This window comes from Mobula birostris, chromosome 13 (assembly GCF_030028105.1).
Source record: "Mobula birostris isolate sMobBir1 chromosome 13, sMobBir1.hap1, whole genome shotgun sequence".
In the NCBI taxonomy this organism is placed as follows: Eukaryota; Metazoa; Chordata; class Chondrichthyes; order Myliobatiformes; family Myliobatidae; genus Mobula; species Mobula birostris.
This window is the reverse complement of record NC_092382.1, coordinates 104,490,035-104,561,000: the sequence shown is the minus strand read 5'-3', so window position 1 is coordinate 104,561,000 and position 70,966 is coordinate 104,490,035. Positions and strand designations below refer to the sequence as shown.

General features: G+C 49.6%; 2 protein-coding genes across 3 annotated transcripts; both read right to left on the bottom strand.

Annotated features, from left to right (window-relative positions):
• Positions 1 to 6,884: 6,884 nt before the first annotated feature.
• Positions 6,885 to 21,172, bottom strand: LOC140207782 (uncharacterized). Of its 2 annotated transcripts, XM_072276345.1 has the most exons (6): positions 17,865 to 17,991; positions 13,347 to 13,463; positions 9,945 to 10,379; positions 9,146 to 9,288; positions 8,631 to 8,695; positions 6,885 to 7,872 (listed from the first exon to the last, which is right to left on the bottom strand). In XM_072276345.1, exons 1-6 carry the CDS (start codon positions 17,908 to 17,910, stop codon positions 7,683 to 7,685), a joined length of 996 nt encoding a protein of 331 aa, XP_072132446.1. In that variant the 5' UTR covers positions 17,911 to 17,991; the 3' UTR covers positions 6,885 to 7,682. The 2 variants fall into 2 exon arrangements, with proteins under 2 accessions (XP_072132446.1, XP_072132445.1); XM_072276344.1 differs by lacking the exons at positions 6,885 to 7,872; positions 17,865 to 17,991 and adding an exon at positions 21,099 to 21,172 and having other exon boundaries at positions 8,636 to 9,288.
• Positions 21,173 to 32,948: 11,776 nt separating this feature from the next.
• LOC140207781 (uncharacterized) lies at positions 32,949 to 66,011 on the bottom strand. The gene is made up of 10 exons (XM_072276343.1): positions 65,899 to 66,011; positions 65,465 to 65,647; positions 53,593 to 53,689; positions 52,783 to 52,854; positions 51,962 to 52,087; positions 39,690 to 39,806; positions 37,957 to 38,202; positions 37,061 to 37,212; positions 35,025 to 35,089; positions 32,949 to 33,999 (listed from the first exon to the last, which is right to left on the bottom strand). Exons 3-10 carry the CDS (start codon positions 53,657 to 53,659, stop codon positions 33,963 to 33,965), a joined length of 882 nt encoding a protein of 293 aa, XP_072132444.1. The 5' UTR covers positions 53,660 to 53,689; positions 65,465 to 65,647; positions 65,899 to 66,011; the 3' UTR covers positions 32,949 to 33,962.
• Between the last annotated feature and the right edge of the window lie 4,955 nt (positions 66,012 to 70,966).

The window sequence follows — 70,966 nt, the reverse complement described above, 5'->3', positions numbered from 1 at the left end:
GATGAAAAGAGGAACCGAGAGCAGGTTGTTGCGGGAAGTGTGGGTGGAGTTCGTGCGAGAGGGTTGTCGAGAAAGATCAGAGTGGCGGGGGGAGCAGTAGTGAGAGTGGGGTGAAAGAGGGGAAGAGAGATAGAGGGGGTGATTGGGGGTCGACAGGGCGATTTAAGTGGGTAACGGTGGACTGAGTAGATAGAGGGCATGAGAGAAGAGGGAGTGTTGTGAGATTGGACGGTGGGTGTGAAGGGGGTGATGGAGATGGAGAAACGGGAGGGGACGAGGGAGATGGATAGAGAAATAGAGTGGTAGTGGGTGCGTGGATAAGGACGGGAGAGAGGGAGAGATGGAATAAGAGAGAGTGGAGAGGAGGGTAGGGAGCAGAGAGAGGGAGAGAGATGGAGTGAGAAGGAACGAAGAGGAGGATATGGAGGAGAGAGAGGGTGGTACAGATGAGAGAGAAGAGCGAAGGAAGGGACGGATGAACGAGAAGGAATACGGACGATTGAGGGAGAGTAGTGGAAGGGGAGTGACAATAATGGAATGTAAGAGTATACGGAATGTCAGAGGGATTTGTGTCACTCACAGAGAGCCTATATTTTCCCAGAGATTTGCATCCCCTGGTTGGATTCCCTTTTCCGCCTTCGACGGCCCACTGCTCCTGCCCATCGCCGGGAATTCAGACCACGTGTCTCCGAGAAACCACGGCCCCAGGGCAAACACCCAAACCCCACGGAGGTGAGTGACCCCTCTCACTCCGAGTAGAGTCAACAGCTCCCCACCAAACATTCCCTCCACAGCTATTCCTCGTCTTCCACTTCCAGTGACGCAGTCTATCTTCCCTCCTTATCCCATGTCTTTCTCTCTCTCTGTCCCTTCTCTCTCACCACTTTGCCTCCACCATTCATCTCTCCTCTTCTGTCCCACCTTCCCCCAATCTCACCTCTTCCCCATTACCTTACCCCTCTCCCACATCTGCCTGCCCCTCTCTCTTTCTCCCCTGCACCACCAACTCACTTGTCACCCCGATTCAGAGATATCGCCCTGCCCAACCATTCCCCGACTCTTCCGCCTTTCTAGTGGAGGCGGGCGTGTGGTGGTTGAGTTTGGGAACTTGATACTATTTTCACCGATTCAACCAGCCATGTCTCAGATTCCTTTTTTCCTCCCCATTACCCGCCCCTCCTTTGCTCCATATCCCCCCCACCCTTCCTCACTCCTCCACTCAACCTTCCTCTTTCTCTTGCAGCACTTCATTCCTGTTTCCCGCTTGCCCGCTCGCTCCTGCTTTCGTCTCCCACTCACCGTCCTTCTCTCCCCGCAGCTCCCAGCCTGCAACTGCTCCTTCTGCCCTGCTTCCCTTCTTTCCGTCCCCACCACCTCCCAACCCGTCCAATGCGCTCACCCCAACTCCCTCTCCCAGACCTATATTCCCCTCCCCATACCAGTATCCCCTTCATTCATCTCTTCCCTCCTCTTTCTTCATTCAACTCCCTCATCCTCCCTTCTCATTCTTCTTACCTCCCTCCAGACCACTCATTCCTCTGTCTCAGGAGCCGGGATTCCGAGGAGGAGTTTCCTCCCACCTTTGTGCTCCGTCTCCTTTTCACCTCCCAACTTCAGCGCCCCCCACCTCCCATCCCTCTACTTGACAATCCCTTTCCTCATCTCTCTGCCTCTCTCTGTCGCCTTGTTTTCTCCTCCATCACTCCCGTCCGTTCCTCCCATATCCTACTCCCCCTGCTTCTCCGCTTCGCTCCACTTTCCGCCTCTCCACCCTCCCAATATTGGGAACGTACCTCCTCTGCTCCTTCTCATTATGGGCCTCTCCACTCACCACCATCCTCCATCCCTCTTCTATTTCTCCATCATCCTCCATCCCTCTTCTCTTTCTCCATCATCCTCTCTCGCTCCCTCACCCTCCCACCTTTCTCCTTCCCTACTTTTTTTCACCTCTTTGCCACATCTCCCTTCCTCTACTTCCCACTGTCCATATCGCAACCCTTCGCCTTCTCTTTTCATTCCTCTTGCCCGCTCCCTACCCTCATCTATCCCTCACTCTTTAGCCCGCCATCGACTTCTTCCCTCACCCTCCCTTCTCTCCCTACCGATACATCCCGCCCGCTGCATCCCTCCCTCCTTCTACGACAGAAAACTCTGTGTCCACTCTCCACCCTCCCCACAACTCCCCCGCGCCCCTTCCATCCTTTGTAAATTGGTGGAAGGATGGGTTTCATATTATTCTCTGATGGGCTTTGTGGAGAGGCGAGGAGAGGAAGGGAAAGAGAGGAGGGTTTTGCATGGGAGGGAGGAGTGAGGGTGGTAGAGGGTCAGGTTATGGGAATGGAAAGTGGGAGGGAGGGACACGCAAGTTGTATGAGAGGGCGGTAGGTCAATGGGAGGGAAGCGGAGGGTGGAGATGGGTCGGAGGGAGTGAACGTTTCGAGAGGGAGACAAAGGGCATCAGGACAGAAGGAGATAAGATCACGGAGGTTGGATGAGAGATGATTGTGGAGTTATCCCGGGGGCGTTGTGGAGCTTTGGTTCAAGATTAGCTGTGGGGTAGAGGGTGGATTTGAGGCTTGATAACACAGGCGAGGTCATCTTTTCCCCAGCCCTGATGGTGCCTCGATCAGAAGGAGAATGGGGATCTGAAAAAGAGGGAGAGGTAGACGGGGTAGAGAGGTGAGGAAGAGGACAGAGGAGATTGGAAGGGTGTTAAGGGGGCTTTGAATTGGGGTAATTCTGCCAGGTCACCCTATCCTACACTCTTGCAGTCTCTGCCTCTCTGTGAAGGTTTGAAAAATCCGGTCAGGAATATCCCAGGAAGGGACGGCGCACGGCGAGGTGAGAGCCAGCGTGGATTCCCCTCCACGTCCCTCTCCTTTTCACTACACCACCCCGTTTCTTCTAGCTCTTTCTGCACCCTCCTTGTCGCCTTTTCCTCTCGCTTTAACTCATCAGGCTCTCTTCCCACTCAGCCTCCCTCTCCCTCCCCGATCCCTTCAGCCTCCCTCTTACTCTCCCTCCATTCTCCTGCTCCTTCCTCCCTGTGTCTTACTCAGGTTCGCTGCCCACCAGCCACGCCATCTCTGTCAATTTCACTTCCTCTATTTCCATATCTTCTCTCTCCGTCAACCCACCCCCACTGTGACACCTGTACCTCTCCCTCTCCCTCTTTCTCTCTCTTCAACCATCTCCAAATTTCTCTTACCTCACTCCATCCATTCTTCTTCTGTCGCCATCATTCTGTACCAACTCCTTTCTCTCACTTCGACCACCCTCAATCTTTTCTCTCCCCACCTTCCCTTCTCTCCCCTACTCTCTACTCTCTTTATCTTCTTTATCCTACCTTTCTCACCCTCTTGAACTGCCCCTCACTCTCCCACTCCCCATCCTACTCCCCTTTCTCTGCCCTTCCTTTCCCCTCTCTCCTTCTCCAACTCTGTCCCTCTCTCTTTCTATCTCTCTGCCTTCCTTCTCAATCCAAGTCCTTTTCCCTCGGTTTACACTGTTTTTTTTTTTCTCTCGGTATTGCTCAGTGCCTCCCCCTCACTATCCTTCATGAATGACCCTAACCTGCTCCTCTCTTCAGCTCCCACCCGATCTCTATCACCTCTCTCCCTATGCCTCTCTATCTCATTGTCCCTCTACATCAGCTCTCTGTTTCTCTCTTCCCTCTCCCTTGCTCCACCACCCGAACGCTCATCTTTTCTTTCTTCCCAGTCTCTCCACTCGCACTGAACTCGCAGCTGATGGTTGTCTGATAACTAACCGGCCGGCTGTTCTCTTCCCAGGAAAGGCGCCACCCGCTGGACAGGTCGTGAAATGGCCGGACATCCCCGTCACCATTTTTATCATCACAGTCGAGATCGGTCACATTCTCCGTTCTACGAATACTGGGCCCGTGTACCTCCCTCAGTAACTGGATGCGGGACATCCTCACCGGGAAACCTCAGTCAGTGCAGATCGGCAGTGACATCACCGATCTGCAGATAGCGCTGAGGAAGCAGAGAGGCTAAAGTCAGTTTTAGAGAGATTGGACGAATGGGCAAGGAAGAGGCAGATGGATGAAGTGTCGGGATGTGTATGGTCATGCACTTTGGTACAAGAAATGAAGCCGTAAGCAATTTTCTAAATGGAGAGAAAATCCAAAAATCTGCAGTGCAACGGGAATTGGGAGACCTCGTGCAGGATTCCCGAAAGGTTACTTTACAGTCGATTTGGTGGACAGGAAGCAAAATATCATGTTCGCACTGGGGTCATGTCAAGAGGTTTAAATATAAAAACAAGTGTAACGCGCAGCAAGGTTTCACTACTAAAGCTGATGTAATGGCTGGTCGAAAAAGTTGCACTGTTAGGGTAATGGTTTCTCTGCAGAGCAACGTTTGGGTGATGACTGGAGATAACAGGACTTTGGCATGCAGGGGATATTCAATGGGGGAAATGTTGTTCTTTCCTGTGTGTCTGGGAGCCGGATTGTTCGCGTTCGTTCGTCGGAGAGCGATGGAGAGAGAGGACACGAATGGAGAGGGTCAGAAGACCACGGGGCGGAGTGGACTGAGGAGCGACGGTCCAAGGTCCGGCTACACTTGGAAGCTGACGGGACCAAATTAAAGAAAGTGAGCCCCAACGATGGGCAATGGACTGCTTCATGAGAGTGGGCCCTCTTCTTTTTTATTGTTTTTTTTTACTAACCATGTAGTTCAAACTAAGAATTATAAAGATCAATCGTTTAATCGCATATTGTGTAGTGTTTGATATTTTGCGGTGCGGATTTGTAACCGGGCAACAGATCACGCAGCATCCACACGAAGGAGATTTCTCTGTCAGGCGGCGCCGGAAGTTGTTTTCCCCTTGAAGATCCCGTGCGAGCCGAGGCTGAGGATTACAGAAGGATGTGACACTGAGGCTCTATAAAGCATTGGTGAGGCCTCACCGTGTATTGTGAGCAGTTCTGAGTCCGTTTCCAAATTCGGCCAGATGCGCTTGCATTGGAAAGGGTTGAAAGGAGGTTCACGGGAATAACTCCGGAATTGAAATGCTTATCAAATCAGAAGCGTTTAATGGCTGGAACTCAGAATAATGAGGTGACGCTGAAACCAATCTCATGTTTAAAGGCCTCAACAATGAATATGTGGAGAGAAAGTTCCCCGTGGTGTGAAAGTCTAAGATCAGTGGAGACACAACGGAATGGAGTTCTGACCTTTACGAACGGATTAGGGAGGAATTTATTTCGCCATAGCTTGGTAAATCTGTGGAATGTGTTATACGGGCGGCTGTGAAGTCTGACATTGGGTATATTGAAGTGAGAGTTTGCCAGTTTCTTGATTTGTCAGGGCATGAAGGAATACGGTTCAAATGCAGGAAATTGGGGCTGTGAGGGAAATGGATGAGACATGATGGAATGGCGAGCAGACTGGATGGGCCAAATGGCATAACACTGCTCCCATATCTTATCGACTTTCTTTTTTTTGAAGTTGCTGTGTTGCTGGATGTCACCATCTCAGTGGATCTATTCTGGGCCAAACACATTCATGCAAACACGAAGAAGGTGTCATGTTCCCGACTGAACAATGTCGGGACGCCCATTCTCCAAATGTGGTGAGCTGACCCTTTAAGACTCAGGCTGCCAATTATTGTCCGTCAGCATATCTTCATGGAAAGTCTGTCGTTAAAGGCTACTTGTTAACCGTGGGAGACGCGTTGCTGGTACGACTGCTTGTGATTTCGGTTTTGGATATCATTAGTATTTCGAGTCTGTGTCGGAGTGTTTTCCAGACCACACTGTGCACTTGTTTTCACCACCACCCGAAGCTCTCTCCTTGCAGAAGGGTTTGCCACGTCTTTCACTGAAGACTCGCAACGTTCTACAGATGACCGTTTGACATGTCGCATCGCCGGCTGGTGTGGAGGCTGCAACGCACAAGGTCGCAAGAGGCTGCGGAGAGACGTATACTGACACTCCCAACACGCTGGAGGAACTCAGCAGGTCGGGCAACATCTGGTCGGACTGTAGAGGGAAGGGGCCCTATAAAGAAGGTGGGGGGAAGGTGGGAAGGAGAAGGTTGAGAACACCTCAACTCTGCTGGATCTCACAGTAGACACCCACTTGAACTCTGCTTCCCACTCCCATTCATCCTGTCATGATGAGGCTAAACTCAGGTTGGAGGAGCAACACCTGATATACCGTCCAGGTAGTCTCCAGCCCCTTGGTATGAACATAGAATTCTCCAACTTCCGGTAATTCCCTCCCCCTCCCTTCCTCTATCCCCATGTCACTCTGCCCCTCCCCCACCTCCCTATCACCTCCCTCATGGTCCCGCCTCCTTCTACTACCCACTGTGTTTTCCCCTACTCTTTCTTCACCTTTCCTGATATCAGCTCCCTGCCTCCCCTCCCCCACGCTTGATCTTTCCCCTTATTGGCTTTTCACCTTGAACCTGCCAGACTTCTTCCTACCACCCTCGCCCCAGGTTCTTTATAGGGCCTCTGCCACTTCCCTCCACAGTCCTGACGAACGGCTCCAACCCGAAACGTCGACCGATCTTTTCCACGGATGCTGCCCGACCTGCTGAGTTCCTTCAGCGTGTTGTGAGTGTTGCTTTGATCCCAGCATCTGCAGATTATTTTGTGTCGGGATGTAGACTGAACCAGCTCCATCAGGGGCACAACGCTCTGCGGCATCGAGGACATCCTCACGATGCGATGCTTTGAAAAGGCGGCGTCCATTACTGAAGCTCCTCACCACCCGGGACAATCTCCCTGCTCTTTGCTACCATCGGGGAAGAGGCACAGGGACCTGAGATCTCAGCCATTCAGGAACTGCTTCTTTCCCTCGTCCACTTTATTTTGAACACATGAGCACCAACTCCACATTTTTTTGCGGTATTTATTGTCGTTTTGTACTTAACATTAATTTCACATTTTTGCGCCTTACTATCCAGCAAAAGATTAAATCTCAGGCGGTATAGGTCACTGATAATAAATCACCTGGGAAACATGCGATACATTCTCTCTATGCTGGGAGAGTGGGCACGCTGGCCTTCATCAGTCAGGGCATGAGTACAGGAGTCGGAAGGACACGTTCTAGTTCGACAAGATATCTGTGAGGACGCACTTGGAGTACGATGTTGAGTTTTGGACGCCCTGTTGTGGGAAAGATGCCACTGATCTGGAAAGAATGCAGGGGGACATTTACGGGGATTTTGCCTGGGGTCGAGGGACAGAATTATGCAGAGAGGTCGGAAACGTTGAAGCTTTATTCTGAAAAAGGTACGGATAGGGCGAATGCGTGTTCTCTTTCTCCTCAGGGCTGGGGTAGAGAGAACATTAGGACACATGATTGAGGTGAGAGTAGCTGAAGAGAGAAGAGGGAGAGCGATTGGATTTTGTAAAAAAGGAGAGAGGGAGTGGGAGAGAGACGGAGTAGAGAATCGAAGGATTGGGAGGTAAGAGGACGGGGAGAGTGAGACAAGAACGTGAGTGGAAAGAAATTCGGATGAAATGGGGAAATGGGAGGGGAGGAGATATGAGGGAGAGAAGGAGTTTAGAGGGACGAGGGTAAAGAGAAGGCGAGATGGCGAGTAAGATTGTGATGCAGAGAGGGAGCAGAATAGGGTAGGAGCGAAGGGCAGAGGATGGGGTTTGTGACAGTCGGGGGGAGAAAGAAAGTGTAGTCATTTGATTCAAGTAGGGCCGACAGGCTTTTGACAAAGTCTCCGGATCTTTTCAGGAATATCCAGGCACACGGGTGCCGTCTTCTCACAGATGAAACGGTGCTGATCATTTTTGCAATTGTGAAGCCAACTGGATTTACACTCACTGCATTCGAACTTTCCAGAGTTCACCTTGTACACGACATTAGAGGCCACCTTCCTGTCAAGGAGGGGTAAACAATTTCAAAAGGAGCAACACAATTCCAGCAGACAGTCCTGTGTCAGTCTCCAAACTACTCCCACTGACTCAATCTGTCCTCACCGACCGGTGTCAGTTCCGAAACTACTCCCACTGACTCAATCTTTCCTCACCGAGCGGTGTCAGTCCACACAATACTCCCACTGACTCAATCTTTCCCCACATAACTCTACCAATTCTCAAAACACTCTCACTAACCTCCTCTCTCCCCACATACCTGTACGAGTTCCCAAAACACTCACTGACTCATTCTCTGCAGCCCTGTGTCAGCCCCAGATTGATCCCTTGCTCAACTCTCTCCCCACAGAGCTCCGGGAGTCCTCAAAATAACCCCACGATCCATTTTCCCCCTACAGTCCTGTTACTTCCCCATTACTCTCAAAGCCCGCCTCTCCCCACGGTCCCGTGTTAGTCCCTAGGATACTCCCACACTCTGAACGTCTTCCCACGGAACCGTGTCAATCTGCAAACTAATCCCACAGCTCCACTCTCCCCACAGGCCGGTCTGATTCCCCAAAATACTTCCCCTGATCCACTTTCTATCTGAAGGCCGCGTCTTTTTCCCCGAAATACTCGCACTCCCCTTTCTCACCCCACAGCCCCATGACATTACCCAATATAATCCCAACGTTCACTCCCTTCTCGCAGCCCGTATCAGTCCCCAAATAAAACTCACGACCCATTCTCTCTTCAAAAACCTACATGAACCCTAATCTCACCCGGCTTTGCATTTTCCAATCCAGTATGAATTATTTTGGTCGCCGACAGCTTTGTTAATAAAATTCTGTGAAATTAAATGGCTGTCATTAATGATTCAAAATGAGCACAATTTAAGGAGCGTCACTCACTTTCTGACCGCCGGCGAGTGTGATGAGACGGAGTGGAGGGATCTTCACTCAGTGTCTGCCCCAGGAGTGTGCGATGGGACGGTATGGAGGGATCTTCAATGAGTGTCTGCCCCAGGAGTGTGCTATGGGACGGTGTGGAGGGAGATTTACTCTGTGTCGGCCCCGGGAATATACGATGGGACGGTGTGGAGGGAGCTTCACTCTGCGTTTGCCCCCGGGAGTGTGCGAAAGGACAGTGTGGAGGAAGAGACGCTCTGTGTCTGACCCCGGGAGTATGTGATGGGATAATGTGGAGGGAGCTTCACTCTGTGTCTGACCCCGGAATATGTGATGGGACGGTGTGGAAGAAGCTCCACTCTGATGTGGATATGTCTTCTGACACATACCTCTTCCTCATTTGAATTTATTTCAAGAAGCTTTGAGTCAGAGTTTGAACAATTCTGTTTCGCTCCGTCGTAAGATATTTCAAATGTGGATATGAAGTAACAAAGGTCTTCATTTCTGATCCAATTCCGGGAACACGCTTGATCTGGAAATCATGAACACGGAACAGTGAATCCTCCTTCATTACTTCCGCTGGGGGAAAAAATCCCTTCACACCGTCCCATCACACTCACGCAGTGTCAAATACAGAATGAAACTCCCTCCACACCGGTCCCATGACCCATTCCGGCGTTCAAACACAGAATGAAACTCCCCCTGACCCTTCCAACACACACACCCGGTGTCAGACACGGAGTGAAGCTCACTCCGCGCCGTCCCATCACAGACACTCGGCATCAGTAACAGGCCGAATCTCCATCCACACTGTCATATCACACATACCCAGGGTCAGACAGTGAGAAGCTCCCCCGCACGGTCTATCAGAAACACACGGTTTCAACCGCGGAATGACGCACTGCCGGCGTCAGACCCTGAGCTAATCTGTCTCCGGAGCACCGCATCACGCACTCCCGGGTACAGATACTTGGTGTCTCTCCCTCCACACCTCCCCATCACACATTCTCCATGTAGGACACTAGGTGGCGCTCCACCCCACCGTCCCATAACACACACTCGGTGTAACCCTACGGGTGTCGGTCCAATCGCATCCTCATAATGAACATTCCCGAGACCAGCCACAAGGTATAGATTCCTCTTTCTATCCCGTGATTAGGAACTGGTGAATGGCGGCTGTTATCTCACCTTTCCTCCTCGTCAGCAGATGGCAGATTTGAGCCTTGGTTTCGTTCAGAGCTCTACACTGCATTTCGAGGTAATTGAAAATTCGGCGGAGATCGGTTTGCTTTTGATGCTGAACAGAGAGATCGGTGCTCAGGACGGAGAGGTTGCTTTCCAGGACGATCGATTTGTTTACTAGGATGGAGTAGCTGCTTTGGAGGTTAAACAATTTGTGTTCGAGGATGGAGACGTTGTTGCTGGGGACGGAAACATTATTGAGACATTTATCCTGGGGGATGTCCTCGCGGGAATCCTCTGATGTCATTGGTTCAAGGGTTGAGTTCGGCTGGTGAATTTGCAGTGGACATTGGCACTGGGTCCTGTTCATCTCCTGATGTTGTTCCCAAAGTCTCTGGTACTTTTGATCGGAGGCGATCAGAGACTGACGGATCTGTAACACTGAGAGAGAGAGAAGGTGAATGGTGTGTTGGTGTCAAGGTGAGTGGCGTGTCGGTGTTATATTGAGGGATGTGTCGATGTCACGTTGATGAGTGTGTCCATGTTCCGGTCAAAAGCCTGTCACTGTCGCGGTGGGATTTGTGACGGCGTCAAGGCGAGAACCGTTTCCGTGTTGTGGAGAGGCGCGTATCAGTGTTACGGTAAAGGCTGTTTATGTGTTCCTGTGAAGAGCGTGTCGGTTGTCACGGTGAGAGGTGAGTCGGTGTCACTATGAGGTACATTTCTGAGTTATGGTGATGGGCGTGTCGGTGTCACTATGAGGTACATTTCTGAGTTATGGTGATGGGCGTGTCGGTGTCACTATGAGGTACATTTCTGAGTTATGGTGATGGGCGTGTCGGTGTCACTATGAGGTACATTTCTGAGTTATGGTGATGGGCGTGTCGGTGTCATGGTGAGATGCGTGAAGGTGTCAGGGTGAGTGTTATGTCGGTGCCTGACTAATTGCTGTCGGGGGCAAGGATTTCTAATTCCGGATCATTGAGATCTCTTCTGGAGGAGCTACGAACTGTACAAATGGGACTGTCTGTAACTGAACCCGAGGTGAAACAAAATCCTTAGTAACAGATTTTCTGGAGCTGTTCTGGAGGGGTTAAATAAACTCAGCGGTGAGATAAAACTGCATATATGACGTCGTGGATATCGTTCAGTCGTGGCAGAAGGAAGATTACAGCTGGGAGCTTAACGCCCAAGGACAGACATTGTATTGAAAAGACAGGCAAGTGTGTACAGGGAGCGGCGTGACTCTGTTGGTAAAAACTGGAATAAAATGATTGGAAAGATGTGGCATAGGATCGTAAGTTGTAGAATAATTGTGGCTCGAGTTACAAAACTGCAAAGGTAAAAAGCTAAGGATATCAAACGTTTCTTCAGGTATATAGAGTGTAAAGCAGAGCCGAGAGTAGATATCGGATCACTGGAAAAGGATACTGGGGACATAGTAACGGGGAAGGGGAAATGGTGAAGGCATTGAAGAAGGATTACGCAACAGGATTTATGTGAAAAACACTAACATTATGCGTGAGATTTGAGATTGCCGGGGAGCTGAAGTGACTGAAGGTGGCACTGGTACAGAGAGGGTGCTTGTGAAACTGAGAAGTATGAGGTAGACAAGACATTTTGAATAGATGGTCTACAACCCAGGATTCTGAAGGAGGTGACTGAAGAGATTGTGGAGCATTACAATTGCTTCTTCAATGATCATTGGATTCTGCCATGGTTCCGGAGACTCGGAAATTGCAGATGACACTCCACCCTTCAACAAGGGAGATAGGCAGAAGGAAGGAAATCACTGGCCTGTCACTCCGATCCCTGTAGTTGGCAAGATATTGCAGTCGATTATTAAGTGTGTGCTTTCGACGTACTTGGAGGCCCATGATAAACTAGGCCGAAGTCAGCATAGTTTCGATCAAGGAAAATCTTAGAAACAGAGAAAGTCTGCAGCACAATATGGCCCTCGGCCCACAATGTTGTGCCGAAAATGAAATTACTTTAGAAATTATCTCGGGTAACACATAGCCCTCTACTTTTCTAAGCTCAATGTACCTGTCCAGTAGTCTTTTAAAAGACCCTATCGTATCTGCTTCCACCAACCTCGCCGGAAGCCTATTATACACACCCACCACTGTCTGGGTGAAAAAAAAAAGCCCCTGACATCTCCTCTGTACCTATTTTCCGGCACCACAAAGCTGTGCCCTCTCGTGTTAGTCATTTCAGCCCCGGGAAAAAGCCTCCGATTATCCAAACGTTCAATGCCTCTCATCATCTTCTACACAGATTGAGATTTATCAAAATCTTGCATGATCAGTCCTTGAAATTCTTTGTAGGAACATGGCTCAGGTTAAACAAAGGGGAATCGATGCATTTTGTGTACTTGGATTTTCAGAAGTCCATTGACAATGTACCACACATGAGGCTGAATAACAGGATAAAACCCTATGTTGTTACAGGAAAAAAAATTGATAGAGCAGTGACTGATTTGCAGGACACAAAGAGTGGGAATGAAATGACGGGAGAAACCTCTGGTTGGCTGCCGACGACTGGTGGTGTTCCAGAAGGTCTGAGATGAGACCGCTACCTTTTACATAAAATGTCAGCAATGTAGATGAAGGAAATAATAGGGTTTTGGCCATGTTTGCGGAAAGTGCAAAGATAAGTAGAGCGGCTGGTGTTGCAGAGGAAGAGGAGAGGACATAGAAAACCTACATAGGTGAGGAGAATTGACCAAGAAGTGTCATGTGGGAATACAATGTCTGTTCAGGCACTTTTAAGCAAGAAGTAAAAGCGTAGATTATTTTCTAAACGTAGGGAGAATTGCAAAGGGACTGTAGAGGGCGATATTGGGTTTATTTAGTGCAGAGGTTAATAGATTCTTGATTAGTCAGTGTATGAAGGGATACGGGGAGGAGGCAGCAGATTGGGGTTCAGAGGGAAATTGATCTTCCATGATCAAATGGCGGAGCAGGCTGGAAGAGCCAAGCGGCCTAAGCCTGCTCCTGTGTCTGAATGTCTTATGGTCGTATACTCATGGCGAAACTGTGTGGGTGTTACTGTGAGAAATGTGCCAATATGACTTTGAGAGCGGGTCCCTTATTCGGAACCGGGCATTTCCAGGTCACGGAGACGGGTGTGTCAGTATCACGGTCACGGCAGTTTCCGAATGAGCGTGTCACGAGGAGGTGCGGGTTCCTGCCCGTGTCGCTGTACGGGTAGCGATGTTGTCACGCTGAGGGGCGGGCCGGTTACGGCGTGACCGCGTCACGGTAACGGTCCTCTTAGTGTTACGAAGAGGGTCATGTCGTTATGACATTGAGAACCGTGTCGGCGTCACTGTGAGGTTTTACGCGGGCACTTCAATCCTTTCCGCTTCCTAATGGTCGGACACCATCCGGTTCCCGTTGGACTCACCATAGATCAAGAGCCCGGCCACTATCGCGACGAGGACGGACGTAACTAAGCAGAGCAGGCAGATCTTCAGGCAGGATCTATTTCCGATGTTCTCTTTCGGCTCTTGTTTATGCGCACCTGTAGAGAGACCATTCAGTATGTGTGAATTCAGCCGTGACACCCACAGGGTTTCGCTCCCACCCAACATCGGCGCTCTCTCCGTCCACCACGATCACCCCCGCCCCCGCCCCCCCCCCCCCTCAATCTCATCAACTTTCCAGTCGGCATCGCTGAGAGTTCAAATTCCATGACTCTGGAAAACTCTGACTGTTGTCTCACTGATTCGAGGGGTGTTTTACTGTCTTCAGTGTGATCGATGAAGTTAGAGTCCTGGATGTTGTCCACATGGACCTGAGTTGGGCGTTTGAGTCAGTCCCTCAGGAGAGCCTTATCCAACAGATCATGGGGAATTGTCCGTTAGCATTCGGAGTTTGTTATTTTTCAAAGTTGTAAATTGTTCGGAAATTAGTTTAGGATTACATTGAAGAATTGCTTTGTCCTGAATGGCGGGGTGGTTCAGGGTTAAATATAAAGAAATAAAGAAAGAAGATTTGATAATAAATGTATTTTGAATACTGAGATTTTAACTTTGAGTTGGCCTGCTTACACAGGGCACAGAGTGCTGACGGATGGGACTTATTCTCGCTTGTGGTCTGTGATTAGTGGCGTTCCGCAGTGACCAGCGCGGGGACCTCTGGTATTGTTGATGGATCGGACTGACATCGATGAAAATGGAGTTGTGTGGGTTGGTAAATTTGCAAACGAGCCAAAGTTTGGTGGCATTGTGGCCAGTGTAGAAAATCGTCCATGGATCCAGTGGAATATCGATCAGTTGTTAATGTGGGTGGAGAAAAGGCAGATGAAGTTTAACCCGGGTCAATGTGAGGCTTTGCGCTTTACCAAGTAAATGTGAAGGGACAGGAAACAGTTAACGGCAGAACTTAAATGGCGACATACAGAGGAATCTTGGGATTATCGTGCAGGGCAGTAGGGTGTTAAAGAGTTAACTTTAGACTGGCCTTTGGCAACGTCTCTGTCATGGAAGAGTCATTCATAATTTTGTGATGCATTGGATCTACAGTGAATTGGCCATTTGGAATCCGAATTGGCTTGTCTACAGAACACAGAGGCCGGAGGCCGTTGGTTGGTCGTCAGTGACAAGTGGTGTTAACTACTGATCCGCAATGGGAAATCTGCCGTCTGTGGCAAAAGCTCAGATGAGAACATGGATAATAATCTAGCCATTGTATGTTTAGGACATCCCGCCTGGTAGATTTCGTAAATTGGTTTATTATTGTCACACAGAGAAGGCAGACCAAGCTTTTCACCACATAACAGACTCACAGTGTTATTCTGAGTACATTCCCTTTGGTATTAGACATTTCAACTTTGGTGAAAAGATACTAACAGTCTAATCTCTCTATGCTTCTCATATTCTAAAAAAAGAATCCTCTGTCTCAACTTCCGCCGTTCCAGAGAAAATAAACCAAGTGTCCAACCTCTCGTTGTTACACATGTCATCTAATCTAGGCAGCGTCCTGTTCAAACTCCTTGGAGACACTCCAAAGCCTTGACATCCTTCCTGTAATGTGGTGACCGGAACGTTGTACAATCCGCCTGATACAGCCTAATTTGAGCATTATAATGTTGCAACACAGCGTCCTAACTTGTTAACATAATGCCCGACTAATAAAGGCAACCATACTTATCGCCTTCTTAACAAAGATCATAGAATGGTACTGCATAGTACAGGCCCTTCGGCCCACATTGTTGTGCCGACCCTCATACCCTGCCTCCCACAGAACCCCCCACCTTAAATTGCTCCATATACCTGCCTAGTAGTCTCTTAAATTTCACGAGTGAATTTGCCTCCGTCACTGACTCAGGCAGTGCATTCCACGCACCAACCACACTCCGAGTAAAAAACCTTCCTCGAATATTCCCCATGAACTTCCCACCCCCTTACCTGAAAGCCATGTCCTCTTGTATTGAGCAGAGGTGCCCTGGGGAAGAGGCGCTGGCTATCCACTCTATCTATTCCTCTTAATATCTTCTACACCTCTATCATGCCTCCTCTCATCCTCCTTCTCTTCAAAGAGTAAAGCCCTACCTCCCTTAATCTCTGATCATAATGCATACTCTCTAAACCAGGCAGCATCCTGGTAAATCTCCTCTGTACCCTTTCCAATGCTTCCACATCCTTCCTATAGTGGGGAGGTAAACAGTGAATACAGTTATCTCTGTAGTGGGATCTCGATTTGCTGGGGAAGTGGCCGAGTGGGCAAATGCAATTTAGATCAGAGAAATGCAAGCTATCCTATTTCAGTATGGCAACCCAGGGTAAGACTTCACACTGGGGGGGCGGGGGGCGGTGTAGGTGTTCCTGGTAAGCGTTGCAGAACAGAGGGATCCAGGGGTACAGAAACATGGTTCCCCGAAAGTGGAGTCACAGGTAGACAGGGACACCGGGGACTGTTATAGAACAAAGGGACCCAGGTGTACAGGGACACGTTCCCTGAAAGTGGAGCCACAGGTAGACAGGGTCCCTGAGGAGTGTTGCAGAACAGAGGGACACAGGGCTGCAGAGACACGGTTCCCAGAAAGTGGAGTCCAGGTAGACAGCGACTCTGGGGTGTGATGTACAACAGAGGGACCCAGGGGGTACATGTACACGCTTCCTTGAAAGTGGAGTCACAGGTAGACAGGGACCCTGGGGATTGTTGTAGAACGGAGGCACCCAGGGGTGCAGGGACACGATTTCCTGAAAAGGAACTCACAGGTAGATGTGGCGGTGATGTCGGGAGGGAACAGAAGGGAAAGAGTAGGAGAGGGTGAGAGAGAGAGAGGGGTGAGTGAGGGGGAGACAGATGGGGTGAAGAGTGACAGAGGATGAGAGACAGGAAGAGAGGAAGGAGAGGACGGAGAGGCAGAGAGAGTTTGAAAGAAGGGGAGGGGTGAAAGGGGGAAAGGGGAGAGGGGGAGTGGATGATAGCGGGGAGAAGGGGAGAGAGAGGGGTGAGAGAAGAGAGAGGGGATGACAGCGGGGGGAAAGTGGGAGGGGTGGGAAGGGAAGAGAGGGAGAAGAGAATGCAGAGAGTGAGTGAGAAAGAAAGGAAAGGAAAACCATATAACCACACAACCATATAACAATTACAGTACGGAGACAGGCCATCTCGGCCCTTCTAGTCCGTGCCGAACGCTTACTCTCACCTAGTCCCACCGACCTGCACACAGCCGATAACCTTCATTTCTTTCCTGTCCATATAGCTGTCCAGTTTGACTTTAAACGACAACATCGAACCTGCCTCAACCACTTCTCGTTCCACACAGCTACCACTCTCTGAGTAAAGAAGTTCCCCTTCATGTTACCCCTAAACTTTTGCCCTTTAAATCTCAACTCGTGTCCCCTTGTTTGAATGTCCCCCACTCTCAGTGGAAAAAAATAAGCCTATCCGTGCCAACTCTATATATCGCTCTCATCATTTTAAATACCTCTATCAAGTCCCCCCTCAACAGTCTACCTTTTAAATAATAAAGACCCAACCTGTTCAACCTCAGAAGAGGTTGAGGAGAGGGAAAGAGATACAGGGAGAGTGTGGAGGCTGGAAGCAGAAGGGGAGAGAGGGGTGAGATAGTGGGGTTAGAAAGGAGAGAGAGTGGATTTTAAAATGTTATCGACCTCTCGCCTTCATCACCGGCTCTACCATTCCCGTCGCTACTCAACAGACCTTGAACGACCCTCCGAAATCCCATGCCATCACCCAGCGCTCGCTCCTTTCTCCGCACCGCCTCTCCCACGACATTCACACCACGGCGCCCTTCCCACAGAATGTTCTTCTCCCACGCCACTCTCTTCTCACCTCTGTCATAATGCTCCCTCCATAGAGACCCTGCCACGGCGCACCCTACACCCGGCCCTTCCCAAAAATCACTGTCCTCTCACACGCCCCCATCAATTAACAATGCCTCCTCTACGACGCCGCTCCAATGAATTCCCTCTCAATCAGGGAATCACCGGAGTCAACACGACACTTGCTCTGAACAGCATTAGAAACGTCTCCTAAACACAGTCAGAGCAATGAGGATTAATGTGATGCCCATGTGTCGGGACACGCAGCTCAGATAGGGCCCAGTACGAAACATCTGTTTCAGCTGGGGACAGAGCAGTGCCGGTCAGAAACAGAGTGCAGCTCCCTCCGCACCGTCCCATAACACACTCCCGTGGGAAGGCACAAAGTGAAGCTTCCTCCGCACCGTCACATCACACAATCCCTCGGTAATAAAAAGAGTGAAGCTCCCTTCACCCCGTCCTATCATACACTCCCGTGGTCAGAAACAGAGTGAAGCTCTCTCTGCAGCGTAATATCACACACTCCCCTGGTCAGACACAGAGAATCTCCCTCCACAACGGCCCATCACACACTCCCGTGATCAGACACATAATGGGGCTCTCTCCCTCCGTCTTTCTGCCCCAGTAACCTCTGGAAGGAGACCGTGAGTCCATTTTGACGATCTTCGCATTCATGTAAGTCTCGCACTGTCCTCCTGTGGAAGATTCTCTGAGTCTCTGAGCTCAGCGAGGGGAAGGAACGGTTGTCAGAGGAAGCCCATGTTGACAAGGGGATGTGGCAGTCACAAACAAACACCGGATAAACAGCTGATGAAGGGACCAGGGGGAGGAGAGAGACTGAGGGTGTTGGAGAACGTGATCCAGTGAGACGAGAGTGGCGGGGCAAAGAATGGTGAGAGTGGGGAGTTAGGCGGAGGGAGAGAAAAGGCAAGATCGGGGTTGGCGGAGAGAGAGAAGCATATAGCGGGGGCAGAGTGGGTAGAGAGGGGTGAGAGATGGGGTAGTGTGAGGAAAAAGCTGGGAAAGTAAGACAAGTGGACATGGCGAAACAGGGGGTGGGGGAGAGAGAGGTGGAGCCATAGAGTGTGAGGAGTCGGAGAGGGATTGGGAGAGACAGCGGAAGAAAGAGGGAAGAGAGGAACCGGGAGGGAGGGATGAGCGATTAAGAAGGTAGACGATGGGGGAGAGAAGAATCGAAGGAGACGATTGAGGAAAGCTATGGACAGAGGAGTAGAGAATGATGGCCGCCTCAGAAGGAAGGAAATGTCGGAGGGATTCGTGTCACTAATAAACAGCCTCCATTTTCCTCGAGATTTGCACCGTCCCAGTTGTTTCCTGGTTTGCGCGTCGGACGCTCCCTCAGCTCCGGCTCATCGCCGGGGCTTCAGACCCTGTGTCCATGAGAAACCACGGCCCCGGTTAAAACACCCAGACCCACCGAAGTGAGTGAGTGCACTCCCTCAGACTGAGGTGAACGGCTCTCCTTACCCATCATCTTCTCCAAGGTGGCGGTCGAGGGAGTTAGTGGTGGATGAGGAGGCGGAGGCGGTTGTGGTGTAAACTCTCCCGCGCCCCGTTCGTTGTGTCGGGCTCCCTCTGGCGCTGCACAGACCGGCTGAGAGAGACTCCGGCCCCTGCGATAGGGGACAGGTTGGGGGGTAGGAGTGAGTGGAGGGGACAGAAGTGAAAACGGGTAGGGTCAGGGGCAGTAAGGTCATGGGAGGGATGTGGAAGGTAAAGTGAGGAAGGCGTGCAGGGTGAGGATGTGAGAAGAGGGAGTGCAGGAGAAGGAGGATTTGGGAGCGAGTAGAAAATGGTGGAGAGAATGTGGTGGAGGATGTGTTCGAGTGGGGTGAGGCTAGAAATCCGTCACTGATGGTGTTCGCCAGGGAGTCGCAGGTGGGTCCAAAGATCTTTGGCAACTATATTCACCATTTGTAGCAGATTTTACAACTTGCGGTTGGGAAGCTTGGAGACGGCCCTAACGTTGGCGGCGTGGTAAACAGTAAATCCAGTTATCTCCATAGTGGGACCTCGATTGGCTGGTGCAGTGGTTTAGTGGGCAAATACGATCTAGATCAGTGAAGAGACGGTTCTCGTATTTCAGTATGACAACCCAGGCTGTGTCCTTCACATCGGTGGGGTGGGGAGAATTACTGGATAGTGTTGTAGAACAGAGGGAGCCAAGACAGAGGAACATGGCTCACTGAAGGTGCAGTCACGGGTAGACAGGGACCCTGAGGAGTGTTGCAGAACAGACGGATCCAGGGATGTAGGGACACGATTCCCTGAAAGTGAAATCACGGGTAGATGGGGTGGTGAGGAAGCTGGAGAAGAGAGGGAAACGAGTGGGAGAGAGTGAGACAGAAGGGAGAGAGACAGGGAGACAGATGGGGTTAAGAGTGGCAGAGGCTGAGAGACAGGAAGAGAGGATGGAGAGGACGAGGAGGGACGATATTGTTTGAAAGAGGTGGAGAGGGGAGAAAGAGGGAAAAAGGGAGAGGGAGGGTACAGTCGAGGGACTAAAGGGAGAAGGAGGGGGAGAAAGAGGAGAAGGGGATGACAGAGTGGAAAATGGGGAGGGGTGGGAAGGGAAGTGGGGGGTGTGATAATGGAAAGAGTAGGTCAGAAAGAAAGGATCAGAGAAGATGAGGGGAGAGATAAAGTGAGAATGGGTAGTCAGGAAGCAGAAAGGCAAAGATAGTTCGGTTAGAAACGAGAGAGAGTGGATTTTAAAATTTTAATGACCTCTCTGTCACTTCCCCGCCTTTCCCAGTCCCGTCGCTACACAACAGTCCTTCAACGGCCCTCCAAAATGCCATGCCATCACCCAGCGCACACTCCTCAATGCCCCTTCCTCCGCACCGCCTCTCCCACGGCATTCACACTACGGCGCCCTTCACAAAGAATGTTCTTATCCCACGCCACTCCCTCCTCACAAGTTTCATCACGTTCCCTCCATAGAGTCCCTTCGACAGCGCTTCCGACACCCGGCCCTTACCAAAGCTCACACACGTCCCCAACCGTTCACAATGCTCCCTCCACGACGCCGCTCCCATGAATTCCCTCTCAATCAGGGAATCACTAGAGTCAACCCGACACTTGCCCTGAACAGCATTAGAAACGTCTCCTAAATACAGTCAGAGCAATAAGGATAAAACTGGGCCTATCTGTCCAGATCCGAGGCTTAGAGCGGGCCCACATACGATACACCAGTTTCAGCTGGGGACAGAGCATTGAGGGTCAGAAGCAGAGCAAATCTCCGTCCACACCGTCCCATCACACACTCCTGGAGTCAGACACAGAGTGAAGCTCCGTCCGCAACGTCCTATCACACACACCCGGGGTCAGACACAGAGTGAATCTCCCTGCACACCGTCCCATCACAGACTCCCGGGGTCAGACACAGAGTGAATCTCCCTCCGCACCGTCCCGTCACTCACCCCTGGGGTCAGACACAGAGTGAATCTCCCTCCACACCGTCCCATCACATATTCCCGGGGTCAGGCACCGAGTGAATCTCCCTCCACACCGTCCGATCACACACTCCTGGAGTCAGACACAGAGTGAAGTTCCGTCCGCAACGTCCTATCACACACACCCGGGGTCAGACACAGAGTGAATCTCCCTGCACACCATCCCATCACAGACTCCCGGGGTCAGACACAGAGTGAATCTCCCTCCGCACCGTCCCGTCACTCACCCCTGGGGTCAGACACAGAGTGAATCTCCCTCCACACCGTCCCATCACATATTCCCGGGGTCAGACACCGAGTGAATCTCCCTCCACACCTTCCGATCACACACACGCGGGATTAGATTCATCATGGAGCTTTCCTCCTCCGTCTTTCCGCCCCGCTTACCTCTGGAAGGAGAGCGTGAGTCCATTTTGGCGAACGTCGCATTCACGTAAATCTCGCTCTGTCCTCCTGTCGAGGATTCTCTGCGTCTCTGAGCTCAGCGAGGGGAAGGATCCGTTGTCAGAGGAAGCCCGTGTTGACAAGGGGGTGTGACCGACACAAACACCGGATGAACAGCTGATAAAGGAACCGGGGGGTGGGGAGAGATGGAGGGTGTTGGAGAGAGTGATCCAGTGAGACGAGATGGCGGGACAAAGAATGGTGAGACTGGGGAGTTAAAAAAGGCAAGAACGGGGTTGGCGGAGAGAGAGAAGCCGATAGCGAGGGAGGAGTGGCAAGAGAGGGGTGAGGGAAGAGGTAGGGCGAGGAGAGAGCTGGTGAAGTAAGACAGATGGACATGGGGAATTGTGAGTGGGAGGGAGAGGTGGAGACATAGAGTGTGAGGAGACGGTGAGCGCTTGTGAGAGAAAGCGGAAGAAAATGGTGGAAGGGGCACCGGGAAGGAAGGAATGAGGGATTAGAAAGGTGGACGATGGAGGGAGAGAGTAATCGATTGAGGGAGATAGAGGAAAGGAGTGGACAGATGAGTAGGGAAGGATGGCAGGCGTACGGAGGGCGGAAATGTCGGAGGGATTTGTGTCGCTGGCACACAGCCTCCATTGTCCTGGAGATTTGCACCGTCCCGGTTGGTTCCCGGTTTGCGTGTCGGACGCTCCCTTTGCTCCGCCTTATCGCCGGGGCTTCAGCGCTCTGTCCATGAGAAACCACGGCCCCGGGTCAAACACCCAGAACCCACCGATGTGAGTGAGTCCCCTACCTCTGAGTGAGGTCAACGGCTCTCCTTCCCCATCATCTTCCCAAAGGTGGCGGTCGAGGGCGTTAGGGGAGGATGCGGAGGCGGAGGAGGTTGAGGTGCCCAATCTCCCGCGCTCCGTTCGGTGTGTTGAGCTCCCACCGGCGCTGCACAGACCGACTGAGAGAGCCTCCGGCGCCTGTGATAGGAGACAGGTTCGGGGGTAGGAGGGAGGGGAGAGGACAGAAATGAAAAGGGGTAGGGTCAGGGCGGTATAGTCATAGAAGAAAGTTGGAGGGTAAAGTGAGGGAGGCGTGGAGGTTGTGGATATGAGAACAGGGCGTGCAGGAGAGGAAGGATTTGGGAGGGAGTAGAAAATTGTGAATAGAATGTGGTGCAGGATGTGTTGGAGAGGGGGAAGGCAAGTTTTAACGGGTATGGACGGGGAAGTTATGGGGTTATCCAGGGCGGGGTTGGAACCTCTATTGAAGATGAGGAGTGGGGTAGAGGGCGGGGTGGGGGCTATACAGCACAGGCTAGAAAGTCTTTCCCTCACCCTCAGAGTGAATGTCTCCCCTCTCTGTGAAGGAGGAGGATGTTCCGAGAAAAAGAGGGATAGACAAGGTAGAGTGGTGAGGAGGGGGTCACAGGAATTGGGAGGGGTGACGAGGTGGTTCAGGATTGGGGAAATGTTGCCTGACGCTCATCCCCTACCCTTCTCTTGCCGTCTCTGCCTGTGTGTTTCTGCCTCTCCGTGAAGACTCTAAAAGCCGGGACAAGAATATCCCAGCGCAGGGAAAGGTGAGGACAAGAATGGAGTCCTTTCGTCCTTCTTCTCCAGTTCTCTACCCACCTTCCAGCTGCTCTGCATCTCCCTCTCCCCGTCCTCTCGTTTTACCTCCCCCCTTTCTCCAAATCATCACCCTCTCCTCTTTGTAGTCAGTGCGTGAGTGGGCCAGTGAAGAAGTGGAGCTTTGAGGCTTTGAGTCGAGAGATTCTGGCAGTTTTGGCAGTTGGTCTGTGCAATCAAGTCAATCAAGATTTGAATAGATCAGCAGAAAGCCTTTGATTAGACAATCGAGATTTGGATAGCTCAGGCTCAGCAGAAAGCAGCTGATTGGGCAGTCGAGGTCACGGAACAAACATTTTGAAAAGCTCAAAAGATAAATAGAGGGACAGCTCAAGCGAAGGGGCCAGTAAGTGAGTAGGCCAGTGAAGGAGTGGAGCTGTAACGTTTTGACTCGAGAGGCTTCGACGAGAAGAGGCGGAGGACAAGCTTGCTCGCAGTTAGTTTTTACAATGTCTCCTGAGACGGTGATGTGCCTCTCATGTGAGATGTGGCAGTCTTGGGGGAAAGCTCCTCTCCTGCAGAGTCACATCTGCCACAAGTGCATACGGCTGGGCGATCTGGAAGACCGTGTAAGGAATCTGGAGCAGCAACTGGTTGACCTTCTACTCATAAGGGAGAATGAGGCAGTCATAGATGAGAGCTACAGGGAGGTAGTCACACCTAGGCTGTCGGAAGCACGTAGTTGGGTGCCACTCAGAGGGTTAAAGCAAAGGTGAGCAGACAGGTAGTGCAGAGCACCCCTGTAGACATTCCCCTGAATAATAAGTTTACCGTCCTGGATACTGTTGGCGGGAACGACCGACCAGGTGTGAGCCACGGTGGCAGGGCCTCCGGCACTGAGTCTGACCCTGTGGTGCAGAAGGGTGGGACGGAGAAGAGGAGAGCTGTCGTCATTGGAGACTCTATAGTCAGGGGAGAAGACAGGAGAATTTGTGGACGTGAGAAGGACACCCGAATGGTTTGTTGCCTCCCGGGTGCCAGGGCCCGGGATGTCTCTGACCGGGTGCTAGGCATCCTGGTACGAGAGGGAAAGCAACCAGAAGTCGTGATACATGTTGGGACCAACGACATAGTCAGGAAGAGGGATGAGGTCCTGAAGTGTGAGTTTCGGGAATTAGACAGAAAGCTGAAGAACAGGACCTCAAGGGTGGCGTTCTCAGGATTGCTGCCAGTGCTACGTGACAGTGATGGTAAGAATTGGAGGAGATGGCAGTTGAATGTGTGGCTAAGGAGTTGGTGCTGGGAGCAGGGTTTCAGATTTTCAGATCATCAGGATCTCTTCTGGGGAAGATGGGGCCTGTACAGATTGGATGGGTTGCACCTGAACTCCACGGTAAGCAAATCCTTGCAGGTAGGTTTGCTAGCATGGTTCGGAAGGGTTTAAGCTAATTTGTGAGGGGGATGGGACCCAGATCAATAGAGCAGTGAAAGAAGTGCATGGAGTAAAGCCAGATCTAACATACAGAGAGGCTTTGAGGAAAGAGAAGCAGAATAAACGGTGTAAAGACAGTAAGGTAGAAGAGCTGAAATGTGTGTACCTCAATGCAAGAAGCATCAGGAACAAAGGTGATGAACTGAGAGCCTGGATACATACATGGAATTATGACGTAGTGGCCATTATAGAGACTTGGTTGGCACCAGGGCAGGAATGGATTCTCAATATTCCTGGATTTCCGTGCTTTAGAATCGACAGAGAGGACGGAAAAAGGGAAGGAGGGGTGGCGTTACTGGTCAGGGATACTATTACAGCCACAGAAAGGGTGGGGAATGCAGCAGAATCCTGTTTTGAGTCAATATGGGTGGAGGGCAGGAACAGGAAGGGAGCAGTTACTCCACTATGGGTATTCTATAGGCCCCCTGGTAGCAGCAGAAATACAGAGGAGCAGATTGGGAGGCAGATTTTGGAAAGGTGCAAAAATAACAGGGTTGTTATCATGGGTGATTTTAACCTCCCGAATATTGATTGGCACCTGATTAGTTCCAAGGGTTTAGTTGGGGCAGAGTTTGATAAGTGTGTCGAGGATGGATTCCTGTCACAGTATGAGAACAGGCCGACCAGGTGGAATACCATACTAGATCTAGTACTAGGTAATGAACCGGGTCAGGTCACAGATCCCTCAGTGGGTGAGCGTCTGGGGGACAGTGACCACCGCTCCGTGGCCTTTGTAATTATCATGGATAAGGACAGAATCAAAGAGGACAGGACATTTTTTTCATTGGGAAAAGGCAAATTATGAGGTGAGAAGGCTAGAACTTGCCGGTGTGAATTAGGATGATGTTTTTGCAGGGAGATGTACTATGGACATGTGGTCGATGTTTAGAGATCGCTTGCAGAATATTATGGATAAATTTGTCCCGGTGAGGAAGAAGAAGAATGGTAGGGCGAAGGAAAATCTAGTCAGGTGGAAGAAGGCAGCATACATGAGGTTTAGGAAGCAGAGATCAGATGGATCTATTGAGGAATATAGGGAAGCACTGCTATTCACTGCTATCATGGCTGATCATCCACAATCAGTACCATGTTCCTGCCTTCTTCCCATATCCCTTGACTCCGCTACCTTTAAGAGCTCGATCTAACTCTTTCTTGAAATAATCCAGAGAACTGGCCTTCACTGCCTTCTGAGGCAGAGTTAGGATCTTTATGTCCTCGTGTCCACGTGAATGGTACCGGAGTATTGGAGGGAGACGAATGTTGTTCTCTTGTTCAAAAAAGTTAGTAGGGATAGTCCGGGTAATTATATACCAGTGAGCCTTACGTCTGTGGTGGGAAAGCTGTTGGAAAAGATTCTTAGAGATAGGATCTATAGGCGTTTAGAGAATCATGGTCTGATCAGGGACAGTCAGCATGGCTTGTGAAGGGCAGATCGTGTCCAACAAGCCTGATCGATTTCTTTGAGGAGGTGACCAGGCATATAGATTAGGGTAGTGCAGCTGATGTGATCTATATAAATTTTAGTAAGGCATTTGACAAGGTTCCACACGGTAGGCTTATTCAGAAAGTCAGAAGGCATGGGATCCAGGGAAGTTTGGCCATGTGGATTCAGAATTGGCTTGCCTGCAGAAGGCAGAAGGTGGTGGTGGAGGGAGCACATTCAGATTGGAGGATTGTCACCAGTGGTGTCCCACAAGGATCTGTTCTGGGACCTCAACTTTTCGTGATTTTTATTAACGACCTGGATGTGGGGGTAGAAGGGTGAGTTGGCAAGTTTGCAGACGACACAAAGGTTGGTGGTGTTGTAGATAGTGTAGAGGATTGTCAAAGATTGCAGAGAGACATTGATAGGATTCAGAAGTGGGCTGAGAACTGGCAGATGGAGTTCAAATCAGAGAAGTGTGAGGTCGTGCACTTTGGAAGGACAAACTCCAAGGCGGTGTACAAAATAAATGGCAGGGTACTTGGCGGTGTGGAGGAGCAGAGGGATCTCGGGGTACATGTTCACAGATCCCTGAAAGTTGCCTCACAGGTGGATAGGGTAGTTAAGAAGGCGTATGTGATGTTAGCTTTCATAAGTCGAGGGATAGAGTTTAAGAGTCGCGATGTAATGATGCAGCTCTATAAGACTCTGGTTAGGCCACACTTGGAGTATTGTGTCCAGTTCTGGTCACCTCACTATAGGAAGGATGTGGAAGCATTGGAAAGGGTACAGAGGAGATTTACCAGGATGCTGCCTGGTTTAGAAAGTATGCATTATGATCAGAGATTAAGGGAGCTAGGGCTTTACTCTTTGGAGAGAAGGAGGATGAGAGGAGACATGATAGAGGTGTACAAGATAATAAGAGGAATAGATAGAGTGGATAGCCAGCGCCTCTTCTCCAGGGCACCACTGCTCAATACAAGAGGACATGGCTTTAAGGTGAGGGGTGGGAAGTTCAAGGGGGATATTAGAGGAAGGTTTTTTTTTACTCAGAGTGTGGTTGGTGCGTGGAATGCACTGCCTGAGTCAGTGGTGGAGGCAGACACACTCGTGAAGTTTAAGAGACTATTGGACAGGTATATGGAGGAATCTAAGGTGGGGTCGTATATGGGAGGCAGGGTTTGAGAGTCGGCACAGCATTGTGGGCCGAAGGGACTGTACCGTGCTGTACTATTCCATGTTCTGTATTCTGTGTCTCTGTTTGACTCCCGCGTCCCTACCGGTTTCGCCGTCTTTATCTCTCTCCATTCCTCTTTCTCCATCTCACCCTCTCTCTCCATTCTGCCCCCTCACTGTAACATTTCTATCTACTCCCGTTCTTTCTCGACCCCACTCTACATTCTGTCGCCCAACACCGTAACTTTTATATGTCACTCTCACTATCTCTAACCCTCGCTACCTCTTCCTACAGATGCTGCCTGGCCTGCTGCGTTCACCAGCAACTTTGATGTGTGTTGCTCGCTACCTTTATCAGGCTGCAGTAAACCAAGGCAACTGGAACATCACCCGGTCATTGGTTCAGGAATGCGGATGAAACCTCGATCAAGGTCAAAATCCGTGACGTGCAAGCCTTCACAGAACACATCGACTCGGTGAATAAAAAAACGTTAGATTTACACCAGACGACGTCGAGAGCAATGCACTGCTCTTTTTGGACTGTGTAGTAGTTATCAAAGGAAATGAACATCTGGATATTGACGTTTACCGGAAACCAACAGAGACAGATCCTAATCTACACTTTGACTCTTACCACCCATTGGAACATAATTGTGGGTTATCAGAACACGACATGACGCACGGAGAATAAGCCCACCAACATTACAGCTAAAGGTAGGGAGCATTAATATTTCAGAGAAGCCTTGAAAGCGTGCGGCTACACTGACTGCGCCTCCGTCAAGACAGCAACAACAACAAAAAAATCAACAGCATGTACGTCAGCCCAGAGACAGCGGTAGGGGTCAAAGCGGACGGGAAAAAAAATGTCCGGGAAAGGGTACCGCAGCCAAAAAACCAGAACTAACAGGATCCGTGAGAGCTCCTTCCACCAGGCCATCAGACTGATCAATTCATGCTGATACAATTGATTTTCTATGTTATATTGGCAGTCCTATTGTACATAATATTTATAACAAATTATTATAAATTGCACATTCCACATTTAGACGGAGACGTAACGTAAAGATGTTACTCCTTATGTACATGAAGCATGTAGATAAAAACGTCAGTTCCATTCAATTGACGGAGACGGAGAGGGCTGTAGATGAGGATAAGGTGACGGAGATTGGGAGGACTTTAGAGGAGGCTGGGGTTTCCGAGGAAATCCTCAATCTCTCACTGCTGCAGTCGGAATTTCAAAATGCCGACAAGGACAGCAGTGCCCGAGAAGACAAAGGCGAGCTGCCTCAACTACAATCGCCCAGTGACACGTACACCTATTAGGATTAAGTGCTTTGAGAGGCTGGTAATACCCGGGGTCAACCTCTTCTCCAGCAAGGACGTGGACAAACTACACATTGACGGTGACCACAATAGGTCTACATCCGGTACAAGCCTATTTGTTCTCCACTAGTCACATGACCAACTGGACAACACAACATGAGGCGGCTGCATTTCTCATCAGGAGACCTCAGTCACTGCAGATCGGCAGTGAAATTACCGAACTAAAAATGGTGTTGAGGAAGCAAAGAGGCTACAGAAGGGTTCAGAGAGATTGAGAGATCGGGCAAAGAAGCGGCGTATGGATTACTGTGACGGGATGTGTAAGGTCATGCACTTTGGTGGAAGAACCAAGCGTGGTTCGGGAGGGTTTAAGCTAATTTGTAAGGGGGATGGGACTCACAGCAATAGAGCAGTGAAAGAAGTGCATGGAGTAAAGCCAGATCGAACATTCAGAGAGGCTTTGAGGAACGAGAAGCAGAATAAACGGTGTAAAGATAGTCAGGTAGAAAGCCTGAAGTGTGTGCACCTCAATGCAAGAAACATCAGGAACAAAGATGATTAACTGAGAGCTTGGATACACACATGGAATTATGATGTAGTGCCCATTACAGAGACTAGGCTGGCACCAGGGCAGCAATAGATTATCAATATCCCTGGATTTCAGTGCTTTAAAAGCGATAGAGAGGGCGGACAAAGGGGAGGACGGGTGATATTACTGGTCAAGGATACTATTACAGCTGCAGAAAGGATTGGTAAAGTAGTAGGTTCCTCTTTTGAGTCAGTATGGGTGGAAGTCAGGAACAGGAAGGGAGCAGTTACTCTATTGGGGGTATTCTATAGGCTCCCTGGTAGCAGTAGAGATACAGAGGAACAGATTGGGAGGCAGGTTTTGGAAAGGTGCAAATAAAACAAGGTTGTCATCATGAGAGACTTTAACTTCCCAAATATTGTATTTGCACCTGATTATTTCCAAGCGTTTAGATGGGGAAGGGTATGCTAAGTTTCTCCAGTACGGATTCCTGTCACAGCATGTGGACCGGCCGAAAGGGAGAATACCATACTAGATCGAGTACTAACTAACGAACCGGGTCAGATCACAGATCTCTCTGTGGGTGAGCATCTGGGGGACAGTGACCACCGCTCCCTGGCCATTACCAGTATCATGGAAAATGATAGAATCAGAGAGGACAGGAAATGTTTCAATCGGAGAAGGGCAAATTATGAGGCTATAAGGCTAGAAGTTGCGGGTGTGAATTGGGATGAAGTTTTTGCAGGGAAATGTACTATGGACAGTTGGTCGATGTTTAGAGATCTCTTGCAGCATATTATGGATAAATTTGTCCCGGTGAGGAAGATAAAGAATGGTAGGGTGAAGGAACAGTGGGTGACAAGTGAGGTGAAAAGTTTAGTCAGGTGGAAGAAGGCAGCATGCATGAGGTTTAGGAAGCAAGGATCAAATGTGTCTATTGAGGAATATAGGGAAGCAAGAAAGGAGCTTAAGTAATGGCTGAAAAGAGCAAGATGGGGGCATGAGAAGGCCTTGGCGGGTAGAGTAAAGGAAAACTCCAATATTCTTCAATTATGTGAAGAAAAAAAGGATGACAGGAGAGAAGGTAGCACCGATTAGAGATAAAGGTGGGAAGATGTCCCTGGTGACTGTGGAAGTGAGCAATGTCCTCAATAAATATTTCTCTTCGGTATACACCAATGGGTGGGAACTTGATGATGATGAGGACAATATGAATGAGGTTGATGTTCTGGATCATGTTGATTTTAAGGGAGAGGAGGTGTTGGAATTATCAAAACATATTAGGACGGAGAAGTCCCCGGGACCTGAAGGAATATCCCCCGGGTCCCTCCACGATGGGAGGGAAGAATTGCTGAGCCTCTGGCTAGGATATTTATGTTCTCGTTGACTACGGGAAGGGTATCGGAGGATTGGAGGGAGGCGAATGCTGTTCTCTTGTTCAAAAAAGCTGGTAGCGATGATCCGGGTAATTATAGACCAGTGAGTCTTACGTCTGTGGTGGGTGACTTGTTGGAAAAGATTCTTAGAGATAGAATCTCTGGGCATTTACAGAATCATGGTCTGCTCAGGGAGAGTCAGCATGGATTTGTGAAGGGCAGATCGTGTCCAACAAGCCTGATAAGAGTTCTTTGAGGAGGTGACCAGGCATATAGATGAGGCTAGTGGAGTGGATGTGATCTATATGGATTTTAGTAAGGCATTTGACAGGGTTCCACACGGTAGGCTTATTCAGAAAGTTAGAAGGCATGGGATCCAGGGACGGTTGGCCAGGTGCATTCAGAATTGGCTTGCCTGCAGAAGGCAGAAGGTGGTGGTGGAGGGAGTACATTCAGATTGGAGGATTGTGACTAGTGGTGTCCCACAAGGATCTGCTCTGGGACCTCTACCTTTCGTGATTTTTATTAACGACCTGGATGTGGGGGTAGTAGGGAGGGTTGGCAAGTTTGCAGATGACACAAAGGCTGGTGGTGTTGTAGATAGTGTACAGAATTATTAAAGATTGCAGAGAGACATTGATAGGACGCAGAAGAGGGCTGAGAACTGGCAGAAGGAGTTCAACCTGGAGAAGTGCGAGGTGGTACACTTTGGAAGGGCAAACGCCAAGGAAGAGTACAAAGTAAATGGCAGGATACTAGATAGTATGGAGGAGCAGAGGGATCTGGGGGTACATGTCCACAGATCCCTGAAAGTTGCCTCAAAGCTGGATAGGGTAGTTCAGAAAGCTTATAGGATGTTAGCTTTCAGGAGTCGAGGGATAGAGTTTAAGTGTCGCGATGTAATGATGCAGTTCTATAAAACTCTGGTTCGGCCTCACTTGGAGTACTGCGTCCAGTTCTGGTCGCCGCACTGTAGGAAGGATATGGAAGGATTAGAAAGGGTACAGAGGAGATTTACCCGGATGCTGCCTGGTTTAGAGAGTATGCATTATGATCAGAGATTAAGGGAGCTAGGGCTTTACTCGTTGGAGAGAAGGAGGATGAGAGGAGACATGATAGAGGTGTACAAGATAATAAGAGGAATAGATAGAGTGGATAGCCAGCGCCTCTTCCCCAGGACACCACTGCTCAATAGAAGAGGACATGGCTTTAAGGTAAGGGGTGGGAAGTTCACGGGGGATATTAGAGATTTTTTTTTTTTTTTACTCAGAGAATGGTTGGTGCGTGGAACGGATTGCCCGTGTCAGTGGTGCAGGCAGATACACTAGTGAAGTTTAAGAGACTACTAGGAAGGTACAACAGGATCGGCACAACATTGTGGGCCGAATGGCCTGTACTGTGCTGTACTATTCTATGTTCTATGAAATAAAAGCACAGAAGGTTTTCTAAATGGAGAGAAAATTCAACATCTGAGGTGCAAAGAGAATTACTAGTCTTTGTGCTGGATTCCCCAAAGTTGAATTTTCAGGTGGAGTCGGTGGCGTGGAAGCCAAATGCAACGTAGCATTCATGTCAATAAGATTAGAATATAAACGTAAAGTTTTAATGTTGAGCCTTCATAAAACACTGGTGAGTCCTCACGGAGGACTGTGAGCAGGTCCGGGTCCCTTCTCTCAACCTGGTCAGAAGTGCTTGCATTGTAAAGAGTTGAAGGGAAGTACACGGAAATCATACGGGGATTGAAATGCTTATCAAATCAGGAGCGTTTGATGGCTGCAACTCAGAATAATGAGTAGGCGGGAGGGGGAGCTGGGAGGGTGGTGTTTGGTGTTGTTGTTACCCATGGAACGTTTAAAGGCCACGATAACGTAGATGCGGAGAGAAGTTTCCCTATGGTGGGAGAGACTAAGGCCAGTGAGCCCACATAGAATAGAGGGCCGTCATTTTAGAACGGAGATTAAGAAGAATGTGTTTTGCCATAGTGGGGTGAATCTATAAAATGTGTTGTCTTAGCAGTCTGTGGATTTGAAAGCATAATATTTAAGGTAGAGTCTGAGAGATTCTGGATTAGTCAGGTCAGGAAGGGATACAGGAAGACGGCAGGAGATTGGGGCTGAGAGGAAAATGTATTGGCCATGATAAAATGGCGGACGATGGACCAAATAGCTTAATTCTGCCTCTCTAGCCTATGATCGTATTTCAGATTCCTGTGTTGCTGTGTGTCGGTATCTCAGAGGATATACACTGGGCATGCAAACACGAAGAAATTATCTTCCTCGGAAGGCATCCCAGATTCGGAACCGGAGTATGGTTAGCTGTCACTTTACCTTGAAGGCTCTGACTACCAATTAATACCAGTCAGTAGTTAAAGGGCTCATGCTGCAGGGGATGCATTTCTAGTTATAAAGATTGTGATTTCATCTTCGGATTTCGTTACTGACGTCTTCGTAATTTCGAATCTGAGTCTGAGTGTATTCCAGAGCATACTGTACACATGGCCTTCACCACCACCCGTAGCTCTCTCGTGGCAAAAGGTGTTGCAACGTCAGGAGTCTGAGAAGATTTGCCCTTTCATTGAAAACGAGGAATTTTCTACAGATGAACGTTGGGAGCCTGCTGACTTGTAGCATCGCCACCTGGTGGAGGCTGAAACGGACAGGGTGACAGGAGCCTGCAGACGAATGTAGGATCAACCAACATCAAAGGCTCCACCTTCCCCAGCATCGAGGACATCTTTAAGATGCGATGCCTCGAGAAGGCAGCCCCACCAGTGAGGCCCCTCACCCCGGGACACGTTCCCTGCTCAAAACTACCATCAGGGAAGAGGTACAGAAGCCTGAACACTCAAGATTCAGAAACTCTTTCTTCCCTTCCACCACCACATTTTTGAACGCATGTGCACAGCCTCCAGAGTTTTGAGATTTTATTGCATTTTTTGTAATTGTCATTAATTTTACATATTTGCGCTGCAAAAGAACAAATTCGAGGCCGTTCAAGTTTCAGATGATAAATGACATATCGATTCCAGAGGAATGCATCCGATACGAGTGGACAAGGCAATTGGCACTCTGGTCTTCACCAGTCATGGCACTGAGTACAGGAGTCGGGAGATATCGTTGCAGTGCGACAAGCCGTCGGTGAGACCGCCCTGCTTTAGGAAAAATGCCATTGAGCTGCATAGAGTGTACAGGGCGTTCTACGGTGATATTGCCAGGACTCGGAGCACTGAGTTATGGAGAGAAGGGAGGGAAGGCTGGGACTTTATTCCCTGGAGCGTAGTTGTAAATGTACAGACTTCCATAAACACAAGAGGGGCACAGACAGAGGAAATAGGCATAGTCTTTTACCCGGGGTTGGGTTATCGAGCACCAGACGGCACAGGATTGAGGTGAGAGTGGACGGAAAGGAGAAAGAGAGAGAGAGACGTCAGGGTGACGGAGGGTTTAGAGAGAATGGGGAGAGAAGGGAGGGAGAGGGGTAGAGAGGCGTGAGGAAAAGAGAGAGAGAGGTGAAAGAGTTGGGTAGACGGAGCAGAGAAAGAGCGGACGGAGAAAGATCCAGGGATAAGGGGAACTGAACTGTTTAGAGAGACAGGTAGAGGGAGCGGAGAAGAGTGGGACGGAGGAAATGGCGAGAAAAAAAAGGAATAGACGGGGAAAGAAGTATGTCTGTGTGTGCTGAGGAGAAAGGGGTTGCGACAAGAGGAGGAGGTAGAGTGGACGGGAGAGGCAGAGAGGGTGTGGTGGGAATTCCAAGGATTTAGAAGTGAGAGGTAAGAAGAGAGGAGGAGAAATTGGATGTAGTCGCTTGATTCATGTCGCCTCCACTGGCTGTTGGCAGAGATCCTGGATATGTTCAGGAATATCCCGGAACAAAGCTGCTGACTTCTCGCACATGAAACGGCGATCACTATCGCAAGTGAAACCTTCTCTGTTCGGGTCGCAGCCTCCGCATTCTGACGTCCCCTAGGACACCTTAAACAGGAGACTCCAGGCCACATTCCTATCCAAGAAGGTTAGACAATTTCAACAGAGACAAAACAGCTCCGGCAGACAACCCTAGCTGAGACCGTCCACAAGCTAATCCCATGATGTCGCTCTCTCCTGACAGCCTTTGTCAGTCCCCAAACTCATCCCACTCATCCACTCTCTTCCCACCGCCCCGTGCCAGTACCCAGAGAGATACCACTGTCCCAATGTCTCCCTACAATCCTGTATTAGTCTCCAAATTAATCGCACTGACATAATTTCTCCCCATAGCCCCGTGTCTCCACAAGTAATACCAAAGACCCGCTTTCTCACCACAGTCCTCTGTCAGACCCTAGAGGAATCGAACAGGACCACCCTCTCCCCTCGGAACTGCTTCACTCCCCGAACAAACCCCACTGTCACACCGTCTCCGCACAGACTTATGGGCGTCCAGAGATGAATCCCTCTCGTCAACACACTTGCCTCATCCCTGGGTCGGTCCCAGATTAATCCGATGCCCCTCCCTGTAGCCAGAGCTTTGCGTCAGTGTCCTAACATATCCCAGCGCACCGCGCTCTCACCATAGCCTCATGTCCGCCTCCAGACTTATACCACCGGCGCCCTCTCTCGCACATCCGTTCGTCAGTTCGCAAACTAATCCCACCGCCCTGTACCGGTCTCCAAACTAATCCTGTTGTCCTACTCTCGCCCCTCAGATCTATGTCATTCACCAACCTAATTCTACTGTTTTTCACTCTATACACAGCCCGGCGACTATCTCCAAAATAATCCCACACTGCACCGCGCTCTCCTCCCCGACATCCGTCAGGACCAAGAAGATCCTTGTGTACTGATCTCTCCGCACTGCCCCCTGGCAGTTTCCGAAATATTCCCACTGCCTTGTCCTTCCGCGACAAACACCGGCAGGCCTCAGATGTTCCGCTGATACCACACTCTCCGAAGAACCTCGTACAGTCTCATCGTAAACGAACCCCATTTTCACCCGTCAGGACTATGTCAATGCGCAACTCTCACCACACAGATCAGTCCAAATCTCACCCGTCTTTGCATTTTCCAATCCAGTACGCGTGGTTTCCGTACGCAAGGTTGTGGGATACAAAGCTCTGGAAAATTAAAATTGTTTGATTAACCCAAAGAATGCAAAACAATTTACGGGGTTTCTCTCAGTTTATTACAACAGGTATTTGTGATGGGACGGTGTGGAGGGAGCTACACTCTATCTGCGGCCCCGGGATTGGCAAGGTTCCACACGGAAGGCTTATTCAGAAAGTCAGAATGGATGGGATCCAGCGAAGTTTGGCCAGGTGGATTCAGAATTGGCTTTCCTGCAGAAAGCAGAAGATCGTGATGGAGAGAGTGCATTCGGGTTTGAGGGTTGTGACTAGTGGTCTCCCACCAGGATTGGTTTTGGGACACCTTCTTCTCGTGATTTTTATGAACGACCTAGATGTGGGGGTAGAAGGGTGGGTTAGCAAGTTTGCAGACGACACAAGGTTGGTGGAGTTGTAGATAGTGTAGAGGATTGCCGAAGATTGCAGAGAGACATTGATAGGATGCAGAAGTGGGCTAAGAAGTGGCAGATGGAGTTCAACCTGGAGAAGTGTGAGGTGGTATACTTTGGAAGGACAAACTCCAAGGCAGAGTACAAAGGAAATGGCAGGATACTTGGTAGTGTAAACGTAGAGATCTCTGGGCACATATACACAGATCCCTGAAAGTTGCTTCACAGGTAGATAAGTAGTTAAGAAAGCTAACGGAGTGTTAGCTTTCATAATTCGAGAGATAGAGTTTAAGACTGGCGGGTACCGGATGCTGATCTGTAAAACTCTGGTCAGGCCGAACTTGGAGTACTGTGTCCAGTTCTGATCGCCTCACTATAGAAAGGATGTGGAGGAATTGGAAAGGATGCAGAGGAGATTTACCAGGATGCTGCCTGGTTTCGAGTGCATGGATTATGATTAGTGTTTATGGGAGCTAGGACTTTACTCTTTGGAGAGAATGAGGATGAGAGGAGTACAAGATAATAAGAGGAATAGATAGTGTGGATAGCCAACACCTCTTCCCCATGGCCCTACTGCTCAATACAAGAGGACATGGCTTTAGGATAAGGGCTGTGAAGTTCAAGGGGGATATTAGAGGAAGGTATTCTACTCAGAGAGTGTTTTTACGTGGAAAACAGTGCCTGAATCTGTGGAGGGGGCAGATACACTACTGAAATTTAAGAGACTACTGGACAGGTATATGGAGGAATTTAAAGTGGGGGGTTTATATGGGAGGCAGGGTTTAAATATCGACACGACGTTGTGGGCCGAAAGATCTGTACGGTACTGTACTATTCTATGTTATATATGTTCTATTGTGTTCTGGGAAGATGCAGAATCACTCTGTGTCTGACCCTGCGAGTGTGTGATGGGACGGTGTGGAGGGAGATTCACTCTGTGCCTGACCCCGGGAGTGTGTGACGGGACGGTGTGGAGGGAGATTCATTCTGTGTCTGACCTCGGAAGTGAGTGATGGGACGGAGTGGAGGGAGCTTCACTCTGTATCTGATCCCGGCAAGATGTGATGGGACGATCCAGTGGTATATTCACTCTGTGTCTGAACCCGGGAGTGTGTGCTGGGAGTGTATTTTGGTTGTTCACTCTGTGTCTGACCCCGGCAGTGTGTGATGGGACGGTGTGGAGGGAGATTTACTCTGTGTCTGACACCGGGAGTGTGTGATGGGACGGTGTGGAGGAAGATTCACTCTGTGTCTGACCCCGGGAGTGTGTGATGGGACGGTGTGGAGGAAGATTCACTCTGTGTCTGATCCCGGGAGTGTGTGATGCGATTGTTCGGGGGGAGAGATTCACTCTGTGCCTGACCCCGGGAGTTTGTGATGCGATTGTTCGGGGGGAGATTCAATCTGTGCTTGACCGCGGGTGTGATGGTACGCTGTGGATGGAGTGTCACCTCTTGTCTGTCTCAGGGAGGTTTTGCTGGGAGTGTATTGTGGGTGTCACTCTGTGTCGGGCCCCGGGGGTGTTTGATGATTCCTTTGTTACTGTGGGATCTTCTCGTGGTGTGACACTTACCTCTTCATCCTTTGAACAGATTTCGAGAAGCCTTGAGTCGAGTTTTAAACATTCTTGCACCGCTCTGGAGGAAGATGTTTCAAATGTGGATACGTAATAACACCGGTCTTTGTTTATGATCCAGTCCTTGGAACACGTTTGCTCTGGAAATTCTGAAAAAGTAGCAGTGAGAAACTGAGTGGATCTCTCTTCACACTTTCCCATCACACACACTCGGGGTGACAAAGAGAGTAAATATTCCGCCACACCGTCCCATCAGACTCTCCAGGGATCACGGCACAGAGTGAATCTCGTACCACACTGTCCCTTCGCACACACCCGGGGAGAGACGCAGAATGAAGTTCCCCCCACAGCATCCTATCACAGATTCACAGGATGAGGCACAGAGTGATGTTCCCTCGACATCATCCATCACAGACTCTCCAGGCAGGCATAGATTGAGCTACCTCCACCCCCTCCCCTGATACACTCACAGAGTCAGACACAAAGAGATTCTCACTCCGCACCGTCGCATCACAGACTCGGGTTGTCAGACACAGAGTGTGCTACCTCCACACCGTCCCATCACAGAGCGCTGGATAAGCATGGAGTGATTCTCACTCCACAGTGCATCATCGCACAGCCCGTGGGTCAGACCCAGACTGCAGTTCTCTCCACAGTCTCCCATCGCACACCCCCGGGGTCAGGCACAGAGTGATGATCCCTCCGAAACGTCATATCAGACACAGTTACCGGGTCAGAGGCACAATGTCCTATCCAGTAACTCGCGGAATCAGACAGTGACTGATGTTCTCGTCCCACCTCACGCTCCCGGGGTCAGAAACATAGTGAAGTTCCCAACACACCCTCCCTTCCCAGGGCACACTCCCGGGGTTAGACGTGGAGGGATGCTTCACCTCTGATACTCGTCAGAAATTGGCAAATTTCACCCTTCGTCCACTTTAAAGTTCTAAGCGTCTTGTCGTGGATGGAGAGGTTGTTGCTGATAACAGAAAGATTGTGGACACAGTCGTAGTTGGAGAGTTTCAACTGATGGACCTGTTGTCGACATTTGGACTGTGTTCTGTTCATCTCCTGATACTGTTGCCAAAGTAGCTGGTATTTTCTGTCGGAGGTGATCTGAGACTGACGAATCTGTGATACTGAGAGAGATGGTCAAGGATATTTAGCGTTTACATTGACTTGTGAGACAGCGGTGCGGTGCTGGGCGGGTCGCGGTAATAGGTCTGTCAGTGTCACGGTGTGGTACTCTGCGGTTCATGCTGAGGAGCGTGTAGGTGTCACGGTGACGAGTGTTACAATGAGAATGTGATGGTTTCTTGTCCCAGTGGGAGGCGTACCGTGACACGGTACAGATCGTGTATGTGCCACGCTGAGGGGCTTGTCAATGTCAGGAATGAGGGGCGTGCCGGTGTGACAGTCAGGAGCGTCGATGCCACCGTGAGGTGTGAGTCTGCGTCAGTATCGCAGTGATTGTTGTGTCCGCGTCACAGTGAGGGACATGTCGGTGTTGCGCTGACGGACAGTAGCAGCAGAGCAGCAGTCACTGGAGTTTCTGCGCCAAATGAAGGAAGTGCAAGGCAGATGTATTCCAAATGAGAAGACATTATCCAATGGAAGAAGAACACTACCGTGGCTGACAAGTGAAGGTAGAGCCAAAGTAAAAACAAAAGCAAACACAAGGAATTCTGCAGATGCCAGGAACTCAAGCAACACACATCAGAGTTGCTGGGGAACACAGCAGACCCAGGCAGCATCTCTAGGAGGAGGTACGGTCGACGTTTCAGGCCGAGACATTTCGTCAGGACTAACTGAAGGAAGAGTTGGTAAGATATTTGAACGTGGGAGGGGGAGGAGGAGATCCAAAATGATAGGGGAAGACAGGAGGGGGAGGGATGGAGCCAAGAGCTGGACAGGTGATTGGCAAAAGGGATATGAGAGGATCATGGGACAGGAGGCCCAGGGATAAGGAAAAGCTGGGGGGGGGGAAAACCCAGAGGATGGGAAATAGGTATAGTCAGAGGACACAGGGAGAAAAAGGAGAGTGAGAGAATGAATATGTGTATATACATAACAGATGGGGTACGAGGGGGAGGTGGGGCATTAGCGGAAGTTAGAGAAGTCGATGTTCATGCCATCAGGTTGGAGGATACCCAGACGGAATATAAGGTGTTGTTCCTCCAACCTGAGTGTGGCTTCATCTTTACAGTAGAGGAGGCCGTGGATAGACATGTCAGAATGGGAATGGGATGTGAAATTAAAACGTGTGGCCACTGGGAGATCCTGTTTTCTTTGCTTCCACAGTGTTCCGATTATCGAGGTATCGGTCAGGGGGCTGTTGGTGTAATGATTTGGGGAGTGTCGATTTCAGGATGCTGTGCGTGCTGTTGTCACGGTACTTGATCTCGGTGTCACGGTGAGGTAAAATTCGGTGGCACGGTGAGGCGAATGTCCGTGACACCGTGTGGGCGTGATGGTGTTAGGGTGTGAGTTGTGTCCCTGTCAACGTCAGGGTAGTGTCTGTTTCACGGTGAGCGGCGTGCCCATGTCACTGTGGTGTTTTACGCTCACATTTCATTCCACTCTGCTTGCTTACAGTCTGACTCCTCCCGGAGCCCGTTCGACTCACCGTGGACCGAGAGTCCGGCCACTATGGCGATAAGGATGGACGTAACTAGGCAGAGTAGGCAGATCTTACGGGATGGTCCATTTCCGATGTTCCTTTTCGACTCCTGTTTCTGCACACCTGTAGACAGATCATTCAGTGTGTGCGTGAATTCAGCTGTGACTCCCTCTGGGACTCCCTTCCACCCACCATCCGCGCTCTCTACTTCCACCACGGACATCCCTCACTCTCTCAATCTCATGTAGTGTCAGCTGTCTGCGCTGAGAGTCCAAATTCCTTGACTTTGCAGAGGCTGACAGGTGCCTGACGGATTCCAGAGATCAGTCAGATCTCCCCTGAGCCCCCTCCGCTCCGGAGAAATCAACCCAGGTGCCCGACCTCTCGTTGTAGCACATGCTAACGAATACAGCAGCGCACAGTTGAATCTCTCGTGGGGGCTACCCAACGCTTTGAAATCCTTCCGATAATGCGGTGACCATAACTGTATGCAATACACCCTATTCAGCCTAACTGGTGATTTTCATAAAGTTGCAATATAACTCCCCGACTAATAAAGGCAAAAATGCCATAGGCCTTCTTAACCACCACATTAAACTCTGTAGTCACGTTCACGGAGCTATGAACACGGACCCCACAATCTCTCTGCCCATCTTGGCTTTAATCGTGTGTTGTTTATTTCATACCAACGTGCAGCATTTTAGGTTTGTCTGGGTTAAACTCCATCTGCCATTTCTGCAACACGTATTTGCAACTGATCCAATCGCACTGAATTCTTTACCAGTTCTCCGTTCTCCGCAGCACCACCTCTCGCCGTATCATCTGCAAACTTCCTAACCTACCCATCTATATTTTCATCCAGATCATTTGTAAACATCACAGACAGGAGAGGTCCCAGTTACAACCACAGATACACATCACTTCATTGCATTAGAGCAAGGTAAATCAGTAACAGAACGCAGAGTAAAGTGTCACAGTTACAGAGAGAGTGCAGTGCAGGCAGTCATTAGGGTGCAAGGGGCCACGACGAGGCTGATCATGAGGTCAGGAGTCAATCTGATCGTCCAGGGTCCGGGATGTTTCTGATCGCGGTCACGATATCTTCAAGTGGGATGGAGAATAGCCAGAGGCCGTGGTACATACTGGTACCAATGACATGGGTAGGAAAAGTGAGGAAGTCCTGAAAAAAGTTTACAGGGAGTTAGGAAATAACATCACAGGAAAAAGGAGCTGAAGTAGGCCATTCGGCCCATCGAATCTGCTCCGCCACTCCAACATCAGCTAAATTATTCTCCCATCTAGTTCCAATTTCAGGGTTTCCCCCCATATCCGTTGATACCATAACAAATTAGATACATGCCAATCTTTTCCTTAAAAACCCTCCATGATCGGGCGTCCGCAGCTGTACGTGGCAACGAATTCTATAGGTCCACGACCCTCTGGCTAAAAAAAAAAAATACTCCTCATCTGTTTTAAATGGGTACCCTCTAGTTCTAAGACTGTGGCCTCTTATCCTGGACTCTCCCACCAAGGGAACCAGCCTTTCCACATCTACTCTGTCCAACCCTTTCTACATTCGAAATGTTTCTATGAGATCCCCTCTCATTCTTCTATATTGTAATGAGAACAGTCCAGCAGCCTACAAATATCCTCATATGATAGCCGCTGTATTCCAGGAATCATCCCCGTAAACCTTCCCTGAACTCTATCCAACATCAGTACATCCCTTCTAAGATAGGGGGCGCAAAATTGCACACAATATTTCAAATGAGGTCACACCAGAGCCCAATACAGCCTCATCAACACCTCCTTACTCTCATACAATATTCCCCTTGAAATGAATGCTAATATCGCATTCGCTTTCCTCACTGCCTATTCAACCTAGTGGTTAACCTCTAGGGTATCCTGCACGAGCATCACCAAATCTCTTTGCACTTCCGATTTTTGAATTTTCTCCCCATGTAAATAATAATCTGTCCGATTATTTCTTCTTCCAAAATGCACAACCATACATTTCTGTGGAAGAAAATATCAAGGCTTTACATTGCAATGAGTATTGAGGGGCTAATCATTTATCTTAAAATGTGAATTTGATGTCTACAATTATTTATCTGTAACTAATGTACTCTGGGTGACAAAAATGTGTCTCGCAACCGAGATGTAAAAATAACTGCAGCTGTACTTCTTTGTTCTGAGAACTTTTATATGTCTACGGTTGAGCCAGCATGCCTGGTATATTTTTTGAGAACAAACTGATTAGTAAAATGTGTAACTGCTTTCTCGCTATTCGGTAGCGTTCTCTGAAAATGCTAGACAAAGGATCAGATAAGGAATTATCTGGTCATAACATGTCCTGTGGATCGCGACCTTTAATTCTGTAGAAAATTGCACCTAAATGTCTCTTGTCACATACCGTTGATGTATAAATATCACTGAGTTTTCTTGTTTGAGGGAGCTCCAGGATCCCGATTTTAGATACTGGGCTTTCCATGATATCATGTGACAAATTACGAATTTTCTATGGCAATTTCCCTCCGGGTCCGAGTATACTTTTTCCTCCACAATTTCTCAAGATAGTATCTCATCTGCCATTTCTTTGCCCACTCGCCTACACTGACTAAGTCTCTCTGCAACGTTTCCGTTTCTTCAACACATCCTGCCCTCCACCTATCTTGGTGTCATCCGTAAACTTAGCCACGGAACCATTTAATCCATAATCTAATTAATCGATATTACATTGTAAAACGAAGCGGCCCCAACACCGACCACTGCGGAACACCACTAGTAACCGGCAACCAATCAGAAGAGGATCCCTTTATTCCCACTCTTTGCTTTCTGCATATCAGTCAATGCTCCACCTACTCCAAGATCTTTTCTGTAATTCCATGGGGTCTCATCTTATTAAGCAGCCTCTTATGCGGCACCTTATTGAAGGCCTTTTGAAACTCCAAATACACGACATCCACATCCTCTCGCTTGTAAATCTTATTTGCGATTAGCACAAAAAATTCCGATAGTCTGGTGAGGCAGGGTCTTCCCTTCATGAAACCACGCTGGCTTGGGCCTATCTTGTCATGCACCTCGAAGTATTTTATAACCTCGTCCTTGACGATCGACTCCAATAACTGTCCAGCTACCGATGTTAGACTAATAGGTCTGCAATTTTCTTTTTGTTGCCTTCCTCTTTTCTTAAACAACGGAACTACATTTGTGACCTTCCAGTCCTCCGGAACCATGCCAGAGTCTATTGATTCCTGGAAGATCATTTCCAATGCCTCCACAATCTCCAAAGCCACGTCTTTCAGATCCTGTTGGTGCACCTCATCCGGTCCAGGAGACTTATCTATTCTTAGTCCATTTAACTTCCCAAGCACATTCTCTCTAGTCATCTTGACTGTACCTAATTCTATTCCCTAAGACCTCTGGCTGTCAGATATGTTGCTAATGTCTTCCACTGTTAAGACTGATGCAAAATACTCATTTAGTTCCTTTGCTATCTCTTTGTTTCCCATTATAATTTGTCTAGCATCATTTTAATCTGTCCTATATCTACCCGTGTCACTCTTTTAATCTTCATATATTAAAAAAAATCTCTTAGTATCCTTTTTTATGTTATTTGCCAACTTCTTTTCATAATTCATCTTTTCTTTCCGAAAAAATGTCTTAGTTCCCTTCTGTAAGTTTTAAAAAGTTGCCCAGTCCTCAGTTTTCCCACTATATTTTGATTCCTTGTACGCCGTCTCTTTTGCTTTTATGTTCGCCTTAATCTCTGTCGTTCGCCACATTTGTGTCATTTTTTCCATTCATGATTTTCTCTTTTCTTGGAATAAATTTTTCCTGCATTCCTTATTTAGATCCATGGAGCCATAGACCATTACAACAAAGAAACAGGCCTTTTAGACCTTCTTGGCTGTGCCGAACCATGTTTCTGCCTAGTCTCACTGACTTGCAACTGCACCAATTCTTCCATACAACTCTCATCTATGTCCCTGTCCAATATTTTTTTAAATGTTAAAAGTGAGCCCGCATTTACAACTTCATCTGGCAGCTCATTCCACGCTCCCACCTCTCTCTTTGTGAAGAAGCACCTCCACCCACATGTTGTCTTTAAAGTTTTTCCCCTTCACTCTGAACCCATGTCCTCTGTTTCTTTTTTCTCCCGTCGCCTCAGTGGCAAAAGTCTGCTTGCATTCACTTTATCGATACCCATCATAATTTTATATATCTTTACAAAATCTCCCCTCTATCTTCTACTCTCTAGGGAATAACGTCCTAACCTATTCAACTTTTCTCTGTAATTCAATTTCTCAAGCCCCGGCAACATCCTTGTAAACCTTCCCTGCACCCATTCAACCTTATTAATATCCTTCCTGCAATTTGGAGACCAAAACTGCTCACAATACTCTAAATACGGCCTCACCAATGCCTTATACAAACTCACCATAACCAACCAACTCTCATACTCAATATTTTGATCTATAAAGGCCAATGTACCAAGGCCATTGGATTCCTCTTCCTAAGTGCATTCACCCAAATTGTCCGTATTAAACTCGATCTGCCGTATTTCAGCCCATTTTTCCAGCTGGTCCAAATTCCTCTGCAAGCTTTGAAAACCTTCTTCACTGTCCACTACAGCTCCAATCTTTGCATCATCAGCAAATATGCTGATCCAATTTACCACATTATTATCCAGATCATTGATATAGATGACAAATAACAATGAACCCGACACTGATCTCTGTGGCACACCACTAGTCACAGGCCTCCACACGGAGAAGCAATTCTCCACTACCACTCTCCGGCTTCTTCCATTGAGCCAATGTCTAATCCAATTTCCTACCTCTCCATGTATATCTAGCTACCGAATCTTCCTAACTAATTTCCCATGCGGGACCTTGGCGAAGGCCTTACTGAAGTCCATGTAGACAACATCTACTGTCTTCCCGTCATCCACTTTCCTGGTAACCTCCTCGAAAAACACTAATACATTTCTTAAACATGAACTACCACACACAAAGCCACTTTGACTCTCCCTAATAAGTCCCTGTCTATCCAAATACCTGTATATCCTATCTCTTAGTACTCCTTCCAATAATTTACCTACAACCGACGTCAAACTAACCGGCCTATAATTTCCCGGATTACTTTTAGAGCCTTTTTTAAACAACGACACAACATGAGCTATCCTCCAATCCTCCGGCACCTCACCAGTAGATACCTACATTTTAAGTATATCTGCCAGGGCCCACGCAATTTCATCATTAGTCTCCTTTCAGTCCTTGGGAATTCCCTGTAGGTCTTCGGGATTTATCTTATCTGATTTGTTTCAAGATAGTAAGTACCTCCTCTTCTTCAACCTGTATAGGTTCCATGACCTCACTACTTGTTTGCCTTATTTATGTTGAATCCATGACAGTTATTTTTTTTTAATAGAGACACAGAAAATACATATATAAGATCTGCCCCGTTTATTTTGTTCCATACATGGCCGACAACTTTGATCTTCAAGAGGACCAATTTTATCTCTCACTATCTGTTTACTCTTAATATACCTGTTGAAGCTCTTTGGATTATCCTTCACCTTGACTGTCAAAGCAACCTCATGTCTTCTTTTAGCCCTCTTGATTTCTTTCTTAAATATTTTGCACTTTTTATACTCTTTGAGCACCTTACCTGCTCTCTGTTTCCCATACATGTGCAGCATCTCTCTCTTCTTCTTTATCAGAGTCCAATATCCCTTGCGAACCAAGGTTCCATATTCCTATTCACTTTGCCTTAAATCCTGACAGGATCATACAAACTCTGCACCTAAAAAAATTCACCTTTGAAAGCCTCCCCCTTACCAATCACATCCTTGCCAGAGAAGAACATGTCCCAATCCATGCTATTTAGATCCGTTCTCATTTCTTCAAATGCGGCCTTTTTTCCAGTATAGAACCTCAACCCGAGAACCAGATCTATCTTTACCGATGATCAAGTTGAAACTTTTTGTGTTATGATCACTGGAAACAGGGTGTTCCGCTACACACACTTTCGTCACCTGTCCAAACTCGTTTCTTAATAGGAGATCTAATATTGCATCCTCTCTAGTTGGTACCTCTATACATTGATTTAGAAAACCTTTCTGAACACATTTTATGTCCTATTGTTTGAATCTCCCCTACTCCCCTACACAAACCTTCTATTTGTGACTTTGCATGAACTTCTAAAATCATTTATTTTCACCGCCGACCCACTATCGGCTCTGGCACTCTGGTTCCATCCCCCTAAAAATCGCGCCTAAACCTTTCCAATAGCACTAATAAAGCTCCCTACAAGGTTCAGTAGTTCAGTTGTAACCCGTCTCTCTTGTACAAGTCCCATCTGACATAGAAGAGGTCTCACTGATCCTGAAAACTGAAACCCTGCCCCCTGCACCAGTTCCTCAGCCACGTGTTCATCCGCCAGAGCATCCTATTGCGACCCTCACTGGCACGTGGCACAGGCAGCAATTTGAGATTATCACCCCTGGTGTCCTGCGTTGTAACTTCCTACCAAACTCTCTATATTCAGTCTTTAGGACGTCATCCCTCTTTCTTCCAACGTTATTGGTACCGATGTGTACCATGACATCTGGCTGTTCACCCTCCCCTCTTCAGAATACTGTGCACGAGATCAGAGACATCCCTGACCCTGGAACTCGGGAGGCAACAAACCATCCCGGAGTTTCTGTCCTGACCACATAACCTCTTTTATGTACCTCTAACTATCGAGTCCCCTATCACTACCGCTCTCATCTTCTTCAACACTCCCTTTGCACTGCAGAACCAGACTCAGTGCCAGAGGTCCGGCCGCCGCAGCTTGTCCCAGGTAAGCCATCCCCCGCAACAATATCCAGCTCGGTATACTTGTTGTAGGAATTTCATCCAATTCTGCTCTAACGTCCCTCCATCTAGCTTACTTTTCCAATCGACTTGGGCCAGTTCCTCTCTCATACCACTGTAATTTCCTTTGTTCCACAGAAATATCGATACACCTGATACCAGCTTTTCCTTTTCAAATTTGAAACTGAACTCCATCGCCATGGTTCATTACACAGCACCCAATCCAAAACAACTGATCCCCTGGTGGGCTAAAGGACCATCTGCTCCAAAAGCCATCGCGGACGCATTCTATAAACTCCCTCTCCTGACATCCAGTACTTTCCTGACTTTCCCAATTCACTTTCATATTAAAATTACCCATAACTATACTTGCAATTTCCATCTGACAGGCTTTTTCTATTTTCAGCTGTAACTTGTAGACCACATTCCGGCTGTTGTTTGGAGGCCTGAATATTACTGTTATTCGTGTCCTTTATCCTTGCCATTTCTTAACTTGCCAAAGAAGCTGAGAAGTAGGACCTCAAAGATAGTAATCTCCAGATTGCTGCCTGTGCCACCTAACAGTGAGTAGAGGAATAGAATGAGGTGGAGGATAAATGAGTGGCTGAGGGATTGGAGCAGAGGTCAGGGATTTAGACTTCTGGATCACTGTGATTTCTTCTGGGGCTGGTGTGACCTGTACAAAAATGAGGAGTTGCACTTGAATCCGAGAGGGATGCCTATCCTGGGGGAATGTTTTGTTAAGGCTATTGGGGAAAGTTTAAACTAGACTTGCTGGGGGTTGGGAAACAAACAGAAGTGACGGGGGAAAGGGAGGTTGGCTCACAATCTTAGAAAGCTTGGAGACAGTGCAAAAGGGAGGATAGGCAGATGATAGAGAAGGGATGTGTTCTGACCGTTGGCTTGAAATGTGTCTAAATTATTACGAGGAGTATTACGAATAAAGCGGATGAGCTTACAGCGTGGATAAGCACTTGGAGCTACAATGTTGTGGCTATTAGAGAGATTTGGATGGTGCAGGGGCAGGGGGATGGCAAGCTCAAGTGCCAGGCTTCAGATGTTTCACAAATGACAGAGAGCGAGGCAAAAGAGGTGGGTGCGTTGCACTGTTCGTCTGAGATAGTGTCATGGCTGCAGGAAATGAGAGGTTATCTACGGACTAACTGTGTGTGGAAGTTAGGAATAGGAACATAGAACATAGAGCGTAGAATGGTACAGCACAGTAAGGCCCTTCGGCCCACAATGGTATGCCGACCCTCAGACCGTGCCTCCTATATGAAGGGCTACCTTAAATTGCTCCATATACCTGTCTGGCAGTCTCTTAAACTAGTGTATCTGCCTCCACCACTGAGTCAGGCAGTGTATTCCATGCACCACCAATTTCTGAGTAAAACACCTTCCTCTAATATCCCCCTTGAACTTCCCACCCCTTACCTTAAAGCCATGTCCTCTTGTATTGAGCAGTGGTGCCCTGGGGAAGAGGTGCTGGCCCTCCACTCTACCTATTCCTCTTATTATCTTGTACACCTCTATCATGTCTCCTCTCATCCTCCTTCCCTCCAAAGAGTAAAGCCCTAGCTCCCTTAATCTCTGATCATAATGCATACTTTCTAAACCAAGCAGCATGCTGGTAAATCTCCTGTGTATCGTTTCCAATGCTTCCACATCCTTCCTATAGTGAGGCGACCAGAACTGGACACCATACTCCAAGTGTGGCATAACTAGAGTTTTATAGAGCTGCATCATTACATCGCAAATCTTAAACTCTATCGCTCGACTTCTGAAAGCTCACACCCCATTAGCATTCTTAACTACCCTATCCACCTGTGAGACAAATTTCAGGAATCTGTGGACATGTACCCGCAGATCACTCCGCTCCTCCACACTACCAAGTATCCTCCCATTTCCTTTGTACTCTGCCTTGGAGTTTGTCCTTCCAAAGCGCACAACCTCACACTTCTCCGGGTTGAACTCCATCTGCCACTTCTCAGCCCACCTCTGCATCCTATCAATGTCTCTCTGCAATCTCTGACAATCCTCTACACTATCTACAACACCACCAACCTTTGTGTCGTCTGCAAACTTACCAAACCACCCTTCTACCCCCAAATCAGGTCGTTAATAAAAATCACGAAAAGTCGAGGTCCCAGAACAGATCCTTGTTGGACACCACTAGTCACAATCCTCCAATATGAATTTATTGAATAGGAAGGTTTCAATAACACAACTGGGTATTTTTTTATAGACCACCCAATAGTAACAGGGACATCGAGGAGCAGATAGGGAGACAGATTCTAGAAAGGAGAAATAATAACAGGGTTGTTGTCGTAGGAGATTTATATTCCCCAAATAATGAGTGGCATCTCCTTAGACAGAGAAGGGTTTAGATGGGGTAGAGTGTGTTAGATGTTTTCAGGAGCGTTTCTTGAGACAATATGTAGATAGGCCTATAATACGAGAGTCTGTACTTGATCTGGTATTGGGAAATGAACCTGGTCAGGTGTCAGGTCTCTCAGTGGGAGAGCATTTCGGCGATAGTGATCACAATTCTATCTCCTTTACCATAGCATTGGAGAGGGATAAGAACTGACAAATTAGGGAATAGTTTACTTGGAATAAGGGGAAATATGAGGCCATCAGGCTGGAATTTGGAAGATAAATTGGATGTTCACGGGGAAAAGTACGGAAGAAATGTGGCAAATATTCAGGATATATTTGCGTGGGGTTCTGTGTAGGTATGTTCCAATGAGACATGGAAAGAATGGTGGAGTGCAAATTCCGTGGTGGACAAAGGCTGCTGTAAACCTCGTCAAGAAGAATGGAAGAGTTTACGAAAGGTTTCAAAAAAAAAAAAAACTTGGTAATTATTTTTATAAATGACATCGATGAGGAAGTGGAAGGATGAGTTTGTAAATCTGCTGATGACACAAAGTTCGGGGGAGTTGTGGGTAGTTTGGTGGGCTGTCAGAGATTACAACGGGGCATTGCTAGGATAGAAAACTGGATGGATAAGTGGCAGATGGAGTTTAACCCAGATAAGTATGAGGTTGTTCATTTTGTTTGATGGAATATGATGGCAGAATATAGCATTAATGTGAAGACTCTTGTCAGTGTGGAGGATCAGAGGGATCTTGGGGTCCGAGTCAAAACTGCTACGCAAGTTTATAATATGGCTAAGAATGCATTAGGTGCATTGGCCTCCATCAATCTTGGGACTGAGTTTAAGACCCGAGAAGTAATGGTGCAGCTACGTAGGGCCATTGTCAACCGTACTTGGAGTACCGCGCTCAGTTCTGATCGCCTCACTGCAGGAAGGATGTGGAAACCACAGAAAGGGTGCAGAGTAGATTTACAAGGATGTTGCCTGAAGAGGGGAGCTTGCCTTATGAGAACAGTGTGTGAACTTGGCCTTTTCTCCTCGGAGCGAAGGAGGACGAGAGGTGACCTGATAGAGGTACTGTAGACAATGAGAGACATTGATCCTGTGGACAGTCAGAAGATCTTCCACAGCACGACAGGGCATAGCTTTAAGGTGCTTGGGAGCAGGTACAGAGAAGATGTCAGGTGTATGTATTTTTGTTTTTTTTTTAACTTAGAAAGTGATGAGCTCGTGGAATGTACTGCCGGCGATTGTGGTGGAGACGGAAACGATAGTTGTTGTTTTCTTTTCTTTTTTTTTTTTTTATGAGACTCCTGGGTGGCTACTTGGAACTTTGAAAACTGCTGTACAATGGCTGTAATAAATCTAGTCAAGAAGAAAAGAAATTCTTACAAAAGGTTTAGAGAACGAGGTAATGGTAGACATATAGAAAATTACAAGGCTAACAGGAAGCATCTTAAGAAGGAAACTGGGGGAGCCAGAAGGGAAGATGAGAAGGCCTAGGCGGGCAGGATTGAGGAAGACCAGAAGGCATTCGACAAGTATGTGAGGAACAAGAAAAGAAGACTGAAAGAACAGGACCAATCAAGTGTGACAGTGGGAAAGTGTGTAGGGAACGGTAGGAAACAGCAGAAGTACATGATGAATACTTTATTCCAGCATGCGCTATGGAAAATCATCTTGGTGACTGTTGTGATGACTTGCAGCAGACTGAGAAGCTTCAGCATGTAGACCTTAAGAAAGAGGATGTGCTGGAGCTTTTGGAAAACATTCCATTTGGATAAATTGCCGGTACCGGATGAGATAGGAGAATAGAAACATAAAGATCCTACAGCACAATACAGGCCTTTCCTCCCACAGAGTTGTGCCGAACATGTCCCTACCGTAGAAATTGCTAGGCTTACTTATAGCCCTCTATTTTACTAAACTCCATGTATCGCTCTAAAAGTCTCTTAAAACGCCCTGTCGTATCCGCCTTCACCACCGTTGCTGGCAGCGCATTCAACGCACTCACCACTCTCCGAGTAAAAACAAATACTCCTGACATTTCCTCTGTGCCTACTCTCCAGCACCTTAATCCTGCGTCTTTTTGTGGCAATCATATCAGCGCTGTGAAAAAAAAGACTCTGACTATCCACATGATCATTGCCTCTTATCATCTTATATATCTCTATCAGGTCACCTCTCATCCTCCGTCGCTCCAAGGAGAAAAGGACGAGTTCACTCAGCCTATTCTCATAAGGCATGCCCCCCAATCCAGGAAACATCCTTGTAAATCTCCTCTGCACTCCTTCTGTGGCTTCCATATCCTTCCTGCAGTGAGGTGACTTCCATGCAGAATATGTCCCATCTACAACCACTCTTTGCCTTCTGTGGGCAAGCCAGTTCCGGGTCCATAAAGCAAGGACCCCTTGGATCCCATGCCTCTTTACGTTCTCGATAACCTTGCATGGGGTACCTTACCAAGTGTTTTGATGAAATCCATATACACTGCATGTACTGCTCTTCCTTCATCAACGTGTTTAGTCACATCCTCAGAAAAATTAATCAGCCTCGGTACGCACGACCTGCCCTTTATCAAGCCATGTCGACTATTCCTAATCATATATTACCTCCTCAAATGTTCATAAATCCTGCCTCTCAGGATCCTTCATCAGCTTATCAACCACTGAGGTAAGACTCAGTAGTCTATAATTTCCTGGGCTATCTCTGCTCCCTTTCTTGAATAAAAGATCAACATCTGCAATCCTCCAATCCTCCGGAACCTTCCCCGTCCCCATTTATAATGCAAAGAATATAACTGCGTACAGTTATTTACCATAGTCTTGGAGAATCGAGGACCAGCGCGCACAGGTCTGAGGTCAGAGGGGAAAGGGATTTAGTTGGGGAGCCCAGTGACAACCTTTTGTTACCCAGATGGTGGTCAGTCTGTGGAATGAGTTGACAGAGAAAGTGGTCGAAACAGATGCATCAGAAACTTGGTCACTCAGGTGTAGGATAGGTGACCCCGTCAAAATGACGACATTTTTACTAACCCTGATTTGTTGGTGCAGTGTTTGACAGCACGCCGGGACCCGAGGCACTGGGAGGATCTTCGTCCTCATCGATGCGGTGTTCCTCTTTCCGAAAGTTCAGCTCTGAGTAGGTGCAGTTCAGACCATCTGGGAGAGAGAGTCGGACAGGCAGATGAGGAAGAGAGTGAGAGGGGTAGAGAATGGGGGAGAGAGTCGGGGCGAGAGAGAAGAGGAATAAGTGAGGGAGAGAGAAGGATTGAGACAGCGAGAGAGTGGGTGAGGGAGAAGGGGGAGAGAGAGGACAGGGACGTGGAGACAGAGAATGTGTGAGTGACAGGGGAGAGAGGGAGAGAGAGGAGACGGGGTGAAAGAAGGGGAGGAAGGTGAGAGAAGGGGAAAGAAGGAAAAGATAGTGGGGTTAGAAAAGGGAGAGTGTGATTAACGTTTTATACCGCTCCCTCATCACCGTCTCTCCCACTGGGTCCCTCCTCATAACCCCTTCTCGGCGCTAACTCATTTCCACCACCCCCGCCACAGCGCTCCCTCCTCATGGCCCCTTCCTCCACAGGCTCATCCCATGCTATCTTACCCCACCGACCCTTGCACAGCACTCTCTCCTCAAACCACCCCACTGCGCTCCCTCTATTGCGCCCCTCCCAAGGTGCAATATTCCTCACCGACCAGCAAAGAGATTTCCCTCTTCATCTCATTTCTCACGCATACCCTCCATCTTATTTTCGAACAGTTAATCATTCGGGTCAGCTATGCGCTTGCCCTGAGATCTGTCGACAGGATTGGACACAAATTCTAAAAACAGTCAAACGAACAAAGATGGAACTGACCTCGATCAGTCCGGACCCGAGGCTCAGAGACGGTCTTGAAATTAATTTCACCGTACGATACATCAGGTTCACCTGGGAATAGAACAGTAAGGGACAGACACAGAGTAAAAATCCTTCCACACAGTCCCATCGCACATACCCGGAGTCAGACTCAAAGTGAGTGCCCCTCCATGTGCTGTCATCACAGACTCTGGGTTCACACATGTGAAGTTCCCACCACCCATCGCCTTAAGGATTCCCGAGGCCACACATAGAGTGAAACTCCCTCCAAAATGTACATCACACATTCCAGGTGTCAGACGCAGAGTGAAGCTCCCTCCACACCGTCCCATCAAACACTCACGAGGACAGACGCGCAGTGAATGTCTCTCCACACAGTCACGTCACACACTCTCGGGGTCACACACAGTGTAAAACTCCCTCCACACCGTCCCATCACAAACTCTCGGGGTCAGACGCAGACAGAATCTCCCTCCACACCGTCCCATCACACACTCCCGGGGTCAGCTACAGAGTGAATCTGCCTCCACACCGTCCCCTCACACAATCCCGGGGTCAGACACAGAGTAAAATTCCCTTCACACCGTCCCATCACACACTCCCGGGGTCAGACACGGACAGAATCTTCCTCCACTCCGTCCCATCACACACTCCCGGGGTCAGTTACAGAGTGAATCTGCCTCCGCACCGTCCCATCACACACACGCGGGGTCAGACACAGATTGAAGCTCCCTCCACACTGTCCATCACAGACTCCTGAGATCAGACACAGAGTGAAACTCCCTCCCTCCCTCCTTCTGCCCCACTCACCTCGGGATAGAGACCGTGAGTCCGTTTTTGTGATCTTCACATTCATGTAAGTCTCCCTGTCGTCCATCCTGTTCGAGAATTTTCTGCGTTCTCAACTCTGAAAGGGGAAGCGACCGTTGTCAGAGGAATCCCGTATTAACTAGGGGTCAGACCGACACCAGCAAACACCAAATGAAGGGCTGATAAAGAGAGAGGCTGAGAGCAGCGGGAGGAAGTGCCGGGCAGGACGAAGGTTGAAGGTGTGAGAGCGGGTGAGAGGTGTGTGGCGGGGGGAGGAGTTGTGAGAGAGGGGACAAAAAGTGGGAGGGGAGAATGAGAGAGATTTGGGGGAGTTCGAGAGAGAGAAATGGGTGACAGGGAACAGAAAAGGGGAGCGGAGAGAAAGAGGGGGAGGGCCAGATGTGGGAGAGAATGGGTAAAGAGAGCGGGGAAACAACCCCGGATCTTTGAAGAGAAATTAGCCGACAGAGGGAGAAGTGAGAGGGCGAGCTGACGGGGAAAAAAAAGGAGAGAGCGAAAGAGAAAAGGGCATGGAGGGACCGAAGAGCATGAGCGGGAGGAGAGGGAGTGCTATAGAGAGGGAGGTGGGATGCAGGGGAGGGACGATGGAGGGAGATAGAATGAGAAGGGCGGGAGAAGGGAGTGCAAGAAGATGATTAGAGAGAGATGCAATGAGTGAAGAAGGGGTAAATGATGGAGGGAGAAATGTCACTCATGCAGAGCATCTATTGCCCGGGAGAATTGTATCCCCAGGTACAAACACCCAACACCCACCGAAGCAAGCGAGCCCCCACCCCAGAGTGAAATGAACAAGTCTTCACAGTCTGTCTCTCTCTCTCTCTAATCTGCACCAGAAGAAGTCGCGAAAAACAGCTTGCTCTTTTCAGACTGTGCAGTGTTTAACAAAAAAAAAACGGTATGTGGACATTGAAGTTTACAGGAAACCAACGCACGCTGATCTGTACCTACTGTTTGACTCTCATCTCCAATTAGAACATAACTTGGGCGTTATCAGTATTTCAGAGAAGTCTTGAAAGCGTGCGGCTACACTGACTGGTTCTTCATCAAGACAGCAAAACAATAACAGGGACGTCAACCCAAAAGAGGGTGTTCAGGAGCTCTCTCAAACACCGTCCATTACAATCTGTCTATCCCTTTCGCTTTCTGCATAAGTCACTGTCTCCCTATCTATCCCCATGAATGTACTTACCCCCCTTGAGTTTCGCAACTCTCTCCCGCTCTCTCTCTCTCTCTCTCTCTCTCTCTCTCTCTCGCTCTCTCCCTCTCTCTCTCTCTCTCTCTCTCTCTCTCTCTCTCTCCTCTCTCTCTCTCTCTCTCTCTCTGGACACCCTCTCGCCGTGTGCCTTTCCATCTCACTTCCCTCCTCACTAAGCCTTCTCTTCCTATCGCCACACCCTCTGAACAGCACTTTCACTCTGCGCATTCCCTACCGCGCACACTGAGCTTTCACCTCACGGAAATGTGACAGGGTCGTTTCCAGGAAAGGTGCCGCACGCTGAACAGCTGGGATCGGTTACATACTCCATTGGATGTAAGGGCGGAGGGGAAAGTAGAGGGGGGTGTTGGAAATGCGGGGGGTGTTGTTGGCGAAGGGTATAGTAGTGTGCGTGGCGATGTGCTACAGCGGCTGTGTGTGTGTGTGTGTGTGTGTGTGTGTGAGAGAGAGAAAGAGAGAGAGAGAGAGAGAGAGAGAGTTCCTCGGCATCGGCAGAACAAACACTGAAACACTCTCGGAGTCAGACACAAAGTGAAGCTCCCTCCACACCGTCTCATCACACTTACCCGGGGTCAGACACAGAGAAATGCTACCACTGCAGCGTCCCATCACACACTCTTGGGGTCAGACGCAGAATAAAGCTTCTTCCACCCCTACCCAGCACACACTCCCGGGGTGAGACGCAGAGCGAATCTCCCCTCCACACTGTCCCATCACACACTCCCGGGGTCAGACACAGAGTGAATCTCCCTCCAAACCGTCCCATCACACGCTGCCGAGGTCAGACACAGTGTGAAACTCCCTCCACACATTCACATCACGAACTCCCGGGTCAGACACAGAGTGAATCTCCCTCCACACCGTCCCATCACACACAATCCCGGGCAGACACAAAGTGAATCTCCCTCCGCACCGTCCCATCAGACACTCCCGGGATCAGACACAGAGAGAATCTCCCTGCACACCGTCCCATCACACACTTCCGGGGTCAGACACATAGTGAAACTCCCTCCATCCTGTCCCATTACCTATTCTTGGAGTGAGAAAGAGATTGGAAGTCCCTCCCTCCGTCTCCACCCCTCTCACTTCTCGATGGAGACCATGAGTCCGGTTTTACGAGTTGTACATTCACGTATGTCTCGCTGTCTCGGATTCTCTGCGTCTCTGAGCTCAGTGAAGGGAAGTAACTGTCGTTAAAGGCAGCCCGTGTTCACAGCGGAGTCAGACCGACAGAAACAAACACCAGATGAGCAGCTGATAAAGAGAGGAGCCGAGAGCGGGCGGAGGAAGTGCTGGGGTAGAGGGAGATTGAGGTTGAGAAAGGGGAGTATTCTTGAGCGATGAGAGGGGCGGGGTGAAGAATAGGAAGAGGACGGAGACTCAGAGGGAGGCGAGAGTGAGGGAAAGGCTAGGCTTGGCGGAAAGGGGTGGAGTCTTGGAGAGAAATTAGAGGATAGAGTGAGAAAAACAGAGCGCGAGCAGGAGAAACAGAGAGTAAGATTAAAAAAAACGGACAGGGAGGGGGCCTAGGAAGAAAGGGAGAAGAGAAAGCGCTACAGAGAGGGAGGAAGGATGTAGGGAAGGGTCGATTGAGGAGAAGGAATATAGAAGTTGGAATGACATAGGCAGAGAAGAAGGGAGAGAGAAAGCAATGGAAGAAGGGGAAGATACAGAGATGACGAGTGAACAAGGAAAGAAAGGCGGACGGATATTCTGTCACACACGCAGAGATTTTATTGTCCGGGAAATTTACAACGAACACCAACCCCCCCAGCCCCAACCTCCCGGTGATTCCGGTTTGAGCGTCAGCGCTCCCATTGCTCTGCTTATCGCCGGGGCTTCAGACCCTCTGTGCTCCAGAAACCACGGCCCCGGGACAAACCCGCAACACCCACCGAAGTAAGCGAGCCCCTTCCCTCCGAGAAGACGTCAGAGCAATAGCTCGCCATTTTTAGACCGTGTAGTATTTAGCAAAAAAAAAACGGACGTTTAGATATTGAAGTTTGAACCAACGCATGCTGATCAGTATCTGAGGTTTCACACACTGCACCCATTGGAAAATAAGCAGGGGGGTTTCATTATTTCAAAGAAGCCTTGAAAGCGTGCGGTTACACTGACTGGGCGGTCATACAGACAGCAGAAAATAAAAATAGCAGGGACGTCAGCCAAACAGACGGAGTCCAGGAGCTCTCTCAAAAAAATCCAATACTTGCTGTCTGTCATTTTCTCTCTCTGCTTCCCTCACACTCCGCTCACTATCTCCCTATTTCTCTCCCATGAATGTCTCTAACCCGCTTCAATTTCGCTCCTCTCACCAGCCCCCTCCTTTTTCCTCTTACCCCTCTCCGTCATATGCCTTTCTATCTCACTGCCCTCCTCATGAAGCCTTCTCCTTTGTCTCCCCACCCTCTCTACCCTACCTTCTCCCTTCCCACTCTCCCCCGTTCACACTGAACGTTCACCGGACTGAAATGTGACCGGGACATCTGTCCCGTTCACAGGAAAGGCGCCGCGCACTCGACAGCCGGATTAGTTACATCCTCCACAGTAAGTAAGGGGGGAGGTGAAAGGAAATGGGTGTGAGGGTAATAGATAAGAGGGTGGTGGTGCGGGAGGTGATTTGCTGGATCGGCTGTGTGTGTGTAATTGTATGTGTGTGTGTGTGTTTGTGTGTGTGTGTGAGAGAGAGAGAGAGAGGGAGAGAGCCCTCGGCACCGTCCGACCAACCGCACCCGCGGTCAGACACAAGTACAGCTCCCTGCAGACCGTCCCATCTCACAGTACTCAGGACAACACACAGAGTGAATCTCCCTCTGCACCGTCCCATCACACACTCCCGGGGTCAGACACAGAGTGAATCTCCCTCCACACCCTCCCATCACACACACCCAGGGTCAGACACAGAGTGAATCTCCCTCCACACCCTCCCATCGCACAGTCCTGTGTTCAGACACAGAGTGAAGCTTCCCCTGCATGGTGCCATCAGACACGCCCAGTGTCAGACACAGAGTCCAGTTCCGTCCACAACGTCCCATTACACTGTTCTTTGTTGAGACAGAGTGAATCTCACTCCACATTGTCCCGTTACACATTGCCCGTGTCAGACACAGAGTGAAACTCCCTCCACCCTGTCCCATTACCCACTCCCGGGATCAGAAAGAGATTGAAACTCCCTCCCTTCGTCTCCGCCCCTCTCTCTCCTCGATGGAGACCATGCGTCCGTTTTTACGAGCTGCACATTCATGTCAGTCTCGCTGTCGTCAATCCTGTCTCGGATTCTCTGCGTCTCTAAACTCAGCGAGGGGGAGGGGAAGAAACCGTTCTCAGAGGAAGCCCTTGTTGACAAGGGGATCAGATCGACACAAACTAACAGCACCTGAGCCGCTGATAAAGAGAGGAACCGAGAGCGGGCGGAGGAAGTGCGGGGGAATAGAGGTTGAGAAAGGTCGTTATTCTGGAGCGATGAGAGGGGCGGGGTGAGGAATAGGAAGAGTGTGGAGATTCAGAGGGAGGGGATAGTGAGGGAAAGGCTAGGGGTTGGCGGAAAGAGAGACGTGGGTTACGGGAGTCAGAAAGGGGGAGCGGAATGAAGGAAATGGAGGGCGTGAAGTGGGAGGGAATGGGGAGAGAGAGGGCTTAAAATAGGGAGGGTGGAGTCTTGGAGAAAAATTAGGGGATAGAGTGAGAAAACAGAGGGCGAGCAGGAGAAACGGAGAGTAAGAATATAAAAAACGGACAGGGAGGGAGCGAAGGAAGAAAGGCAGAAGAGAAAGCACCACAGAGAGAGAGGAGGGATGCAGGGAAGGGTCGATTGAGGGAGAAGGAATATAGAAGCTGGAATGACATTGTACGAGAAGAAGGGAGAGAGAAAGCAATGGAAGAAGGGGAAGATTGAGGGATGACGACTGAACAAGGAGTGAAAGGCGGACGGATATGTTGTCACAGATGCAGAGACTTTATTGTCCGAGCCATTTGTACCGAACACCACCACCCTGCCAACCCCAACCTCCAGGTGATTGCTGGTTTCAGCGTCAACGGTCCCATTGCTCTGCTTATCGCCGGGGCTTATCGCCTCTGTGCTCCAGAAACCACGGCCCGGGGACAAATCAGCAACACCCACCGAAGTAAGTCAGCTTCTTCCATCCGAGAAGACGTCAGAGCAATAGTTTGCCATTTTAGACCGTATAGTATTTAGCCAAAAAAGCGGACGTTTAGATATCGAAGTTTGAACCAACGCACGCTGATCAGTATCTGAAGTTTCACACACTGCACCCATTGGAACATTAGCGGGAGGTTTTCATTATTTCAAAGAAGTCTTGAAAGCGTTCGGTTACACTGACTGGGCGGTCATACAGGCAACAGAAAATAAAAATAGCAGGGACGTCAGCCAAACAGACGGAGTCCAGGAGCTCTCTCAAAAACCCTCCCTTACCTGCTGTCTGTCATTTTCTCTCTCTGCTTCCCTCACTCTCCGCTCACTATCTCCCGATTTCTCTCCCATGATTGTCTCAAACCCGCTTCAATTTCGCTCCTCTCGACAGCCCCCTCCTTTTGCCTCTTACCCCTCTCCCTCCTATGCCTTTCTATCTCACTGCCCTCCTCATGACGCCTTCTCTTTTGTCCCCCCATCCTCTCTACCCTAGTCTATAAAGTTCACCGGACTGAAATGTGACCAGGCCATCAGTCCCGTTCACAGGAAAGGCGCCACGCACTCTACAGCCAGATTAGTTACATCCTCCACAGTAAGTAAGGGGGGAGGTGAAATGAAATGGGTGTGAGGGTAATAGCTAAGAGGGTGGTGGTACGGAAGGTGATGTGCTGGATCGGCTGTGTGTGTGTGTGTGTGTGTGTGTGTGGTGTGAAAGAGAGAGAGAGAGAGAGACAGAGAGAGCCCTCGGCCCTCGGCACCGTCCGACCAACCACACCCGGGTTCAGACGCAAGCACAGCTAAACGCAGTCCGTCCCACCTCACAGTACTCCGGATCATACACAGAGTGAATCTCCCTCTGCACCGTCCCATCACACACTCCCGGCGTCAGAGACAGAGTGAATCTCCCTCCAGACCATCCCATCACACACTCTGGGGTCAGACACAGAGTGAATCTCCCTCCACACTGTCCTATCACAAACTCCCGGGATCAGACACAGAGTGAACGTTCCTCCACAACGTCCCATCACACACTGCCGGGATCAGACATAGAGTGAATCTCCCTCAACACCGTCCCATCACACACTCCCGAGATCAGACACAGAGTGGGTCTCCCTCAACACCGTCCCATTACACACTCCCGGGGTCAGACACAGTGTGGGTCTCCCTCAACACCGTCCCATCACACACTCCCGGGGTCAGACACAGAGTGCAGCTTCCTCCACAACGTCCAATCACACAATGCCGAGGTCAGGCACAGAGTGAAGCTCCCTCCACACCATCCCAGCACACGCTCCCGGGTGAGACACAGAGCGGCCCCGGAGGTCAAGCACAGAAAGAATCTCCCTCTACACCAGCCCATCACACACTCCCGGGGTCAGACACAGACTGAATCTCCCTCCATACCTTCCCATCTCCAAACCCGGGATCCGACACAGAGTAAATCTCCCTCCACACCGTTCCATCAAACACCCCCGAGGTCAGACACGTAGAGAATGTCTATCCACACCATCCCATCGCTAACTTCCGAGATCAGACACATAGTAAAACTCCCTTCACACCGTCCAATCACACACTCCCGTGATGAAACTCAGAATGAACCTCCATCCACACCGTCCCATTACACACTCATGAGGTCAGACATGGAGCGAAGTTCCCTCAACACCGTCCCATCACTGACACCCGAGTTCAGACACAGACTGAAGTTCCTTCCACACCTTCCCATCACATACTTCCGGGGTCAGACACAGAGTGAATCTCCCTCCACCCCGTCTCATCACACGCTCTCGGGGGTCAGACACAGAGTGAATCTTCCTTCCCACCGACCTGGCACACACTCCCGGGTGAGACACAAAGTGGATCTCCCTCCACACCGTCCCATCACACGTTTCCCGTGGTCAGACTCAGAGTGGAGCTCCTTCCACACTGTCGCATCACACACACCCGGGCTCGGACGGGGAGGAAACTCCCTCCACACAGTCACGTCACACACTTCCGGGGTCAGACACAGAGTAAAACTCCCTCCTCACTGTCCCATCTTACACTCCCGGGGTCAGGCACAGACAGTAACCTCCCTCCACACAGTCAAATCACACACACCTGAGCTCAGACACACACAGTGTAACTCCCTCCATCCCTCCTTCTGCCCCACTCACCTCGGGATGGAGACCGTGAGTCCGTTTTGTGATCTTCACATTCATGTATGTCTCCCTGTCGTCCATCCCGTCGAGAATTTTCTGAGTTCTCAGCTCTGATAGGGTAAGCGACCGTTGTCAGAGGAAGCCCGTGTTTATAGGGGGTCAGACCGACACCAGCAAACACCAGATGAAGGGATAATAAAGAGAGAGGCCAGGAGCAGGGACCGGATGTGCCGGGCAGGACGAAGGTTGAAGGTGTGAGAGCGGGTGTTCTCGAGAGTTGTCAGTGGCGGGGGGAGGAGTTGTGAGAGAAGGGAGAAAGAGGGGGAGGGGAGAATGAGAGAGATTTGGGGGAGTTCGAGAGAATGAACTGGGTGACAGGGGACTATAAAAGTGGAGGGAAAAGAAAGAGGGGGAGGGTCGTATGTGGGAGAGAATGGGTAAAGAGAGGGGGGAAAAAGCCCGGGATATTTGAAGAGAAATTAGCGGACAGAGGGAATAATGTGAGGGTGAGCTGACGGGTAAAGAAGGGAGAAAGCGAGAGAGAAAAGGGCATGGAGGGGGCGAAGAACATGGGAGGGAGGAGAGAGAGTGCCACAGAGAGGGAGGTGGGATGCAGGGGAGGGACGATGGAGCGAGATAGAATGAGAAGGGCGGGAGAAGGGAGTGCAAGAAGATGATTAGAGAGAATTGCAATGAGTGAAGAAGGAGCAAATGACGGAGATGTATATGTCACTCATGCAGAACACCTATTATTCGGGAGAATTGTATCCCCAGGTACAAACACCAACACCCAACCAAGCAAGCGAACCCCCACCCCCGAGTGAAATGAATAACTCCTCACAGTCTCTCTCTCTCTCTCTCTCTCTCTCCCTCTCTCTCTCTCTCTCTCTCTCTCTCTCCAATCTGCACCAAATTTACACCGGAAAGGTCGCGGAAAACAGATTGCCATTTTTTAGACTGTGCAGTGTTTAACAAAAAAAAAAGAACGGGTATGTGGACATTGAAGTTTACAGGAAACCATTCGCACGCTGATCTGTACCTACTGTTTGACTCTCATTTCCAGTTAGAATATAAGTTGGGGGTTATCAGTATTTGAGAGAAGTCTTGAAAGCGTGCGGCTACTCTGACTGGTTCTTCATCAAGACAGCAAAACAATAACAGGGACGTGAGCCTAATAGAGGGATTTCAGGAGCTCTCTCAAACACCCTCCATGACCTTCTGTCTATCCCTTTCGTTCTCTGCAAAAGTCACTGTCTCCCCATCTATCCCCATGAATGTACCTATTCCGCTTGAGTTTCACACTCTCTCGCTCTCCCTCCCTCTCTCTACCCCTCTCGCCGTGTACCTTTCAATCTCACTTCCCTCCTAACTAAGCCTTCTCTTTCTGTCCCCACACCCACTGAACACAACCTTCACAACCTTCACTCTGCCCTTTCACGTCCGCGCACACAGAGAGGGAAAAAGAAGCGGGATGTTGGAAATGAGGGGTGTGTGGAGTATTTGGCGAAGGGGCTGGTAGTGTGCGTGGCGACGTGCTGGAGCAGCTGTGTGTGTGTGCGTGTGTATATGTGTGAGTGAGAGAGAGGGAGAGAGAGAGAGAGAGAGAGAGAGAGAGAGAGAGAGAGAGAGAGAGAGAGATATGTACCTCGGCATCGGCAGAATGAACAGTCAAACACTCTCCCGGAGTCAGACATAGTGAATCTCTCTCCACACTGTCCCATCACACACTCCGGGGGTGAGACACGGAGTGAATCTCTCTCCACACCTTCGCATCACACACTCCCCGGGTCAGACACAGAGCGAAGCTCCCTCCGCACCGTCCCATCACACACTCCCGGGGTGAGAGACGGAGTGAATCTCTCTCCACACCTTTGCATCACACACTCCCCGGGTCAGACACAGAGCGAAGCTCCCTCCAAGGGAAATGAAAGTCAAGCCGTAGATATGGATCAGCGTGCGTTGGTTTCTTGTAAACTTCAATGTCCACATAGCCATTTTGTTCGTTAAACATTCAATAGTCTATGAAGGGCAATCTGTTCTTCGCGACTTCCTCTGCTGTAAACTTGGTGCATCACACACTCACGTAGTTAGACAGAGAGAGAATTTCCCTCCACGCCATTCCATCACACACTGCCGAGGTCAAGCACAGAGTGAAGCTCCCTCCACACTGTCCTATCACGAACTCCCGGGAACAGAGACAGAGTGAAGCTCACGGCACACCGTCCCATCACACAATCCCGGGCAGAGTGAAACTCCCTCCGCACTTTCCCATCACACACTCACAAAGACACACAGAGAGAAGCTCCCTCCACGCCGCTCCATCAGGCACTCCCGGGGTCAGACACTGAGTAAACCTCCATCCACACCGTCCCATCACACACTCCCGGGTTCAGACACAGAGTGAATCTCCCTCCGCACCGTCACATCACACACTCCCGGGGTCAGACACAGAGTGAATCTCCCTCCGCACCGTCACATCACACACTCCCGGGGTCAGAAACAGAGTGAAGCTCCCCCCACACCGTCCCATCACACACTCCCGGGGTCAGAAACAGAGTGAAGCTCCCCCCACACCGTCCCATCACACACTCCCGGGGTCAGACACAGAGTGAATCTCCCTCCACACTGTCCCATCACACACTCCCGGGGTCAGACACAGAGTGAATCTCCCTCCGCACCGTCACATCACACACTCCCGGGGTCAGAAACAGAGTGAAGCTCCCCCCACACCGTCCCATCACACACTCCCGGGGTCAGAAACAGAGTGAAGCTCCCCCCACACCGTCCCATCACACACTCCCGGGGTCAGAAACAGAGTGAAGCTCCCCCCACACCGTCCCATCACACACTCCCGGGGTCAGGCACAGTGTGAAGCTCCCTCCATCGAACAATAGATCCATAGAACATTAGAGCACAGAAACAGGCCCTTTGGCCCTTCTTGGCTCTGCCGGACCATTTTTATGCCTAGTCCCACTGATCTGCATCTGACCATATCCCTCCATACACCTCTCATCCATGTACCATCCCAAGTTTATCTTAAAAGTTAAAAGTGTAACCGCATTTACCACTTCATCTGGCGTCTCATTCCACACTCCCACCTCCTCTGTGTGAAGAAACCCCTCCCCCCAATGTTCCCTTTAAACTCTTCCCCCTTCCCACAACCCATGTCGTCTGTTTTTTTTTCCTCCCCTAGCCTCAGTGATAAAAGCCTGCTTGCAGTCACTCTATCTATACCCATCATAATGTTAGATTCCTCTATCAAATCTCCCCTTTTTCTACGCACAGAGAATAATGTCCCAGCCTATTCAACCTTTCTCTGAAACTCAGTTTCTCAAGTCCCGGCAGCATCTTCGTAAACCTTCTCTGCACTCGTTCAACCTTATTAATGACCTTCCTGTAATTAGGTGATCAAAACTGCACACTATACTCCAAATGCGGCCTCACCAATGTCTTATACAACATCACCATAACAGTCCAACTCCTGTACTCAGTACTTTGACTTACAAAGGGCAATGCACCATTTGGTATCCTTACTACCTGTGCCACAAATTTTAGGTAATTTTGGATATATATTCCCAGATCCGAGATTATCACCCTCGAGGTCTTGCTCTTTAACTTCCTACCAAGCTCTCGATACTCACTCTTCAGGACCTCTTCGCTGTTTCCTCCTAAGTCATTGGCACCATAATATCTGGCTGATCACCCTCCCATTTCAGAATGCTATGCAGGCGATCAGAGACATTCCTGAACATGGCTTCCAAGAGGCATCAAACCATCCCGGAGTCCCTGCCACGGCCACAGAATCTCCTGTCTGTACCTCTAACTATCGAGTCCCCTATCACTACCGCTCACCTCTTCTTCCACCCTCCCTTCTGCACTGCAGAACCAAACTCAGTGCCAGAGATCCGGCTGTCGCAGCTTGTCCCAGGTAAGTCAACAAATCGGTATACAAACGTTTGTACTTGTTGTTGAGGGAAATGACCACAGGGGAACCCTGCGCTTCCTGTCCTTTCCGCCTCCCTAGCCTGACGGTAACCAATTTCCTGCGCACTGCTCCTTTGACGTGACTACCTTCCTGAAGCTTCTGTCTATAAACACCTCATTCTCCCGAATGATCCGGAGGTCGTCCAGCTCCCGTTTCAGTTCCGTAATCCGGTTTGTTTAGGAGCTGTAGCTGGATGCAATTCTTTCAGGTGTCGTTGTCAGGGACACCAAAGGTCACCCTGACTTTCCACAACCTGCAGGAGGAGCATTCCAACATCCTGCCTGACATTCTCTCCAAACATACTAGTTAAAAAAGAAATCTAATGAGATGAAAAAACAACAATAACAACAACAACAACTTACCGGAACATCCCCTCGCCTCTGCCTGTTCTGGCCGAAGCCTGTTGAGCCAAAGCCGTCTAACTCTGACTCAGTCCACTCCGACGATGGAAGCTACGAAGATGGCCGCTTCGCTAGACGAAACTTCTTTTAAAACGCGCTCGCTGACCGGTTGTCTTCAGCTCTTCCGCTCCCAAATGGCTGGCCCTTTAAAAAAAAACGGGAAAACCTGCGAATCCTTTCTATCTCAGATCTGACAACGGCCACTTCAATCAGTGTATCTATCCCGCTTCAATACCGCTCCCTTCTCCAGCTCCCTGCCTCACTCTGCTCTATCTCCGGATCCCTTTCAATCTCACCGCCCTCCTCACGAAACATTCTCTTTCTATCTGTCCACACGCTCTACCCTCCTTTATCCCTTCCCACTCTCTCCCGCTCACAGTAAACGTTCACCGTACTGAAATGTAACCAGGCCGTCTGTCCCGTTCCCAGGAGAGGTGCCGCCCACTGGGCAGCCGGATTCGTTATATCCTCCACAGTAAGTAAGGGGGAGCTGAGAGGAAATGGGGCTACGGAAATAAACGCGGAGAGCGTCGTGACTAAGGGGGCGGTGGTGCGGGAGGCGATGTGCTGCAGCGGCCTTTATGGGTGTGTGTGTGTGTGTGTGTGTGTGTGTGTGTGTGTGTGTGTGTGTGTGTGTGTGTGTGTGTGTGTGTGTGTATGTGTGTGTGTGTGCGTGAGAGAGAGCGAGAGGAAGAGAGAGAGAGCCCCTGCACCGTGCGCACAACAGTCCCGTGGTCAGACACAGAGTGAAGCTCCTTGCAGCCCGTCCAATCACGCACTCACGGGTTCAGACACAGAGTGAATCTCCCTCGACACCATCCCATCACACTCTCCTGGGGTCAGACACAGAGTGAAGCTCCCTCCACACCGTCCCATCACACAGTCTTGTGTTCAGATACAGTGCGAAGCTCCCTCTGCATGGTGCCATCACACATGCCCAGGGTCAGACACAGAGTTCTGTTCCGTCCACACCGTCCTATCACACCGTCCTTTCCTGAGACAGAGTGAAGCTCACTCCACCCTGTCCCAGTACCCATTCCTGGGGACAGAAAGAGATTGAAATTCCTTTCCTCTGTCTCCGCCCCTCTTTCTTCTCGATGGAAACCATGCGTCCGGTTTTACAAGCTGCATATTCATGTAGATCTCGCTGTCGTTAATCCTGTCTCGGATTCTCTGCGTCTCTGAGCGCAGCGAGGGGAAGCAACTGTCGTCAGAGGCAGCCCGTGTTGACAGCGGAGTCAGACCGACCGAACAAACACCAGATGAGCAAATGATAAAGAGAGGAGCCGAGAGCAGGGGAGGAAGTGCTGGGGAAGAGGGAGATTAAGGTTGAGAGAGGGGGTTATTCTGGAGCGATGAGAGTGGCGGAGTAAAGAATAGGAAGAGTGTGGAGATTCAGAGGGAGGCGAGAGTGAGGGAAAGGCTAGGGCTTGGCGGAAAGAGAGACGTGGGTTACAGGAGTCAGAAAGGGGGAGCGGAATGAAAGAAATGGAGGGCGAGAAGTGGGAAGGAACAGGGAGAGAGAGGGGCTAAAATAGGGAGGGGTGGAGTCTTGGAGAGAAATTAGAGGATAGAGTGAGAAAACAGAGCGCCAGCAGGAGAAACAGAGAGTGAGAATTAAAAAAAAACGGGCAGGGAGGGGCCGAAGGAAGAAAGGGAGAAGAGAAAGCGCTACAGAGAGGGAGGAGGGATGCAGGGAAGGGTCGATTGAGGGAGAAGGAATATAGAAGTTGGAATGACATAGGAAGAGAAGAAGGGAGAGAGAAAGCAATGGAAAAAGGGGAAGATTGAGGGATGACGAGTGAACAAGGAAAGAAAGGCGGACGGATATGTTGTCACAGACGCAGAGACTTCATTCTCCAAGAGATTGGTACCGAACACCACCCCCCACAACCCCAACCTCCCGGTGATTCCTGGTTTGAGCGTCAGCGCTCCCATTGCTCTGCTTATCTCCGGGGCTTCAGACCCTCTGTGCTCTAGAAACCACGGCCCCGGGACAAACCCGCAACACCCACCGAAGTAAGCCAGCCCCTTCCCTCCGAGAAGACGTCAGAGCAATAGTTTGCCATTTTTAGACCGTGTAGTATTTAGCAAAAACAGCGGACGTTTAGATATTGAAGTTTGAACCAACGCACGCTGATCGGTATCTGAAGTTTCACACACCGCACCCATTGGAACATTAGCGGGGGGTTTTCATTATTTCAAAGAAGTCTTGAAAGCGTGCGGTTACACTGACTGGGCGGTCATACAGACAGCAGAAAATAAAAATAGCAGGTACGTCAGCCAAACAGACGGGGCCCAGGAGCTCTCTCAAAAACCCTCCATGACCTGCTGTCTGTCATTTTCTCTCTCTGCTTCCCTCACTCTCCGCTCACTATCTCCCGATTTCTCTCCCAGGAATGTCTCTAACCCGCTTCAATTTCGCTCCTCTCGACAGCCCCCTCCTTTTTTTCCGCTTACACCTCTCCCTCCTATGCCTTTCTATCTCACTGCCCTCCTCATGACGCCTTCTCGTGTGTCTCCCCACCCTCTCTACCCTACTTTCTCCCTTCCCACCCTCCCGCTCACAGTGAAAATTCACCGGGCTGAAATGTGGCCGGGCCGTCAGTCTCGATCACAGGAAAGGGGCCGCCCACTGGACAGCCGGGTTAGTTACATCCTCCACAGTAAGTAAGGGGGGAGGTGAAATTAAATGGGTATGGGGGTAATAGCTAAGAGGGTGGTGGCGCGGGAGATCATGTGCTGGATCGGCTGTGTGTGTGAGAAAGAGAGAGAGAGAGAGAGAGAGAGAGAGAGAGAGAGAGAGAGAGAGAGAGAGAGAGAGAGAGAGAGAGAGAGAGAGAGAGAGAGAGAGAGAGAGAGAGAGCGTGTGTGTGTGTTTGTGTGTGTGTGTGTGTGAGAGAGAGAGAGAGACAGAGAGACAGAGAGCCCTCGGCACCGTCCGACCAACCGCACCCGGGGTCAGACACAAGTACAGCTCCCTGCAGACCATCCCATCTCGCAGTACTCAGAATCATACACAGAGTGAATCCACCACTGCACTGTCCCATCACATACTCCCGGCCTCAGACACAGAGTGAATCTCCCTCCACACCAGCCCATCACACACTCCCGTGGTCAGACACAGAGTGATTCGCCCTCTCACAGTCCCATGACACATACCCAGCGTCAGAGACAGATGGAAGCGCCCTCCACACCGTCCCGGCTCACAACCTGTGCTCAGACACAGAGTGAAGCTCTCTCCCCACAGTTCCATAACACAACAACGGATCTAGAAACTGAAAGAATCTCCCTACTTACTCCTTCTCTCCCCTTTTCACCACTCACCATCACTTCAGTCTTTCTGTAACCTCTAATTGCGTGCTTGTCTCAGAGATAATATCGGCTTGTGACTCGACGTGGAACTGAGGAGGGAGGAGGAGGAGAGGAAGGGCTGTGAGTGGCTGGTGAGTTTGCTGCACTGGGCGGAACTGGTGTGAAACCACACGACCGGCTTGTACATACAGAGACGTAGTGATGCTCAGTACCGAGCGAGCGATATCCGGTGGAAGTGGCAAAACTAGCACCAACGGTGTGGAGGGAGATTCAGTCTGTGTCTGACCACGGGCGTGTGTGTTGGGACGGAGTGGAGGGAGCTTCACTCTGTGTCTGACCACGGGCGTGTGTGTTGGGACGGAGTGGAGGGAGCTTCACTCTGTGTCTGACCACGGGCGTGTGTGTTGGGACGGAGTGGAGGGAGCTTCACTCTGTGTCTGACCACGGGCGTGTGTGTTGGGACGGAGTGGAGGGAGCTTCACTCTGTGTTGACCACGGCGTGTGTGTTGGGACGGAGTGGAGGGAGCTTCACTCTGTGTCTGACCACGGGCGTGCGTGATGAGTTGGTGTGGAGGGAGATTCACTCTGTGTCTGACAGCGGGAGTTTGTGATGGGAAAGTGTGGAGGGAGATTCAGTCTGTTGTGAATATATCTTCTGTGTATCTGACTCGTAACTCTTCCTCTTTTGATTTTATTCCCAGACGCTTTCAATCAGAGTTTGAAAAATGTTGCTTCGCCACATCGCCTGCTCTGGAAAATATGAACAAGGAACGGTGAATCTCTCTCCGCACCGGCCATTGCATTCGCCGTTAGCCAGACACAGAATGGGGAACCCTTCACACCGACCCGTCACACATTTCTGGGATCAGTTGTAAAGAGAAGATCCCTCCGAATCGACCAATCAAACCGACTCGCCGGGTCAGAGACAGAGTGAAGCTCCCTATGTACTGCCCCATCAAATAATCCTGATGTCAGACATTCAGAAAAGTTGCCAACACACTCACCCAAACACATTACCCGGATAACACAGAGAGTGAAGATCCTCAAACACAGTCCCAGTGCAGAATAATAATAATAAAAACTGCGCTAGTACACAGATTAAAGTTGTTTTCATACCGACCCATCAAAAAATGAAAGGGGGCAGACTCAGAGTGATGCTCCTGCACACCATCCCATCACAGACTCCCAGGGTAAGACACAGAGTGAAACACTCTCTCCACGGTCCAGAAACACACTTCAGGAATCAGTCAAGGCGTGAATCTCTCTGACTACTGTCTCATCACGCACTCCCGCGGTCAGACACATCGTGAATCTGGATCCATACCGTCCAATCAGGCATTCCCGGAGTGAGACACAGAGTGAAGCTGTGTTGCTCCGTCTCACAGCCCAGTGGTCAGACAGATAGTGAATCCCCCTCCAGGCAACCCCGTCATGGACTCAACGGGTCAAACACAGAGTGACTCTCCCTCCGTACCTTCTCCCACACACTCCCGATGTTAATCAAAAACTGACGCTTCCTCTCGCTATGCCTGTCCTGTGATGATCACGGGTTAAAGAGGAGGATGGTACCTCAGCTCTTCTGCTGGTCAACAATTCACAGACTTGAGCCTTGATACAATTGACAGATCGTAGCGGGAGGAGGGTTGTAGCGGAGGGAGTGGGTCAAGGGTTATAGGGAGTTTTTGAGGGAGGTAGTGACAGAGACGGGAGGGGTGCAGTGGAGTTAGGATGTGATAGACTGGGAGAAGATTAGTAGACTACAGGGTTGAGAGAAACGCGGAGTAATTTGAAGAGGAAGTGAGTTACAGGGACGGGGAGGGCGTGTCGGTGTGTCGGGGTAAATTGAGGAGCGGGTTCATCTCATGGTGAGATATGTGTCGGTGCCACGGTGTGATGTGTGAAACTGTCATCGTAAGTGGTCGTACCCTGTCCCGTTGAGGATTGTGAGGCAATCTCCGTACCATCCCGTGACACACCCTCCGTACCATCCGGTTACACACTCCCAGAATCTGACACAGTGTGAAGCTCCCGCTACATAACACAGACCCAGGGGTCAGATGCAGTGCCGCTCCTTCCACACCGTCCCATCACGCACTGCCGGGGTCAGACGCAGAGTGAAGCGCCCTCCACAACCGCCCGTTCATAGAC

What these genes read in the sequence shown, in the direction of transcription:
- LOC140207782 (XM_072276345.1), bottom strand. Translation starts at nt 17,910, where the DNA reads ATGAATGCGAAGATCGTCAAAATGGACTCACGGTCTCCTTCCAGAG. An exon ending in GGCCGGGCTCTTGATCTATG is followed by an intron (nt 10,380 to 13,346) that starts GTGAGTCCAACG and finishes TCTCTCTCTCAG; the next exon opens with TGTTACAGATCCGTCAGTCT. An exon ending in TCTGCTGACGAGGAGGAAAG is followed by an intron (nt 9,289 to 9,944) that starts GTGAGATAACAG and finishes CATGATTTCCAG; the next exon opens with ATCAAGCGTGTTCCCGGAAT.
- LOC140207781 (XM_072276343.1), bottom strand. Translation starts at nt 53,659, where the DNA reads ATGGACGACAGGGAGACTTACATGAATGTGAAGATCACAAAAACGGAC. An exon ending in GGCCGGACTCTCGGTCCACG is followed by an intron (nt 38,203 to 39,689) that starts GTGAGTCGAACG and finishes CATCTCTCTCAG; the next exon opens with TATCACAGATTCGTCAGTCT. An exon ending in ATTGGAAAATGCAAAGACGG is followed by an intron (nt 34,000 to 35,024) that starts GTGAGATTTGGA and finishes CTTCTTGGATAG; the next exon opens with GAATGTGGCCTGGAGTCTCC.